Source organism: Hyaena hyaena, unplaced genomic scaffold, assembly GCF_003009895.1.
Source record: "Hyaena hyaena isolate Hyena2069 unplaced genomic scaffold, ASM300989v1 scaffold_21, whole genome shotgun sequence".
Lineage (NCBI taxonomy): Eukaryota > Metazoa > Chordata > Mammalia > Carnivora > Hyaenidae > Hyaena > Hyaena hyaena.
Genome location: NW_024080653.1, coordinates 1,090,704 through 1,151,677, shown reverse-complemented (window position 1 = coordinate 1,151,677; position 60,974 = coordinate 1,090,704). Strand labels below are relative to the sequence as shown.

The following is a 60,974-nucleotide window of genomic DNA, read 5'->3' as shown; positions in this document are numbered from 1 at the left end:
CGGGGGGGGGGGGGGGGACCCCCCCCCCCCCCCCCCCCCGGCTTCCCCCTTAAAGATCAACCCAGAGGTGGTGGTAGTTTACATAAAAACTACAGCTGCCCAGTGGGCGCCGCCCAGTGCTGGGTCCTAAGCTGAAATGAGTCAGCTCTATTTTGCAAGCCATATAATGAGGCTGCCTTACGCCCAGTTCCATTCAATTACTGCCTGGTTTAAATCTTTCAGCTGGGACGCTGCTGGGCTGGAGCAACTGAAAGCTAGAACATTCTAGAGGGAGCAGCGCCACCGCGAGGCCAGCCTCGGTGGAAGCGGCCCGGAGGTGGGCATTGCTACCGCCCGGACAGCGGGGTTGGTGAAGGCATCGGGTCCGGGCACCGAGCCCTTCTCCCCCTACGCACATTGTCACCCCCAAACTCAGAGAGTCTGGGTCTGACTTCAAGACATAGATGAAGTTTTTCCTGGCTCCTCTCTGCCTGCCGGCCCACCATGTTCTGGAACTGGGTCCTGCATTCATTTACAAGGCTAGAGACTACCTTAACCGGGGGGCAAAGTCAGACTCGGGGCTCCATACATGAGGAGTGAATAGAGGTGCGCCAGCAAGTGACCGTTCGGCGTTCCCCACACCAGGTTGCGCTTCTTATGCCCCCATTAGGTGAGTATGCACTTTTGAGCTGAGGGCTTTTATGATAAAGTCCCCCGTGAAGTACCCAACTGCTTATTCCGGGTCTCTCTGGGGACGGGATGGAGAGTGCGGAATGCGCAGACCAATTAGTTATTATGCAATAAGGGAAGTCAATCCAAGCCTACGGTCTGGGAGACTACAAGTTCCACAATACATCCTTCCAGTAGCGTAGAGATCGCTGATTGAAGGAGCGTTGCCTTCTGGGAATTGTAGTCTTCAGCTTGTTTATGATGCAGGCGAATCTTGGAGGGGAGGGGAGAGTGAGTAAACTATGACCACGTGACGCTCGAGATCAGGTGGTTGGGACAGCCTCCGCGCAAGAGCTGTGATTGGCTGACTCTAATACGAACGACGCCACTAGGGGCGGGGGCTGGAGAGGCGCAAGCGCACTGCGTTGGGAGTCTCGGGACCCTTCTCCGAGAGACTATGGCGCTCAACAAGAATCACTCGGAGGGCGGCGGAGTGATCGTCAACAACACAGAGAGGTGAAAACACTGCGGAAGGATCCTGGAGGAACGAAGGCCGGGGTTTGAAGGCGTGGGCGGTGGTCCGTGGGCAGTCGGGGATAAGCCCGTGAAGAGGGGAAACTGATGGGGTGCGGTGGGGAGGGGGGGTAACGGCTGGAGGCGGGGCCGGCGGGAGGAGGGCCGATCCAGGAGGTGCGGCCGGGAAGTCCAGATTAGCCCTGGGATGGGGGTGGGGCGGCTGGACGTGGACAGGACTTGGGGTGACAGGCAGGGCCCCGGGGTCGTTCTTGAGCCCCCTTCCCAGAGTCGATGACTTCAAGAGATGAGAGGAGCCCTAGACAAAAATAATTGCCGTTTATTGGGCGTTTACTAAGTGTCAGCCCCTGCTCCTCTCCTCTCTTACTTAACACGCAAGTACTGCGCGGCATATCATACTGTTATACACGTTTTACACGTAGGGAAACTGAGGCACGGAGAAGTTGAGTAACTTGCCTGAGGTCGCAGAGCTGTAAATAACCAATATGGGATTCCAGGAAAAGCGTCTTTACTCAAGCGTCAGTAGGCTTAACTACCAGTGTGTAGCCTTTCAGTATATTCCCAAACTGCTGAGTTTCCGAAAAGATGCGAAACTGAGGTCCAGAGGTGCGGTTAAATAGGTAGCGTTTGTCAAATGTCTAACACAATTCCCGGCACCGTGTCCGTCCTTGTCTCTTACTTTTGAATGCCTGTTGACTTGCCTTACTCCCCAGAAGCGGGGTCTCCCAACTTAAGAGTTCTTTCTTCCCACCCCTCCAATCAGTTCTGTCTCCCCTCCCCATCTCTGGACTTCCCAGTGGCTTTTCTCTGGCTCCTTGGGCGCTGAGAATTAGATCGCCTAGCTTTGGTAGAGCTATGCTGTGTCTGAAATGCCTTTGGAAGGCAGATGGCGTTTAGGGAGAAGCCTGAGTCACCAGAAGAGACTTGGTGGGATCAGAGCCTTGTAGCCTGCTAAGGCCAGCACCCAGGAATGCTTGATGAGTCAGGAGAAAGCCTGGGGTGCCCCGAGCCTCAGAATACCGACTTCCCTTCCTTCTTACCTGCTCAGGTCTGCTGGACCAGCCTGTTCTTAGTAATGACCTCTTTTCTCTGAGTTCTCCTCTTTTCTGCTACCAGTCCTCTTTCCCACTCACCCCTCCCCAGTGAAGAAAGTTGTGAAGTTTGGGAGAAGGAGGAAGAAGACCAATGGAACCCTGTGAATTTGGATCTTATTATCTTATAATCCGAGAAACCTCACATTGTTCCCAGTTTGTAGGCTGTCTGTGCGAGAGCCAGTCTGGGGCCTGGAAGAACACTTTTGATGCCATTTGGTAACATCTCCTGGGACTGTTTTTCTTTCTTCTTTTCTCAGTGGGACCTTGTGGGACAAGAATGTATCTATCCTGCCTGGGCCTCCTACCTGGCTTAGAGCTCTGTGCTGCTAAATAATAGTGTGCCTTGTTTGAGAAGATGCTTCAGCCTCATTTCCCAAAGAATTGCATATACAGTAATTGAAGTTTAGTGTTAAAGTTTTCGTGTGTAAAATAGCCTTGCTCTTGAAGTCATGAATCCCTTTGAGAGTGATCAAAGCCACGGATTCTCCCAGAAAAATGCACGTGCACCATCATCTCACGGGCTTCGTGGTCTGACACCCCAGGAAACCCAGGTTTAAAAGAATCCTGAAGTAAGCCCTTTGGGGGTGCGTAGAGCCGTGTCTTAGAGGGCTTGTGTGTTAGGACTCAAAAACAAACCAACAAAAACAAAACACTCATAATAAGGACTCAGAAGAAAAGGGGAGAGTTAACCCAGGTAATCTAACCTGATTGGAGGGGGATTATGGCGTTAAGGCTTTAAAGCCCTCAGGTCCCCTGGTGTGGTTACCTGGGGGGGAGGGGGCTGCTCACGACTTGGGGAAATTCTGCAGCCCTCTGCCTTGCCCTCCCTTCCAAGGCTGTATTAATGGTTTTCTTGCAGCAGTGTCAAACAGAGACTCAATACGCTGGGCACCTGCTTCCCAGGGGGGTGCAGTCCCTGGGGAGAACAGATCATGACTTCGAACTGGTTCATCAGGGCTTTTCCTCATTTCTTATCCCAGCATCCTGATGTCTTACGATCATGTGGAACTTACATTCAGTGACATGAAGAACGTGCCCGAGGCCTTCAAAGGGACCAAGAAAGGCACCGTCTACCTTACCCCTTACCGGGTGAGTTGCACGGTGTGACGGCTGGTTTGAAAGCTCGTGTTTTCTGGAAGCTGATGTGCGTTTTAGGTCAGCCTCGTGAGTCCAGTGGCCTCTGAACCTGGTGAATGTTGGTTCTTCACTCCACACGTTTGTGTCACATGTTCTTGGATTCTAGAACCCTCGGGCTGGGCAGCTGAACTGACCCAGGGCGTTGAATCCATGCAAAGTCCAGATCCGTTGCTGTCGACGGGTCTGTCCCCGCTGCTGGGATGACTTCGGTCTGGAGTAGGAGGCTCTTATTAGTTTGATTTCCGTCAGAGTAGCCCACGAGGCCTTTGTGTACATCCAGAGTGGTAAACAGGATACAGTAGCATGGCCACCGCCTCCAGGCTGGGCAGAGAGCCCGGCAGCACCCTGCAGAGTGAAAAGTGCCAGACTGCAGAATGGGCCCTGCCTGAGAATTACCCAGGCCGGCTCTGAGAGCTTTCCAGAAAAAGACAAGTGGCCATTCTTTTTTTTCTTTTTTTTTTTTAGTTTTTTTAATGTTTTATTTATTTTTGAGAGAGAGCTAGAGACAGCATGAGCAAGGGAGGGTCAGCGAGAGAGGGAGACACAGAATCTGAAGACAGGCTCCAGGCTCTGAGCTAGCTGTCAGCACGGAGTCTGATGCGGGGGCTCGAACCTACGAACCATGAGATCATGACCTGAGCCGAAGTCAGATGCTTAGCTGACTGAGCCACCCAGGCGCCCCTGACAAATGGTCATTCTTGAAAAAAGGTTCACTGCCTGGAGCTACCAAGAGTTAGATTTAAAGATGGTTAGAAGAGGGACGTAGCTTTAAGTTTTTATCAGCGGGCCTTGGCAGAGAGACAAGGGAGCCTGAAAACTCCTTTTCTGCGATCTTCAGTCACAGATCAAAGTCACGGGTTTAAAAAAAAAGGTTTTTGTCTTCGTGTCTACTCATTTTTTGAGAAAGGGAGACAGCACGAGTGGGGGAAGGGCAGAGAGAGAGGGAGACACAGAATCTAAAGCAGGATCCAGGCTCTAAGCTGTGAGCACAGAGCCCAACCCGGGCCTCGAACTCACGAACCTGGAGGTCGTGACCTGCACCGAAGTCAGGCACTTAACCAACTCAGCCACCCAGGTGCGCCCCGAAGTCACGGGTTTAAAACAGAGGGTTGTCCAAGTGCAGGGCAGGAAACTTGCTGCTGTTTGGGTAGCCCCCTTCTCCCAGGATCTAACCCCTCCTGCCGCTCCCTCAGCCCTGGATCTGTGGGCGTCAGGCTACAGCTCCCTGCTCTGCCCACCCCTGCCTCTGCCCCAGCTCTGCAGCGCCCTTCACGTCTGCGCCGCATCCGCCACCTCCTCACCACCCTTCAAATGCCAGAACGGTCTGTCCCTCTCACCTCTGCCGTGAGTGGCGAGTCTTTTCTCTCATGAACACCCACGTTCGGCCTCCAGCCAGGCCGCACGTGAGACCTTTCACATTCAAGGCGCTCTCTAGAAACTTCCTTGGTGTAGAGCGCCCTGGGGCTGCCCGCGCTGGGAGCAGACTCCTCATGCACAGGAAGTGCTAGCTGGGGGATGGGGGAGAGGGTCCAGGCCGAGGGGTGGGCGCTGATGGCTCCCGTCCTGTCTCCCTGCAGGTCATCTTTCTGTCCAAAGGAAAGGATGCCATGCAGTCCTTCATGATGCCGTTTTATCTGATGAAGGACTGCGAGATCAAGCAGCCTGTGTTTGGTGCGAACTACATCAAGGGAACGGTGAAGGCAGAAGCTGGAGGTGGGTGATGGGGGCTCTGGGCCACGGGTGGGGCTTCCAGACACGCTGCTGCTAGGCCTGCCCTCGGACCCTTACCACCCCCTCGCCCTGTCCTCTCCTGGCTCCGGATCAGCTTCCGAGGCCAGCACCCAGGCTGCCAGTTGTTCGGCAGAGGTGGGTTTTGTCAGGAGCCAGGAGATGCTGGTGTTAAAGACAGCAGCTCAGATCACGTTCCCAGAGCGAAATCGGCGAACTCACTGAAAGATAAGAATGGCTTCATGTAACCTGCGGAGTGTGTGCACGTTTTAGGTATCAGGTTCTTGGGAATGGCCTTTTCCCGAGAGCCAGGAAGAGCCAGCTGTCCCTCTGCCACCAGAGATGCCCTGCTTGGTGGCCGGCTTTTGGGCAGACACCAGAGAGACTTCTTTGTTGAACTTGGCCTCCCCCTCACGCCCGGCTGGGTCGAATCTTGGCCTCTAGGGGCTCGCGGTTCCCCTCTGGCAGAAGCCAGGCTCGAGGGGCCAGGGGTCCATCCTGAGGCCCCTCAGGAGGGGAGATCTGCTCTGAACTTGAATGTCCCTTGTTGCTGAGTGAGCCTGCCCCCAGGGACGCTGCTTCGTGGGGGTGGGAGGCTCTAGGGCTGAGGGGCTTCCGCAGCTGGGGGCGCCATGACAAGCTTGTTCCGAGAAAAGCCGCCTCTTCCAAAGAGCGAAGGGGGCACAGGCGGGAGGCGGGCACTGCAGAGCCAGCCCTTGCCCCACAGGCCACCAGGTCACTGGCCGGAGACCCCAAGAGAACAGAGAGCCGTCTCTTGAGGGGTCACCCGTGTTCTTTTCCTGAGCTGCTGACACACTGTCCCCCTCCCAGGTGGCTGGGAAGGCTCTGCGCCGTACAAGTTGACCTTCATGGCAGGGGGCGCCATCGAGTTTGGACAGCGGATGCTGCAGGTGGCGTCTCAAGGTATCAAAGCTCTGAAAGCTCCGGGGCGAGGGACACACTGACATGCGTGGGTTTAGTTTGTGCATTTGAGTTTGTCTCCTTTTTATTCTGATTTTGTAAGCACTCGAGAGAGAGAAGTCTCTGGGCCCCCGGACCACCCGGGGCTGGACATTGGGAAGGAAGCTTCTAATTAGCATCCCTCTGGCCTGTGCTTCGACGGCTGGCTTTGCCCCGTGTGGAGCAGGTGTAGGACATCTTGACAAAGCTCTTTGGACTCCAGGGCGTTTTACTGTGGCCTCGTGAAAACAAACAGGAAACCCAACCATTAAGCTCCGTTAGCCCTTGAAACCCCCAAGCTGTGTTCAGCAGACATGCTCACGTCGCCCCCAGCCTCACCCCAGCTCCAGCTGCCTCCCCATCCCCAAGCCTCCCTCTCTTTTCTGTCCGCCTGTCTTTTTGTCCACCCCTCCCCCTGCTCTTGACCTACCCCGCCCTGGCTCTGACCTCTCTCCCCATCCAGACCCCTCACTTCTTCCCTGACCAACGCCGGCTCCAGCGTGGGTGGGGAGCGGAACAGGGCGGGGTCAGGCACGGCTGCTGTGCACATTCCGGGGACCCCGCAGCCCCCCTCGGTAGGCGACGCTCATTTCTCTCTCCCCTTGTACTTATAGCCTCCCGAGGTGAAGCCCCCAATGGAGCCTATGGGTATTCTTACATGCCCAGCGGGGCCTATGTCTTTCCCCCGCCAGTCGCCAATGGAATGTACCCCTGCCCTCCTGGCTACCCCTATCCACCGCCCCCACCTGGTGAGTGTGTCCTTTGCTGCCCACCCCACACCCCGCCCACCCACTAACCACTCCCACCCAGGCCAGGGGGTCGTAGAGGGCAGACTTGTTCTTCAAGCTGCTTCAGGACTAACAGAGGAGCCGGAGAGGCCCGGGAGCTGCCAGCGGAGGGGCTGGGCTGCTCACTGGGCCCCTGTCCCTCTCTTGCCGAGCAGAGTTCTATCCGGGACCCCCCATGATGGACGGGGCCATGGGATATATGCAGCCCCCACCACCGCCCTACCCTGGGCCCATGGAACCTCCGGTCAGCGGCCCCGATGTCCCCTCTACTCCTGCAGGTGAGGCCCTGGGCTGCCGGCAGTCTTGGGGTGGGGGGCCAGCCCTCCCCTCCCCTCCCCTCTCCTCTCCGTGGCTGTGTGAGGAGCCTCAGAGAACGGCTGCGGGTTGGCCGAGAGCCCCACGTGGATGACCCTGAGCCTTGGACTGGTCCCGGGGACTATCAGTGTGGTGGCTGCCGGGGAGGGTCTAGATTCCAGCCACCAACCCCCCCTCCGCCCCCAGCTCTCTTCCCCAGCTAGCCATGTGCCCGGGGGCAGGGGAGGTCCCCCTCTGTTGTCTTGTCATCTACCCACCTGGTGGGATCATGGCCAGGAGAGAGAGGGGGGGCAAAGGAATTGGAAAGGACCGGACCGGGCGGCTGCGGGGGGAGCAACGCCTGGCGGGGGGCTCCTGTGTCGGGGCAGCTGGAGGAGGCGAGGGCTTGTCGCTGGGCCTCACCCCAGGTGTGTTTGCTCCCGCAGCTGAAGCCAAGGCTGCGGAAGCGGCTGCCAGCGCCTATTACAACCCGGGCAACCCACACAACGTGTACATGCCCACGGTGAGCAGGGTGGTGCGCGGGCGGCCGGGTGCAGGGCGTTAGGGGCGGGCAGACCTGGTCTTGTTGCGAGCCTTCTAATGCGCTCTTTCTTCCTTCCTTCCGTAGAACCAGCCTCCACCACCTCCCTACTACCCCCCGGAAGATAAGAAGACCCAGTAGACCCCTTCCACCCCTGCCTCCCACCCCTCGTCACTCTTCCCTTCCCTTCCCCTCCCCTTGGGGCTGAGACTGGGGTTTGGGGGGTGATGGAAGGGCCTTGTTCTTCCTCAGCTCTGATTATAAACCACTTCCCAGGGACTGGTGTTGAGGGAAGGGGGCCCCCCCCCCCGACTCGGAGCCGCGCCTCCCAGCTTCCCAAGCTCGCTCAGAGCCCACGGCGCCGCTCGGTCGTGCTTCCCTGTCGCCGCCTCCGGGGCTCCGTGCGGGAGCGTCCACCTCGTTCCTGTCTTGCTCTAGTAGCTTCTCCCCACGGAGACTCTCTGGCCGCCTCCTGTGCCGCAGTCCAGCTCCCTCGTTTTGGAATCCACTTTATACTCAGCCTTGTGAACTCCCTCAGACCAGCTTCGCGTCTTCCTGGGGGCCCCCGCCAGGCCCCCCTCACATTCCCTACACTCTGGTCTGTGCCTAACCGTGGAAACGGGACTGTCAGCCCACGTTCCAGCCCCGGTCACGCTCCTCTCCCCTCCCTGTCCGTCCTGGGTCATCTGTCGCCACTGCTTTGTGACTTTTTGGAGCTTCAGTGTGAGCTTCCTGGGGAGGGGGGAGGGGGGAGGGGGTGGGCCGCATCAGGACCCGGCCGCTGCGACGAGGAGGGAGCCCACTGCTTGTGGGAGTGTTCTTGGCATTGGTTTCCCTTTGCCTTCTCTCTCTCCTCTCTAGAAGGGGCTTCTTGGACTGGATGCATGTGCTTCCCATCATGCTGTTCAGGGACCGCTGGTTGGGCTGGAACAAAGGCCCTGACCCCTGGGGCCTGGCCTGAGCCTGTGTGCTGACCGTGACCGCCCACCAGCCCCTCACCCTGCCCTCTTCCCTTTAAGCTTCATGCCTAATTGGTGATAAGCCCCTGGATGCACTAAAATTTGCTCTCATTTGCTTCTGGACTGGCCGTGAAGTGAGGAGATGGTTATTTAAAGAGAATTCCCTATTTATTTGACAAAACGACAACCACCACCACCACCAGTTAATATATTAATGTGAAATAAACCCTGTTTGCACCTTGATTTGTTTGCTGAAAATGTAAAATAGTAAAAATGAAGTGACTGGACCTTTCTGGCTCTGTGTGATGACCTGCGAGAGCTCTTGGGGAGAGAACAGTCTGGCTGCTGAGGGCCCCGGGGAGACTCTTCCTTCCCCGTGTGAGAGCCCCTGTTCCCACAGTGCACTGGGGCCCGGGACCACTGAGGCCTCCCACGGCTCCATTCCATGGTGGTTACTCAGCAACTCTGCCCACCCACGGGGGCCCCTGGGGCCGCCCAGCCCCTGCGCTGTGCTCACCGCCGCATGGAAGGGTGCCTGTGGGAGGAACACGTCAGGTGATCCCTCCTGTGTGCTCCTTCTTGTGAACCTCCGTGCTTGGGAGCAGGGAAGAGCCAACCTCCATGCCCAGGCCTGCAGCACCCTGGCCCCTGGCCTGGAGGAAGGCCATGGGCAAGGCATTGGTGCGTCTGGGAGCTCTGAGGAAACCCAGCACTGGAGGGTCCTACTTTCTAGTCCCTTCTTGGACTGCACCGCCTCTCCAGCCTCTTCCTCTGGCCAGCCCCGCCCAGGAGTCCCTGGGGTTGGCTAACCCCCTACAAGGGCATGTGAAGGGAGCACTCTCTTGACCTTGTGGGGGCAGGGGCACCAGGGCCAGCTCCGCCCAGTACAGTTTGGCCCAGTCACCTTGGTGGAATGTCACCTGTGGGGTGGAGCAGGCTGAGGAGTTGGCTGCCTGCCTTCTGGGGAGATGCCTCTCTGGAGCCCCCACCCTGGGCTCTGCCCACCCCCATCCTAGGTCTGTGAGTGAGAGAACCCCACCGACGCCAGGCGGCTCCCCTCAGCCCTTGGCCCAGCTGAGTGCTCACTCGGGAGGGGGCGGGGTGGCGCTGATGCCCCCTGCTGGGGGGTGCTGGACCCCCCCCCCCTCCAGGGGCCTCTGTGGGAGGGTGGGGTGGGGCCGGGCCCGCCCACTGGGTCCACCTGCCTCCAGCCCGGGGAGAGTTCTTCCCAGGATCCCAGCCCGGCGGGAGGGAGAAAGGTGCAGCCCTCAGAGATGGTGAAACCCTGGCCGGAACCTCCCCCCACCCGCCGGCCCCCACCCCTCCCTGGTGCAGGGTGGCACCCTGTGCTCTTTGCATAATCCTGTGGCTTTGCTATCTTCACCCTGCGGCAGCAGCTCGGCAGAGGGGAAGGGCAGAGCAGGCCACCATGGCGACACTCCTCTCCCACTCCCAGCGGCGCCCTCCCCTCTTACGCCAGGCCATCAAGATAAGGCGCCGCAGGGTCAGAGATCTGCAGGATCCCCTGCCCCGAACGGCTCAGGAGGTAGGAGTGACCTCAGTGAAGAGAGTGGCCAGGGTGCGGCTCTGTGATCTCAGGGCGGGGGCTCCGCCTCTCGCGGGCTGGGGCTGAGGATGCGGTCCCCTTCCCTGTAGTGGCACCTGGGCAGGGCCTTCTGGGCTGGCAGACCGCGGTCTGCCGTGTGTTCCCTGGGCCATCCTGGGCCTTGGGGCTGGGGCTCTGCTCTGAGCTCCAAAGGCACCGGCTCTGTTCGGGAGTGGCCCTGCTGTGGGCTGGGCTGCTCAGGGGGAGGGGGGCCGGCTGAGCAGCCCCCAGGTCTGCTTGGCATGAGCCTCAGTCTCCCACCTCCACTGCTGGGCCTCACTTCCGCCGCTGGGGTGCGAGCGTGGCAGCCCCGATAAGCGGTGCTGCTTCCTCTGGGGAAGGAAGGGAGGTTGGGGCCACGGGTGCCGCGAGCTCACCCTGCTGGGGCAGCCGAGCACCGATGGACCTCAGCCGCGGCCGGCCGGGGGACCAGGAAGACGGCCCGGGGCCCGAACTCCCCGGAGGCCTGCTGTGGGAACAGGTGTGCGGCCCTGGTGGGTTGGAGGCCAGGAACTGGGGACCCCGCAGCCCAAGGCCTGGGCCTGCTCGGTAAGGAGTTGTTCCTGCTGTCTGAGCCCTGGTCCGGGCCTCGGGGACACCCTGTCTTTTCACCTTGCTCCCCCAGATCGAGCCCCCATCCCACCACTTCTCCCCTGAAGAGGTAAGAATGGGAGGACTGGGGAGGCAGTGAGGGGCTGAGAGGCAGCCCCGCACCCTTCGGAAGGCACTGCTCCTGGGCCACTGGCCAAGGCTGATGGCAACAGGGGGGGGTGGGGGTGGGGACTTCTGGGTCTTAACCCCCCCACCCCCCGCCCGTATGGGTCTCTCATCTCAGCTTTGGGCGTGCAGTGCTGGTGCCAGGGGCAGCTGCCGAGGGGGGGGGAGGGACTCGGTTCGCAGTGGGCGGACGGGGGTCCCTGAGGTGACCTGCTGTGCCTCAGCGGGCCCTGCTCTACGAGGAAGCTGTCTACACCATCCTGCACCGCCTGGGGCAGCCCGAGCCCAACCATGTGACTGAGGCCTCTGAGCTGCTTCGATACCTGCAGGAGGTGAGTCCGGCCCCCGCTCCGCCCCCATCCTGCAGCCTGGACTCTGGAGTCCTCTCCTCCCGGCCCGGCCGCCCCCGCCCTGTGCCCCAAGCCGCCTCCGCTCCCACCCCCCCAGGCCTTCCACATGGGGCCCGAGGAGCACCAGCAGCTGCTGCAGCAGGTCCAGAAGCTTGAGGTAACCCTGGTCCAGGACCGCCGTAGGCGAGGACAGGGGACGGGAACCCCAGCTCCCTCCGGGACTCAGGCTCACCCTCCCGTCCTTCCAGAAGCCAATATTTTGTCTGAAGGCGACAGTGAAACAAGCCAAGGGCATTCTGGGCAAAGATGTCAGTGGTGAGTAGAGGGTGAGGGGCCCTGAGGGCCTTCTTCCCAACTCCTCCTTCTCCCCATCGGGCTGTTCCAGAACTCGGCGGGAGCTCCCATCTCCCAGACATCCCCCAGGGCTCACCCGGGTGCTGCTGGCCCCGGGGCCCTTCGAGTCTGTGGATGGGCAGGGGCTCTGCCTGTGGGGTGATGAGGGAGTTTCCCAGGGAGCCCGGCCAACACCCTGGCAGCCTCGTCCTTCCCCCCTTCCCCAGGACTCAGTGACCCCTACTGCCTGCTGGGCATTGAGCAGGGGGTGGGCGTGCCGGGGGACAGCCCTGGGTCCCGGCACCGGCAGAAGGCTGTGGTGAGGCACACTATCCCGGAGGAGCAGACCCACCGCACCCAGGTCATCACCCAGACCCTCAACCCTGTCTGGGAGGAGACCTTCATCCTGTACGTGGCCCTGCGCCCCCCCCCCCCCATCCCCTCAGTGAGATCAGCAGGACTTCCTGGCTCAGGGGAGGGGACTGGGCTTGACCGGAGGAGGAGCCTGCTCCCTGGGCCAGAGACAGGCCAGAGCAGTGACCCACGTGTGCTGGGGGGGTGTGGAGGGTTGGGCACAGCTGGGTTGATCTGGGCTGGTAGGCTGAAGCCTTACCTTAGGGAAGGAGTTTACGGAGGGGGGGAGTGGGGGGTGGGGGGGAAGCTCCCAGGGACGGGCTCTGGTTGGGCTCCGGCCCTGCAAGGCCTTCAGCCATGCCCTCTCTCTCCTCCCTATAGGGAGTTTGAGGACATAAGCAACTCAAGCTTCCATCTGGACATGTGGTGAGGGGCGTCCCCTGCTGGCGGGGTCAGGGAGACAAAGGGGGCAAGTGGGGGCGCAGATCCTCCCCCCAAAGGGGCCGGGGGCTCCCAGGACACCCTCTCTGCCTCTTGCTCAGACCTTTGTCCCCTCAGGGACATGGACACTGTGGAGTCTGTCAGACAGAAGCTCGGGGAGCTCACCGACCTGCACGGGCTGCGGAGGTGAGCGCCATGGGGAGCAGGTTCCTGGGGAGGGGGTGGGGTTGTCTGCTGGGCTGCAGGATGGGGATGGATCCCTGCCTGACCCCTCAGTGTCTTGGCCCGTCCCCCTCACGGACACTGCCTGGAATAGGATCTTTAAGGAGGCCCGGAAGGACAAAGGCCAGGATGACTTTCTGGGGAACGTGGTTCTGAGGCTACAGGTGAGTGGGGTCAGGAAAGAGACTGAACGGGGGTTCGCGAGGGGTTCAGGGGAGCGGTTCTGGGTCCACACCGAGCGGAGCCTGGGGTCTGCCTCCTCCACCCCCGACTGTGTGAGGCTCAGGCCGCTGATGGGCATGGGCACCCCTGCCCCGCCCCTGCCCGCCCAGGACCTGCGCTGCCGGGAGGATCAATGGTACCCTCTGGAGCCCTGCACCGAGACCTACCCCGACCGCGGCCGGTGCCATCTGCAGTTCCAGCTCATCCACAAGCGGGTAGGTGGGGGGCCGGGCGCAGGGGCCGTCCGGGGGGCCTGCCTGGGGGAGGCGGATGGGCCGCACCAGGCATGGGGCCCTCCACTCCCGGTCATGCCGGCCCTGTTGCAGAGAGCCACGGCGGCCAGCCGCTCCCAGCCCAGCTACACGGTGCACCTCCACCTGCTGCAGCAGCTCGTGTCCCACGAGGTCACCCAGCACCAGGTACTGCCCTCCCAGCGCAGGGTGGTGCGGGGCCTGCCCGCTGGGTCCCGACACCCCTCCACCTGTCCCCTCAGGCGGGCAGTACCTCCTGGGATGGGTCGCTGAGTCCCCAGGCTGCTACCATCCTCTTTCTACACGCCACGCAGAAGGACCTGTCCGACTTCCACCAGTCCATGGCGTGAGTGCACGGTCCCCGAGGGTCACCTGCCTTCCTACAGGCCGGCAGCCTGACGTCTAACCCTCGGGAGATTTCTGTTTGGCCCCAACTGTGTGTTTTAAGTTGTTTTCGGTTTTGTTTTTGTTGTTAAGTTTACTTATTTATTTTGGGTGCGAGAGAGACACGGGTTGGGGATACAGAGAGAGGGAATCCCAAGCAGGCTCCTTGCCATCAGCACAGAGCCTGATGTGGGGCTTAAACTTAACAAACAGTGAGATCATGACCTGACCCGAAATCAAGAGTCCCAGATGCTTATCCTACTGAGCTGCCCAGGCGGCCTCCTGGTGTTTGAAGTCTGAGTCAGTTGCCAACTTTTATAAATCTGGAGCTTTTCCATACGGAGTCCCACGTCCAGCTTCCCATGGACCTGAAGTGCTGTGGTTCTGCTGGGCTGCAGCTGGTCACGGCGGAGCGCACAGCCTCCCCAGCCGCTCACAGCTGCCATCGGCCCACGTCACTCCCTGGCATTTGAAGTTGCCGCCCCTGCCCCAGACCCCAGCCCCGTTTCCCTGCACCACCACCCTGAGCCCATAGACTCGGGCACCGGCATTACCAGATCTGTGTTGAGGGCCCGTCCCGTCCCCAGTTACACAACAGGTTGTGGGAACAAGGGACGTTCCCCTGCAGGTGAGGAATACAGACCCGGGGGCACACCGGGGGTGGCCGGGCCAGGAGGAAGGACAGTGGATGCTGTCCCGGGCCATGGCTGACACTTGGGATTCGAGTAGGGGCCGGAAGGGGGCTGGGGGAGAAGGGCAGCTTGTAGGACCCTGGGTGGGTGGGTGTGCCCAGGTAGGTGGAGGAGGGGATGCAGGTGAGGCTGGCCCCGGGAGCAGGCACCCACGGTGAGGGCCCAGTGGCCTGCAGGGCCCAAGCACGCGGTGCCGTGTCCCAGCCGGGGCCAGCCCTTCTCTTCAGTCCTCCTTCAATGTCCCACTTGGGCCATGTCTCAGCTTGGTCGTCACCTCTGTGAAGCGTCCCCTGAACTGTAAAGGGCAGCCCAGCTGATGTTTGGCACCTATGCATGAAGGCTCAAGTCTCCAAGTTTTTTTTTCAAAAGAAGCAAGAAATCCTGACTTTTTAAAATGTTTTTATATTAAATGACATTTTTTTAAACGTTTATTTATTTTTGAGAGAGAAAGAGAGAGAGAACAGCGTGAGCAGGGGAAGGGGCGGAGAGAGGCAGACGGAGGATCCGAAGCAGGCTCTGTGGTGTGAGCACAGAGCCAGGCACAGGGCTCGAACTCACAACCATGAGATGATGACCTGAGCTGAAATCAAGAGTTGGTCGCTTAACCGACTGAGCCACCCAGGTGCCCCAAGATCCTGAATTTTTAAATCACACATATTCCAATTTGAGAATAGAAACGTTTACATGTTTGAAAAAGACCTTGATGAGGCTGATGGGGGTTCCCAGGAGGTGTCTGGGGCAGGGCACCTCGCTGTCCCTTCCCAAGGCCGGTGAGACGATGGCTGGGCTGAGGGCTTCCTGTCTGCCGCAGGCAGTGGCTGGCCTACAGCCGTCTCTACCAGAGCCTGGAGTTCCCCAGCAGCTGCCTCCTGCACCCCATCACCAGCATCGAGTACCAGTGGATCCAGGGCCGCCTCAAGGCCGAACAGGTGGGCTGGGCTGGAATGAGGGGTGTCGGGCAGGGAGAGCTCAGGGAGGGGGAAGGGCGGTCCGGGCCCCATAAAGCAGCTGGTGACTCTGCCTGGCCCTGCAGCGGGAGGAGCTGGCCGCCTCGTTCAGCAACCTGCTGGCCTATGGCCTGTCCCTCATCCGGAGGTTCCGGTCTGTTTTCCCCCTCTCTGTCTCCGACTCCCCAGCCAGGCTGCAGTCTCTTCTCAGGTCAGCGGCTCCCCCTTCCCCTTCCTCCGTGGGGTCAGGGATGAGGGCGCCTGCAGGGGTGGGGGAAGCCTGCTGGAGATGCGAGCGGAGGGTACAGGGCAGCGGGCACCCTGGACACAGATGTCTGCCCCCCCCCCCCCGCCACACACACAGGGTCCTGGTACAGATGTGCAAGATGAAGGCCTTTGGGGAACTGTGCCCTGACAGTGACCCGCTGCCCCGCCTGGTGGCCGAGGCGCTGCGGGTATGGTACTCGCCCTGGGGACGGGGAGGGCGTGTGCCTGAGCCCAGCAACCCGATCCGCTCACCGCTTCTTGGCCCGCAGACCGGCACCGTTGAGTGGTTCCACCTGAAGCAGCAGCACCATCAACCCATGGTGCAGGTGAGGGGGCTTGGGCAGGGGGGTGGGGGGGGTGCCGGCCCCTGGAAGCCCTGCTCAGCGAGCCTCTGTCCCCGCCAGGGCATGCTGGAGGCAGGCAAGGCCTTGCTGAGCCTGGTGCAGGACATCATTGGCGACCTGCACCAGTGCCAGCGCACATGGAACAAGATCTTCCAGAAGTGAGCCGGTGGCCGGGCTGGGAGGCAGTGCGGCAGGGGCCCAGAAGGGGGACCAGAAGGACCCCTGTGTGTGCCACCAGGTCACACCTGTCACCTTCCTTCCAGCACCTTCAAGATCAACCTCTTCTCCATGGCTTTCCTAGAGCTGCAGTGGCTGGTGAGCTGTCCTTGCATCTGGTGGGGGGCGGGGCGCCCTCTCCCCTGGCTCCGGAGCCCCGCCCCCACGCCTCCCCTTCACAGGTGGCCAAGCGGGTACAGGACCACACGGCCACGGTGACGGGCGGCCCCGTGTCCCCAGAGATGGGCGAGAGTCTATTCCAGCTCTACGTCAGCCTCAAGGAGCTCTGCCAGCTGGGTCCGGTCCCCGCAGAGAGGTGGGCAGTGGTCTGTCGGCACAAAAGAGAGGAGGGTCGAGAAGAGTGCCCCAGGCTGAGCCCCAGCTCTCCCCAGGGATGGAGTCCTGGCTCTGGATGGCTTTCACCGCTGGTTCCGGCCCGCCATCCCCTCCTGGCTGCAGAAGACGTACAGTGTGGCCCTGGCGCGGGTGCAGCGGGCTGTGCAGATGGATGAGGTGGGGGCAGGGCCCGAGGTCAGCCATGGGGGTCTCAGCTTTGAGGGCAGGCCCTGGGGCTCTGCTTGCACCTCCAGGACGGGCAGAAGTTGGCTCTTGAAGCCAGTTGGGTACAAAACACCGCCTCCTGATATCCTTGGCGTAAACCATGGCTTTTCTTGACGGACTGATTTGTGCAGCCTGGGGGTCCCAGGTGGGGGAGCCTTGCTCGTACCCCTTGTAGCTCCCCCTCCCCCCGCTCTACTTGCTTGGTGGTGGGAACTGCATGCCTGCAGAGAAGAAGGCAGCGGGGAGCACAAATGTGGCAAGTCCTGAGCCCTCCTTCCTGCACACCCTCCCACCCCCCAGCTGGTGCCCCTGGGGGAACTGACCAAGCACAGCACGTCAGCCGTGGATCTATCCACCTGCTTCGCCCAGATCAGCCATACCGCCCGGCAGCTGGACTGGCCGGACCCAGAGGAGGCCTTCATGATCACTGTCAAGTTTGTGGAGGTGCAGTGTGCACATAGGTCCTTCCCTACCTTTCTAAGACAGCCCCATTTCCTTCCCCCTGTTTCTCCCAAGCTCCTGCCCTAGCAGCCTCCGAAGGCCTATCTATGTCTTAAGTCCCCAAGTCACTGAGATTTCCATGCCTCCCCCACATTGGCTCCCTCGTGGGCTCCCCCCTCTCCCCCGCCGGCATTGATCGGCCTCTCTCCACCCCAGGATACCTGTCGGCTGGCCCTGGTGTACTGCAGCCTCATAAAGGCCCGGGCCCGGGAGCTCTCTGTGGGCCAGAAGGACCAGGGCCAGGCAGCCAACATGGTAGGGGGCAGACCTGGGTGTCGGGGGCTGGGTGTCGGGGACTGGGGGCCAGTCCTGGCACTCTTCCGGAAGCTCTGCATCCCCGTGCCCGTGCCTGCCCTCAGCTATGCGTGGTGGTGAATGACATGGAGCAGCTGCGGCTGGTGATCGGCAAGCTGCCCGCGCAGCTGGCCTGGGAGGCGCTGGAACGGCGGGTGGGGGCTGTGCTGGAGCAGACGCAGCTGCAGAACACGCTGCATGCCCAGCTGCAGGGCGCGCTGGCCGGGCTGGGCCACGAGATCCGCACTGGCGTCCGCACCCTGGCCGAGCAGGTACCCTGTCCCATCCATGGTGACCCCCCCCCCACTCCCGCCCAAAGCGCCCCCAGCTGGACTTGGGCTGACGTCCGGCGCCTACCTCTTCCTGAACTGAAACTCACAAGTGGCCTCGCCCTGTCTTCCCCGCACTCACGCCCTGGTCTCCCTTCTGCCTTGTGTCCCCAGCTGGAGGTGGGCATTGCGAAGCACATCCAGAATCTCGTGAGTGTCAAGGAGTCTGTGCTGCCTGAGGATGTGAGTGGCCCTCCCTGCTCAGCTTTGCCAAAGGGGCTTAGGGTGGCCGGGGGGCTGAAGGCCGTGGGGTGTCAGAGATAAGTCCCCCACACCTGGGCAAGGTATGTTCCCTCCTGGACCTCGTTTTCCTCCTGGGATGCTAAGGGGGCAGGGTTGGGTCATTCCATGGGCTCTCCCAGCGTCAGCGTGGGGACCGCAGTCGGGGAGAGCTTGGACTTTGCAGCCACACAGCTCTGGGCGTGTGTCCTTCTCAGCTCCCTGTTTGCACAAGCCAGCGGACCCGGGCGTCCTCACCTGTCAGAGGGCACAGTGATGCATACCTTTGGTTGTTTGGGAGACGCTTACTCATTAAGTCATCAACTATTTAAGCATTCGCTCTGTCCCAGGCACTGGGATATATATCAACAAAAATTACGAAAAGCCCTCCCTTCCTTGAGTTTACCTTCTGGGAGGGGAGATGGAAGGAAAGCCGAGTACATGTATGTAACTAGAGCTACGTGTACATACATGTGTGTGCGTGTGCACATGCATGGCATGTTAGACAATAAGCACTAGAGAAAATGGAGATATTTTTAGACCGTGGCTAGAGAAAGCTTTCCTTAAGGATGACAGCTGAGTCAAGACCTAAATGAAGCAAGAAAAGGAGCCAGGAGGATTTCCAGGGGAGGGAACAGCAAGGGCCAGGGCCCCGAGGCGGGACCGCGCGGGTTGGAGGCCAGTGTGGCTGGAGCTGGCTGTGGGCAGGGGTCAGCTCCCGCAGATGTCCCAGAGGAAGCGCACGAAAGAAAGCTCCTGGTCCTGTTTACTCTTCCGAGTCAGGGCAGGGGAGTGAGCTAGAACCAGACGCACTGCCCACCCCTCTCCCCAGGCCATTCTGCCCCTGATGAAGTTTCTGGAAGTGGAGCTCTGCTACATGAACACCAACTTGGTGCAGGAGAACTTCAACAGGTCTGTAGCAGCCTCCTGCCCTGTGGTGCCCCACCGCCTCCCACCCGCCCCTCTTTCCCGGCCTCAGCATCCATTCTCAGTGGAGGATGCAACCGGCCTCTGCTTCAGGGCTCACCTCCAGGGACAGGGAGCTCACCACCTCACACACTTGCCCATTTCCCTGTAGGCTGAGCAGAAAGCTGCCTTCTCCTTTAGCCGTGGGCATCTGTGGGCCTTGCTGGCTGCAGATCTACCCTCCTAACATTACAGGCAGTGGGTATTCTCCCATGATTCAGGGAAACTTCCAGTTAGGATCTTTTTTTCTTTTTAAAAATTTTTGATGTTTATTTTTGAGAGAGAGAGAGAGAGAGAAGGAGAGACAGAGTGTGAGCAGAGGAGGGGCAGAGGGAGAGGGAGACATAGATTCCGAAGCAGGCTCCAGGCTGTCCAAACAGAGCCAGATGTGGGGTTTGAACCAATGAAGGGTGAGATCAGATCATGACCTGAGCCGAAGTGGGACGCTTAACTGCCTGAGCTTCTCAGGTGCCCCTAGTTAGGGTCTCTCTAAAGCAGGGGCCCAGCAGAGCCAGGCAGCGGGGCTAGCGGTTAAGGGTGTGGGCCCCAGCCCACCTGAATTCAGACTCTAGCTGAATTGCTGCTGCTTGGTGGGTGGATTGAACAGATTACTCAAGTTTTCCGTGCAGATGATCATAGTTCTGGCCTTTAATGAGGACCAAGTGAGTCACACGGGGTGTCAAGTGCACCGCCTGTGTAAAGGAAGTGGTTGGCAGGCGTGCGGACCGATGACCATGGGCCCTCCCCAGGGGATCCGGGCTCTGAGGCTGCCGCCCCTCCCCCCTGCATTCCGCTCCTGGTGGTGCAGTGGAGCAGAAGCCCACCTTTTCTATTTAACAGGGTTAAATCCCCACCCTAGGGATTTCTTTTTTTTTTTTAATTTTTTAATGTTTTATTTATTTCTAGGAGAGAGAGAGAGACAGCGTGAGCAAGGGAGGGTCAGAGAGAGAGGGAGACACAGACTCTGAAACNGCAGAGAGAGAGGGAGACACAGACTCTGAAACAGGCTCCAGGCTCTGAGCTGGCAGTCAGCACAGAGCCCGACGCGGGGCTCGAACCCACGAACCGCGAGATCATGACCTAAGCGACAGTCGGATGCTTAACCGACTAAGCCACCCAGGCGCCCCCCCACCCTAGGGATTTCACGCACTGCTGTCTCAACAGCCATTAGAACATTGTCTGAGGCATAATAAGCACCCAAATATATTGAATACATTGACTACCTTTAATTAATATGACCTTACCCATTTTTTTTTTTTACTGTTAATTTATTTTTGAGACAGAGCGTGAGTGAGGGAGGGACAGAGAGAAAGGGAGCAGGCTCCAGGGGAGCAGCTCAGAAGCTGTCAGCACAGAGCCCAGTGCAGGGCTCGAACTCACAAACCATGAGATGACCTGAGCTGAAGTCAGACGCTTAACCGACTGAGCCGCCCAGGAGCTTCTGACGTTCCCCAGAAATTCTTAATTACACAACCTAATTTTTTTTTTTTTTTTTTTTGAGTGCTTAACTGCCTGACTCTGCTTTGGCGTGTGAAATTTCAGTTATTTCAGGTAGTTATTAGGACTGTGGCTTGGTTGCTTTTTTTTTTTTTTTTCCCTCCCAGCAGGTTATCCATGCTTATCCCTGCTGGGGTCTTCATTCTGGCCACTCCCATGCTGAATCCTGATTCTCTCACTGGGGAACCAGCCTCCCCTCCCTACCTTGTTTGTTGGGGTTTGATAACCCTACTGAGCAGGATTCTTTGCTAGGTTATGAGACACATTGATTGGGACTGGCCCTGTCTGCCCCCCGCCCCCTCACCCCCCCCATCTTGGCTGCCCCTACTTCTGCCTGCAGCCTGGCCTGGCCTGGAAGGTGGGGGTGGGGAGGAGCTGGGGGGGGGGGGTCCGGGTCCCTTTCTCAAGAGCGTCTCTGCTTCCTCCTCTTCCATCCCCCTGTCCTGTGACTGCCGTCCCTCTGCACCTCACCTCAGCCTTCTGACCCTGCTCTGGACCCACACGCTCACCGTGCTGGTGGAAGTGGCCACCTCCCAGAGGAGCTGCCCCCTGGCCTCTAGCAGGCTGAAGACTGCGCTTCAGGTAGTAATAATAGCTGTGACCACAAAGAATTCTGGTGGGAGGCTGCCTGGGGTCACCTCTGTCTGATGTCTCACCCCCTAGAATCTGGAGATCTGCTTCTACGCAGAGGGCTGTGGCCTGCCACCTGAGGCCCTGCACACAGCCACCTTCCAGGTAGGGGTCTTTGGTAAGCTGGGGGTGGGGGGGAGACACCTGCCTTTCTGTGCTCAGCTGTGTACCAGCTACATGACTGACGGGGCCCAGCACGAAAAGAAACTGCGAGCCCCCTTTTCAGAAATTATTGAACTTTAAAGACAGGCACTGCAGAACATTAAACCAAGCACAAGGTTCTTGAGGCCCGGTGGGGGGGGGGTGGCTGTGCCACTGCATGGGGGGCGCGCCTGTGAACCCCCCCTCCCGCCCCGTCTGTCCTGAGGGTGCGTTCCCCTGCCTGAGGTTCAGAACACCCAGTGCTTTCCATATCAAACTGACATCCCGTCTTGGCTGCATGGCTGAAGGGCAGCACTGGGCTGTGGTTGAGGGTGACAGTTCAGGTGACTTCTCAGCTGTACCCCGTTCCCAGGCTCTGCAGAGGGACCTGGAGCTGCAGGCAGCTTCCAGCAGGGAGCTCATCCAGAAGTACTTCTGCAGCCGCATCCAGCAGCAGGTGAGGCTCTCTTCCGCCCTTGTACTCCCTGTGTCCCTGGAGCCCCGCCTCCACTCTGCCCCAGCTGACACTGCCCATGCGCCCCACCCCTACTAGGCAGAAACGGCTTCTGAGGAGCTAGGCGCGGTCACAGTCAAGGTCTCCTACCGCGCCTCTGAGCAGAAGCTGCGGGTGGAACTGCTCAGCGCCTCCAGCCTGCTGCCCCTGGACTCCAACGGTGAGTGCAGGCTGCCCACTGGCCGCTCCCCCAGTCTTTGCTCTTTGGCCCCCCCTTCCCCCACGTCCCTGGCAGGTCTCTCCGGAGCGGGAGCACTGGGTGCAGTTCCTTCATATCGCCAGGAGGGGGCAATGCTGCCAAACAGGGCACAGCTGCAGGGCCCTGGCCGAGGCGGGGAGCTGGGATATCCTTGGCAACGTGGCCTCCCCAGGTGACCTCCCCACTTGCCAGGCTCCAGTGACCCCTTTGTCCAGCTGACCTTGGAGCCCAGGCACGAGTTCCCTGAGCTGGCACCCCGGGAGACGCAAAAACACAAGAAGGAGCTTCACCCCCTGTTTGATGAGACCTTTGAGTTGTGAGTGGGTCCCTGTACTTGCCACCCTTCCCCAGCCCTGGACTTCCCTTGGGCCTGCTCCTCCCATGCGGGGCCGGTGGGCTCCCCTGAGATGACTGCATTTGGGTCCCAGGGAGGGGCACCTCGCACAGGGGTTTGCTGGGACCCCAGGAGGAGGAGCGGGACTGCGAGGGGAAGGCCCCCACCTGTTGGCCTGAGAGGCTTGCTCCCAGGGAAGGTCTGGGGGCCTTGGTCTGAAGGCCTACAGAGGAGTCAGGACATACTAGGCTGAGAGCTGGCTTTGCGATCCTAATCCCCGCCTGTCTGCCCTCAGCCCTGGCCTCAAGATCTAGCGGTGAACTGTGTGCGTGGGTGGGTGCCAGTGACAGTGGGGTGGGCAGGCAGCTGAGCCCCACTGTCCCCCCACTCAGCCTGGTGCCTGCTGAGCCATGCCGGAAGGACGGAGCTTGCCTCCTGCTCACGGTGCTGGACCACGACACGCTGGGGGCTGATGACTTGGAAGGGGAGGCCTTCCTGCCGCTACGCTCAGTGCCCGGCCTGACTGGGACAGAGGAGCCTGGCGAGGTCCCTCAGACCCGTCTGCCCCTCACCTACCCCGCACTCAACGGTAGGCCTGAGGCCCAGGGTGCAGCAGGGCCAGGCCCGGCCCTGGGGGCGCGGGGGTGGGGCAGCCTGTAAAACCTCAGGCGGTGGGGTGGCCCTTAGGGAAGCGAATGAAGTCGGGGTCAGAGAACTCCCTCCTTGAATGTGGAGGCCGGTGGGGTCTGCGTGATTTTCGTGCTGCCGAGTAGATCTCTCGGTCTCATCAGGAGACCAGGAAGTTTGTTAGGCCAGGTGTGGTGTGGCTCCCTGGCGGGGGAAGGCCACCAGCAGGCTTACGTGGGGAGATGGGCTGAGTCTCTGAGCTGGGGCACAGCCCAAGCATCCTCCAGGCTGGAGAGTAAGAGCAGGTCACATGTCCAAGCACTTATTATGAGCCGGCACGACCACCCAATGTGGCAGGTATTACTATTGCCGCTTTACAGATGAGTAAACTGAGGCACAAAGAGGTTAAGTCCCTAGCCTAAGGTTCTCCTATAAAAAGGCAATAGTTGCAGCCTGAAGCGCACCTCAGCCTCTTCCAGTGCAGCTGGGTCGGTGTCTGCGCCAGCGCCGCCGTGCTGGGGGGCAACCTCGGGCTGTCCAGTGAGCTTGGCTGATGTGTCCATCACTCGTTTTCAGGATGGCCGGGGAGCGGGTCAGTGCTGTGTTCTGGCCAGGCACTGCTTACCCCCACCCCCGGCGCCGCAGGCTGACCCCCAAACGCCTCTCTTCGCAGGGGATCCGATCCTGCAGCTGCTGGAGAGCCGGAAGGGTGATCGGGAGGCCCAGGTGTTTGCGAGGCTGCGGAGGCAGCGAGCCAAGCAGGCCTCCCAGCACGCCCCGAAGCTAGGGCGGTAGCGGTGGAGGCTGGGGATGGGGTTGGGGGCCTGAAACGTCTGGGTTCTCCCCACCATAGCGCACCCCACCAGCCTGGCCTCACGCTCTGGAAGGGCCCTGCAAGTCTGGGGACCCATGTGCGGAAGGCCCAGCATGCAGATCCCCTCTGGTCCTCCTGCCAGAGGGGCCCGTGGTGCTGGTGCCCCGGTCGTATTTACACCCCCTCCTCCCTGCCTCCAGCCCTGGCCTCAGCATCCTCCACCGCATCTCAGCCCCAGCAGATGGGGGCAGCTGTCTGCACCTCCTGCCCCGGGTCTCCTGTTTGGGAAAAGCTGCTCTGGCAGAAAGCGCTCTGCTCTTTCTGGCGTGTGGATTCCATTCATGGGGGGGGAGGGGAGGGAAGGGACCGACCCCGCCAACAACCAAAGATGAGGCTACTGGTGCCCTGAGAGGGGGGAGCCTGGCTCCTCCCGAGGTGGCTACCGACAGCCTTCTGGCTCTGAAGAGGTGAGGACTGGCGGGCAGAGGGGCTGGCTGGCGTGGAGGAGCAGGAGCAGGCAGGACCGCTTGGCCAACCGTGTCTCCTGTGGACCCCTCCCTGGGACCGTACCTGCCACTTAGAAACTTTCTTAGCAAAAATAAAAAACCAAAACCAAATAACATCCTCTAAGGAACCACGCTGTTGCCCTACATCGGGGTCCAGAAAATTCCAGTCAGGCCCTGCAAACCCCTCCCCAGCCTTCAGGAGACCTTGAGCTGACTGTCCCCCCCCCCACCTGTGGCCGCCTAGCCCCTCACTCCATGTTATAGAGCAGGGAGGTGTGGGAGTGACCGACGGTCAGACAGGACCCTACCAGGCACCCCCGCGCGCGCGGCAGCAGCCTGGCACAAGGGCCGGGCACTCCCCAGGGGAGCACTGTGAGTGCGGGTCTTCCCGGAGTGCAGTCGTGTGGCCATCCTAGGGCTTAGGAGTCACAGCCTGGCCTGAGGGGAAGTGGCCCCCATGCTGAGTCAGAGCCCAAGGCTGGGTTGTCATTCTAGCTGAGCCCACACAAGTATGATGGGGGGGGGAGGGGGGCAGTCAAGATCATCCCCAGGGCTCCTTTCCGCTCGGAGCCGGAGATCCATCCAGAGCGCCTGCGGTGTGGTTTCCTCACAGCCACCTACTAGGCCAGCTAAGAGCAGGGGAGGAAGGCGGCGGCTCAAAGGCTGGGACCCTCATCCTTCCTTTTAGTGCTTTTATGAGAAAATCTTGGTTCCTCTAGTTGTCTTCTGCAAAACAGCAAGTGAAGGGGTCCCCGCTGATGACAGGGTCCCAGGAGAGTCAGAAACTTAGGTCTCTGGGTACCTGCAGGCCTGGCTCAGAGGGCACTTGAGCCACCTGGGGGCCTGGAGGCGGCCTGAGCCACACCTGGGGGGGTGGGGGGGCATGGGCTCTGGGGCCCAGGCGGGACTGCAGCCCGGGCTGGGAGGGCCAGGCTGACTCCTCTGGTAACTCAGAGGCCCTTACTGGGGGCCTGCTCTCCCTCACCGTCATGTAAACAAGCTACCACTGTAAGTTCATATTTTATTTCCAATAGGTTTGGAGCTTTGTTGATTTTTGCATTTTTGTAAAAAAAAAAAAAAAAGTTTTCACTTAATTCATTGAAAGCCCTTTCGTGCTGAGCCCAAGGAGAGCCTGGGCCAGGCCAGACCCTTCACAGCCCTCTTGCTCCCGCCCCAGACCCCCAGCGCTGGGAGCAGGGTGGCCCCCCTCCACCCGCTCTGCCCTCCCGCACCCACTGCATCTTTCTGTACAGAACAATTTTTAAAATGGAAGCTAAGACACAATATACATCGGACAGGCACGCACACACACGTACACAGGCGTCCGCTCCAAACGGGCGGGACGTCAGCTGCACTCAGAGAGCACCAAGGAATGCATACAGAGCCCCTCCCGGGGAGGAGAGCAGGGCCTGAGCCCCACCTTGGTCCTCAGTCCATAGCTCCTCCCCACCTACTGCCCTGCTAGCTGCCAGAGGGGGGTGGGGAAGCTGACAGCAGCTGGGGGGTTATGAAGAGGGCAGTGCCAGTCTGGTAGGTGGCCCTGGGGCCAGGGGGGCTGCTTTGGGGGCCCAGGGGGAGAGGACTGAGGTGGATCCCTGGCCTCAGGAACCTGAGGGGTAGAACTCCCAGGCCTTGCCCCTCGAGAAGCTTCAAGGGCCCGGGGCTGGGAGGGGGACGGGCCCCTGCAGCTTCGGCCTGCCAGCCCCACACCACACACACATTTGGTACACCTAGGAGCTAGGCTGCTTCGACCCCAGCACGTCCCCTCGGGCCTCACAGCTGGGAGCCAGGTGTGCCCCGGGGATGTCCACAGCCCTGGCTCTCTCCCTGGCCTGGGGAGGTGCAGTGAACAGGGCCTGCCCTGAAGGCTTGGTCCCTCCCCTCAGCCCCTTCCAACTTCCCGCTTGGGCCCCAGGAAGAAGTTAAAACTAGTTAGTTTTCCTACATTTAAAAAGAGACAAACGTATCCCCTGCCGAAGGCCAGTGGGCGAAGAGGGGACTTTGTCTCTGCAGTGGAAAAGAGAGAGTGGGCAAGGGGAGGGCTGCAAAATAGTTTTTTCTTTTAAAAAGTGCTTGGTAAGTCTGTTTTAAAGTGTGTGTCTATATCTATGTACAGATATACACACAGACACTGTTCACACACTGCCGCCCACACATACCTGCACACGTACAGAAATGTATACATATACAGAATCATATACATATACATACATACATACATACATACATATATATACTTTAAAAAGTCCTAGGTAAGAAGATCTGAGCCGGGCCGGGGCCAGGCAAGTGGGGTCACGACTGGAGGGCATGGGTCCGGCCAGGCTGGCAGACTGGGCACTCGCTGCCCTCGGCACAGAGCTCACACAGCACGGCATGTTGGCACGGCAGCACTGCTCGGTTCTGTTCCTGACACTTAAGGCATTTCACCGACTGCATGTGGAACACGGCCTGTGGGAGAAAGTGACATCATGGTCACCGGTCTGGCCCTGAGTTGGACAATGAGCTTTCTCAACATTCTTCGCTCCCCGTGGCGAGGAACCTAAGACACAGAGCTCGGTGTGCTCACAGGCCCCGGCTGTGAAGTGAGAGGGCAGAGCTAGAGTCCAAGCCGATGCCCTCAAGGCTCGCAATGTCTGCTTCCAGGGGCGCGGGGGACAGGGCCTCTGCAGTCCCCACCCCGACGGGCTCTCCCATCCACAAAGCCTCTGCCTCTTGTCTCGATCTTGCAGTGACCCTCGGTCCTCAAACGAGAACAAGGGGGCCTGGCTGCAGACGCCTGGTGAAAGAAAGAACGCGCTTTCTGCTGTGTCTTTCATGCTCCCCGGGGATGCAGCAGGGCACCCAGGAATGCAGACAAAGTAGCCCTGGGGACCTAACTGTCCGGAATGTCTGCTGGTGTGTCCAGAGCGCACAGGAGAAGCATCTCAATGGAAGCGAAGGCCCGGGTGTAGTAATGCAGCTTGGGTCAGCACCCACCCCCCCCACCGCCGAACTGTGGGGGCTGGAGGGGGTGCGTGTGGGCTCAGATGCCTCTCTGCCTCCAGCGTCCTCACCTCCCAACGAGTGACATTTTCTCCTACCTCCCCTCCCAGAGGGCAGCATTTTGTGTCAGCCCAGCAGCTGGGCAGGGCCCTCAGAAGGGGTGGCTGTCCCTGGAGCAGTGAGGACCCATCTGTCCATCCAAGCACTGCTGAGGCTACTGTACACCCCCACCCAGTGCTCCCCTAACTCCTGGGCTGACCTTGTCCACTTGCTCCAGGTGGGCCCGCAGCTGCTTCTGGAGGGAGTAGAGGGTGGAGAGTGAGAGGGCCTCCAGGTCGGAGAAGGTGGGCAGGGCCTGTGCGTCGGGGCCCGAGTGCAGCCGCTCCAGCTCTTCCTGTAGCTTCTTAACCTGCCCCTCCAGCGCGTCCCGCTGCTCCCGGGCCAGCTCGCACTCCGCGCCTGCTGCGCTGGCCCGCTCACCGGCCTCCTCTGCCTCCTTCTTCCAGGCATCACAAGCCTGTGGGCCCAAAACACAGCACCTGGTCATGATGGCCCCCAGCCCCTGCAACCCTCCCCGCTGCGAGTACAGCTCTGGGAGCCTGCATGGGCCATTTGTGGCCGCAGGGCCTGCTGGAGAGCTGGGTCAGCTGTCTGGGGAGGGCCCGGGGAGGGGGCTGACACTGCCTGCAGAGAAGGGAGGCTTCGAGATCTGCAAGAGACCCGCTGTTGGTGGGGAAGGGGGCTCAGCCCAGCACGGCAGAGGAGCGCCAGGCCGAGCTGGGCATGCTGGCCAGCACCTGCGGGAGCAGCCAGGCTGCAGCTGGACACAGGGCCCATCTCTGAACCTAGAACACCCTGGAAAGTCAGGGCTTCTGGGGAGAGCAAAGCAGTGCTGTGGCATCAAACCAAATAAGCAACCCACACTGGGAATTCCGGGCCTGGAATTCTGAAATTCTGCTCTGTCCTCCAGGACCCTGGGCCTCCCACCCCTGGGCCTGTTCTGTGTAAGATGGGCTCAGGCTGGATCCCACCAGGCCCTGGGAAGTCAAGTGGGTGTGGGGGCCCAGCACCTGCTTAGCCTGCTTCCAGGACTCCTCCCACTGCTTGATGGTGCTGTTGGCTTCTTCGAGCTCTTGCCGCAGCCGGGCCAGCTCAGCAGCCCCTGGCCCTGACAGGAAGGCAGGAGAAGTGCCTGGGGAGAAGCTACCAGAGGCAAAATGCTCCCAGATGCTGCTATTCATCCCGTTCAGACCTGCCTCAGGAAAGGGAGGAACATCAGAGCTCTGGAAGGCTTTGGACCCAGACCCTGGGCCCCATCCACCCATCTGGAGGCTTCCAGGGGCTGGCTGTGCAAGGCTTCGGCAATATCAGGCCGGGGGATTTCACAGCTGTGTACGGGGCCCACAGCTGCATCAGACCTACTGTGGCACCACCTGCTACTCAACACTTGGCACTTAACTTCTAAGGCTTGGCAAGCTCACCTGTAAAGTGAGGTTCCCATCACTCGCCCTACAGGGTGATTCAGGGGACTCAGGAAGGACTTGGAGGGACAGCAGTCTGTAAAGGTGGCAATTTGTGATTGTGACTTGATTGTTGGGCCAGAGAGAGGAGAACCCCCTTACATCTGCTTAGAGGCTAGGGAAGAGATTTGGGGGCAAAAATGTGGGCCAGAGCCTCAGGTGATGGCAGAGCTATAGCAGGAAAAGTTCAGAGAACCTTGGCTTATGATGAGGAAACAGATAAAATGTGTTAAGAATCACACAAGCGGTAAACGGTGGAGATGATACACAGTCAGGGCATCTGACTCCAAAGGCTTATTCTCCCCAGTTAGCTGGGCTGCGCGCTCACTCAGCCACACACTCGCTTACTCCTTTGACAGAAGTTTGCTAACAACATGTGCCTGCTCTGTGGCCACCAGGGCAGCCCCTGTCTTCTAGAGGGGACCATCCCCACCTCTGGCCTCATTCTGCCCACACTTCTCATTCTAATAACTTCTTTCTCACTCCCTTTCTACTAATCCAGCCAGGATGTTCCAGAAACCAAAGGATTCTTTCTGGCCTCCAAGCAACACATACACCCAAACTGTGACAGACATCATCGTATCTGGAGACTCTGGGGTGTGCACTACCAATGAGCCCATCTGCCCTGTCCCCAGAGGTGGGAACTGAGACCAACGAAGCGTGGTCCCGGCCGCAAGCTCTTCCCACGCACCTCCCTCCGCACTCAGGTGGCACTTCCTCTCTTGACCATGCCCAGGTCAGGTTCCCTCTACTATTCTGAATCACAAAGCCGGGCCTCTGACTCCACACAAGAGTGACAGTCCCTGGGTAGGCCCTAGTGTCCATGCACGTCTGCCTCCCTGACTAGACCACAGCTCCGTGGCAGGAGGGACTGTTGAGCTCACACTCTATAAAACTCTGCCCGATAAGTACATGGAGAGGAATGAAAGGAATGAATGTGTGGCCAGTAAGAAGGGGTACAGTCAAGATGCTTCCAGAATATGAACAAGTCAGACAAATGTGACACAAAGCATCTGAAGCTGACAGAATCACCGTAAAATGGAATAGCCACCTTCAAAACTGGAAAGAAGCTTAGAAATCAACGTGTTGCCCTGATCTCTGGTCAGGATATCAACAGTTGGCTTGCAGGCTCAGGCTTACTGTGACCAGAAAGCCCAGCGCCCTCAGGAGAGGTTGTTTCTGATCTTCTCTAACAGCTGCTGGGGGAGGGGAACTAAGACTAGGAGCTGCTGTCTGAGAGGCAGTGAGCTGGGCGCTCTGGGTACTCATTACCTCAGTGAGTACTCATGCCAGCCCGCCCACAAGAGGGTACCCTGCCCGGGGTGGTGGAGCCTGCAGCTTGCCAGGCCCCACTTCTAGCCACTGTGATGTGATGTGCATTCTAGAACCCCCAGTCCATACCATTCTAATTCTCAGGTTCAGCAAACAGCCTTTAGGGTCACAGCTGGGTCTGTCTGGTGCCTCTGCTTCCAGGAAGGCCACCTTAAGCCTGGGGTAAGCCTGTGCACAATTCTCCCTTTGTGTCTTGGGAAGCTGGCTGTCATGAGCCAGCCTCCCAGAGCTCTGGGTGACTGTGTAGAACGCCCTGGCGTGATCAGCAGACCCAGGCCCGGGAGACTGAGGTCACCGCGTCTCGTGGCACACCGGCCCCTGGGCCCGGCACTTCACTCACATAATTTCGTTTAAGCCTTGCACCCTCTGTATAAGGAGGTTGCTGCCATTATTTATACAAACGTTAAAGCATAGGAAACTTGTCCAGGTGTACCCAGAGAAGGGAATCATGGGACACGGACTTGACCCACCTCTGAGCTCAGAGTCCCCGCTCCAACCACCACTTCTGCACTGCCTCTGGCTGTGGACAAAGTGGCCAAAAGCACTTTCCAAAAGCCCAGACCCTGCTGCCCCGGAGAGACATACCCCCTCTTACCCAAAGATCCATGTGATGCTGAGGTCCCCAAAAATGTGTTTTCTGACTGGCTCAAGTGACCCTGGGGCTGCTGCAGGAAATGCGAGGAGAGGCTGACAGGAGGGGACGGGGATGCTGAGTGGAAGGAAGCAGAACTGCCCAAGGAGCCAGGGATGTTCACGGGCGCAGAGCTCTGCAGCAGACTGCCGCCTGGAAGAGAGGCCCCAGAGGGCCCAGTGAGGGCAGGGCAAGCCACACAGAGCCACGTAAGCCGGGGACAGCTTGTGTGCCCACCCTGGGCCAGGCTGGACCCCTAAGAGCCCTCCCTCACGCGCTGCCCACCCACTGCCCAGTACCAATTGTGATGCTGCCTGCGTGGGGCACCGTGCTGTTATCGAAAGTCTTCTCTAGGGCAGCCACCCCAAACTCATTCAGGTCCAGGTCATCCAGGGCAGACTCTGGGGAAAGAGATCAGTAAGTGAGCCTCCCTGCCTCCCGGGGGGCCACGTGAACCCAAGGTTCTGGGACTCGTCTCCAAGACCCACCTCCCTCTACTGCCTCCTCTTCACACTCAGTCCCACTAGACCCAGGCTCTCAAGCCTCTGCCTGTCGGGCTGCTCCTCTGCCAACATGGACGCCCTGTGTTGTCTGCCACGCCACGTCTGGTTCGAATGGCTCTCTCTCCCAAAGCCTTCTCTGATACCTCGTGGGGCCCAGCGCAGGGTCCCTGCCTCTGACAGAGGTCTCGTCTCCTGATGTTACAGCTTGTATGTCTCATTCCTGAGTTCTCAGGGTGGGGGAAACATCACTGGGCCCTCAGTGGCTAATGCATGGTAGATGCTTGACATATACCCACTGCCCTCTGCTGAACTAGACTGGGAGGCTGGGAGCAATGTCCCTCCTCCTCGAGAGCAGGAACATCCTGTCTGCAACTCTTGACATCCCGGTGTCTGAAATACGACCTGCCACAAAGTGACACGAATAAAGGGCTGCTGACAGAGAAGGGCGGTTGTCTGCCACACAGATACCTAGTGAGGGAATGAGGGCCAAGTGATCTATGTCATGGAATTAGGCTGCCTCTGTCCAAGAGAAGAGGCAGCACTTTGTAATTTGCACGACAGAGCAATAGCTAATTTGCTATAAGGGCTAGTCCTGGCCCTACCTCCTGGGCTCATTTTCCCTTTAGGTCAAAGGGCTCAGGGTGCCCACCTTCCGACTCTCCCAAGGCTAATGGCTACAGTGACAAGCACACTGGTTTGAATCTCACTCCAGAGAGCTAGTTTCTCTGACCGCAGACCCAGTCCTGATCTTGGTAACAGAAATGGCCTAATTACCTATGACTGATTCTACCGTGTCACTGGTGGGATAGAAAGGCAGGGCATTTGCGTTCATGCCAGGGACGCTGCTGGTGCCAGCGGGGCTAGGGGGCGTAGCTGCCAGGCTGGAGGTGATACTAGAAGAGATGCTTGAGGTCAGGGGGCTGCCCACAGGAAGGATGCCCAGCATGTCCTGCAAAGAGAGAGTGAGGAGAGACAATGGGACGCCCGCTCATGGGAGTCATGACCAAGCCCGGGAAGGAAATGGTGCGACCCAGGGCTCGTCCAGTTGCCCCCAAGCTCAGATGGGACCCTAGCCACTCAACAACCTTGCCACAAGGCTGGAGTTGGACAGCTGTGGCTTACAGGCTAGAGTCCTACAGTCAGGGAAAGGAGAAGCGAGTCCAGCGCCTGACAGAGTACAGATGCTCAAGAACTGTTTTTTGACCAGCTGATGAGTGAGTCCAGGAGGTTAAGGGGTTGCGGGGCCTGACCCTCACCTCTCTAGATTTGGGGCTGGGACCCCACCTTAGTCCTGCTCTCAAGTTATGGGGAAAGCAGTGGCCCCCCCCTCCCAGAGGCCTGGGGTTCTGGGCCTGTCCCGTCAACAGCAGGAGTACCAGAAGGGGAGGAAGGGGGCTGAGAGCCATATACCTGTTTGGGCTGAAGTAGAGGCTGCTCTTGGCTTCTGGGCTCTAGTGAGTGGGGTTTTAACTTGGCCTGAGAAAGAAAAGTCGGGGAGCATGGGATGCATGTGGTGCTAGGAAGGGCCCGAGTACAGGAGTCTTCCCAAGCATCAACCTGCCACGGCCCACTGAGGCTGCAGGTACCTGTCACCCAGTCCCCCTTTCTCTCTCTCTCTCACACGTACCCTGCTCTCCCTCCCCACCCCTACTCTGTTCCCTACTCTAGGAACCAGGGGAGCTGTTCCCCTCCTCCCTGGTGACTCCACGCCACAGAGAAGTCCAGTTAGGGACACTCTTTCCTGTTCCCCAAGGCCCTGCCACTCTATCAACGCACCATAAGGCAGGGAAAAGACCAGATGTGGGGTCAGAAGACCAAGGGTGGAGTCCCTGCTCCTCTGTTAACTGGCTCTGTGAGAGGCTAAGTGCCTGGCCATGCTAACTTTCCTGTTTTCATCTGTAAAATGGGATGGGCTCCCTCACTCTGCTCAGTGTCGAAGAGGCTGAGGACAAGGGTGTCCCAGCTCCTAGTCATGTTCCCCACAGCCAGGCCAGGACAGCCCTCCAGGGCTTCTCCTGCCCCTGCAGGAGAAGGCTAACCTCACTGGACTTCCCCTTGCATCCCTTACCTGGCATTTGAAATTTTTCAGGTACTCGGCTCCCACCTGGTCTTCCCTCTCAAAGCCAGGAGCCTTCTTATAGCTGCCAGGGGCAAGGCCAGACTCCCCAGGGAAGACAATGCCTTCCAGGCTCGGGGGCTTCCTGATGGAGCCCGGGGGGGAGCCACAGAGGTTAGATGGGCTGCCTAGGCTGCTGTTTCTACAGAGGAGCTGCAGAGAAGAGAGGGAGTAGCTTGGTGGGCAAAATGTGGGCTAGGCCATGGCCCATCCTCCGTCCCCTCCACAGAGGGAGCGTCTTCAGCAAGGGGCTTGGCTCTACTTGCATCTGCCAGTGGGCAGCACTACCACGCAGGGCAGTTTTCATGAGGAAGTTATGGGGGGACTGTGACCAAAGGCTTCTGTCCCTTCTACCCACTCTCTCCAGGCTGACCAGCACAGGCTCTGGGGGCCCCCACCAGGAGATTTTGACAGAAAGACTGTGGGGCAGAAAGGGCAGAGCTCCTTGGCCTGAGGCAAAATACCAGGGCCCCCTCCTCCAAGCACAGGCTGAGAGGGCACTGGGAGCATTAGAGGCAGGTGTTGACTCCTGGCTAGGCATGGTGCCCACCCGCTCCCTGGATAGGCACGTACAGCGCTGAGGTCAGGGGCATGCGGGCTGGAGGGGCTCACGGGCACCGAGTCTCCGGCAGCAGATGGCATGTACAAGACAGGACCTGGCTGAGTGGGGCTGGACACAGTTGAGGAAGGTTGCAGGTCGTCACTGAGGGGTGGCTCTGCAAGAGACAGGGTCAGGCTGTAGGCAGGCTCCTTGCCTACTCTGTACCTCCAAACCACACACATCGGGGTCTTTTCCAAAGGAGACCAGGCACCCCCTGTATGTAAATAAGGCTCCTCCCTTATTTCTATCAGTTATGTACTGTGTGCTTACTTTGTGCCACAGCATTAACTGTGAATCTTCACAATGACTAGAAGATACAAATAAGATCAGGGTCTCCATTTCACAGATACAGAAACTGAGGCTCAGAGAAGTTAATCTCCCTAGGTGACAGAGCTAGGAAACAGAAGAGTTGGGATTTGTACCTTGACCTGTACTACTCCAAAGCCTGAGCCACTAATTACTTCTCTGTGTGGCCTCAGTTGGTGGTCCCAGTTGCCCATGGCTAGTGACGACCTGTGTGCCACGAACACTCCCCTTCCTAGGGCCCTCCGCTTATTTTTGACTCTAATTCCAGAGATAAGCCCTGAGCCTGAGAAGACTCTGGTAAGGACAACCGGAGCAGTGGATTCTAGTTGACAAGGGTTTCGACTTGAGCCCCATCTCTAAGACGGGTGGTGGTGGTCGAGAGCACGATGTGAGGGCCGAGAGCCTGGCTGTCCAGTAGCTGTGAGCCACAGGCGGCTAGCCAGCACTCATGACAGGGCTGGTCTGAACTGAAATGTGCTGCAGTTCTCAATTACACAATAGATTTCAAAGACTTAGTTTGGACACACACACAAAAAGTAAAATACCTTGATGTTTTACACTAATTTTTTTTGAAATGATATTTTATATTGGGTTAAGTAAAAGGATGTTAAAATTAATTTAACCTATTTCTTTTGCCTTTTTTAAAAAAAATATAGTTACTAGAAGATCTAAGATGACACAAGAAGGGCTGCATTATATTTTGATTGGACAGCCCTGCTCTCAGCAGGACAGAGTGCCATGTTCAGTTAGGGACATCTGCCATGGAAGGGGCATGGGGTGGCTGCTGAGATCTTCCTAGTTGGCTCTGGAAGGGTGCCTCATCCTGCCTGTGACTGTGAGTGCCTGACCAGGGGCCTGGTCCTGCTCTGTCTCACGACCTTGGAAACTCCAGGGCTTTAAGGCCAGTTCCTTAAAGGGTATGTGCGTGGGGGGGTACTGAACCTCCAGTGAGGACAGAGCCCGTTGCTGGCTGGCAAATGAGAGGCCACTCCTCTGACTGAGCCTGAGGAGAGGGTGAGGGGAGGAGAGGGTAGAGAGAGGAAAGGGAACAGCATACGTTCTACGTGGGCAAAGGCGCAGAAAGGTCCTCGGGGACAGCTGCCCGACTGCTGCATGTCGTTGCACTTGGTGGATTTATAGATCTGGAGGGCAGAGCAGAGGCACATCAGGCTGAGGCAGAGAGGGACAGGCAGGCATGGGTGCCTTCAAGATGGGAGGGTTAGCTTCGTAATCTCCTTTCTCGGCCCCAATCCATGCCACTTCCCTAACTCTCTCCCTACTGAGTTCTTATTTAAACTCCTGAAGCAGGTATGACCATCCCCATGCTAAGGACACCCCCCGCTTCTTGGGTCACAGGTTCAACCAGCCCTGCTTTGGCCCTCACAAAGGGATCTTCATGCTGCTTCTCCACTCAGGGTCTTGGCCAGGGCTGTGACCTGTGAATGTCTCTCTGGGCATTAAGGGAGCCAAGATCAGAGGCAGCATCCCTCAACCACCCTGGGTTAGGATCTACGTTTAACTTTCCACCTGGCTGTCTGCAACCCATACAAGGTGGCCTCTGTCCATAGGTCTATCTCCGGATGTTCCAGCCTCCATGAACCCATAGGCAGGGACAGCATGTGCCTCTATGTACCCTATACCAGATCCTGGCACACCGATGTGGCCCAAGGCTACACCATGGGGCCAGTGAGCTGGGTTGCTGGTACTGTAAGCTCTGATCTCAAACAAAACAGCTGGAAGGGGCTTTCTTATTAAAATTGATGTCATTGGATTCTAAACACCATGAGTGATACCAAGTCCAGAATGGCCAGGTAACTAAGCCCAGTCCATGCCCTCCTTGTCAGGAGGCCACGGGGTGAGAGGAAGAAACAAAATTGGGAGCAAGGGGGCTGCTCGGTGACTGTGGGCTCAAGACAAGGCAAGTTACCCAGTTAAGGTACAGGGCTCCTCAAGCACTGCCTAGGGAGGCCTGGATGGTATCAGTGTGAGTTCCACCCACATCTGCCCAGACCCTCTTTTCCTTTTTCCTGGTTTCCCAAAGAGGGTATGTTAAGCCACCCACAGCCATCAAAGGGCCTGGCCCCTACTCCAAGGCATACCTCCGGGTGGAACTGCTGCTCCGTGCGGGTGTGGCAGTACTGGCAGGCATCTCCATTGTCACACTTGCCGGGGTCTCCCCACTCATCCCCGTGTTTCACGTTTGGACATGGAGATGACCTGGTCCAATGAGATGGTGGGGTCAGAGGGATGTGAGAGAGGGAGACACTGGGATCTGGGGAATGCCAACTAGAGGCCTGTTAAAGGCTCCTCTCTGGTCTCCCTGCTTCACAGGGCTAGGCTCACAAAGACAAAAGAGGAGCTACAGAGTGAGAACTTTCCTGGGGCCAGAAGCCAGGCTCTGCTTCTCTGGAGGAGTATGGCTGTATCAGCAAAAATAACACTGTTTGGTCCCCTTCTGCCGGGTCCTCGTACCAAGTACTCTGCAGCCCCAGGAGAGCCAGGCTATAGCCAGAACCATACTTTCCAGACCATAGCTTAGCCCCAGCAGTCACCCCTCAGAATCAGAACTGGAGGAGCCTTAGAGATCGTCTGATCCAAGAACCTCATTTCATGGCAGAAGAGGATCCCAGCAGACTCCCCATCATTCAGTTGTCCTGACTATTCCCTCCCCTTGTACCTGGGCCCTTCAATCCTGTAATCCCTAGGGCTGGCCTCCCTGCCTCACCGGGAACATACTGGAAGCAGCCCCCGCCATGATCCCTTCCCTGCCACCCCTCCCTCCCATGGCTGGCCTGCTTGGGCCAAAGGACCTGTATTTGTGTTTCCGGGGGCTCCGCCGCCGGTCCTTGCTGTTGTGGTAGTAGGGACAGGCATAACCCTGGCGGCACAACCGCGGGGGCTTCTTGCACGGCTCCGTCTTATAGTTCCCCAGCACATAGGCAGTTTCTACACAGGGAGCCAGAGGCAGGGGTCAGGCAGATGTGGCAGAAGGGGAAGAAGCAGCCACGTGGGAAGGGGTCCAGGAGCTCAGGCCACCTCCTCATGTGCCAACGCCAAGACTGAGACCCAGGAGAGAGGTAAGAACCATCCCCTACTGGAGATACAGCTCACAGGGTAAAAAAGGGCAATCTCAGGAGGGTCAAGAACACATGTATATGTGTATGTAAATATTCCTAAGTACGTACATAGGAAAGTCCCCTGAAGAATTCGGGGAGCGCCTGGAGTGATGGGAATAGACAAGGTATATCTGGGGAAACTCCCCAGAAGTGCCCCCAAATGACCGGACTGTGGCTGGATAGAAGATGGGATGAAAGGGCGGTGGTGGGCCAAATCCTTAGGGCAACTATGGGCAAGAGAAGAGAGAGGACAGACATCTGGCAGGAGGAGGCATGGCCACTTGTGGGACCACCTTTACCTTGCCACCGAGGCTCCTCACTGAGGATTTTTTCTATCATGGCATGGCTCGCAGCCCCAGCAGTCTGGCCCTCTATGCTGCCCTCTACTGTGGTCTGGCCGTTCTGCAAGGCCTCCATGGCCTGGAGCTCTCTGGGAGGAAAGGAGAGCAGGGACGAGGCATGAGGGGAGAAGCAGAGTGCCAGCCCTGCACTCCATTCGTGGGACTCACCGGGTCAGCAGCCAGGCCCCCAGCTATCAGCCCAGCATGGCATCCAGCCCACCTGATGTCGTAGACAGGGGAGCGGAGGTCATGGGGCCCGTGGGCGAAAGCGCAGTGCAGGCCGTTTTTGGTGCAGTTGCCTTTTGAGTCTGTCTCGTGGATACAGATTCCAGTTTTGTAGTAGCGCAGGTGGTACCTGCGCTCAGTGTCCCCTGTGGTCCTGTGCAGGAATGGGCACCTGAAACATCGGGGGGTTCGGGGGGGGGGGAGGCTCACTCACCTTTGCCCCTATGGCCTGGGAAGTCAGGCCTCACCCTTCCCTACCCTCCCTGTCGCAGGCTCTCCCCAGGACCCAGGTGGCGCATGGAGAGTGGGTCGAGGAGGCCAGCAGCAAGGAGCTCTGCTAACATAACAGAGCCACCGTCCCACCATCTGGCAGGCGCTGTAGCCCTCAGGGCCCAGAATTCCCACTTCAGCCTGCTCAGCCCATCCTCTCAAAGGCTCCTCGGTCAGGGCCCTGAGCTGACTTGCATGAAGCTCCAGAGAGGGGCACACTCCTGGGGGACAGCAAGTGCTGGCTGGATCCGCAGAGGTCCACAGAGAAACGGCCTGCTCACAGCACGCGCACACCCTCTCCTGCCCCAGTGCTATATTAGACTGGGGCCTGAGAGGGGGAACAAGACTTGAACCTCTGGGAGAAGACGTGCAGGGGCGGTTCAGTGATTTGTACCCAGACCCCCAACAGTGCTTCCCGTTACTGCCTCTGCAAGGTTCAAACAAGCAGGATGAACAAGCGTTCCCTCTCAGTGATGTCCTCAGGTCTGCCTTTTCTACACTTCTGCTTGGCAGAAGAAAAGTCTGTATAGGGTTTCCAAAAAGCAGGTAAAGAAGAAGGGGCCTCCCCCAGAGGACGGCAGGGTCTGAGCCCAGGTCCAGGCCACAGGAAGGTGCGCCAGGATGCAGCCGTCTCCCCAGAAGCTGCCCAATGGCTGGCTTCTCAGACTTGCCTGGCCTATTCTGAGGGTATCTGACCCAGGAAATGTGAGACTCCTCTGAGGGCAGGCTGGGGAGGCGGAGGGCACTTACTCGTCGCCCTCCGGGCAGAGGCCCGTAGCCTCGTCGTACTTGGTGCAGTAGACGTCGGGGCTGTAGTTGAAGGTGCCGTCCCGACGGCGGATGGACCGGCGACGTCGCTGGTTCACGAAGTGCCAATGGAAGCAGGTGTAGGGCCGGTGCTGAGTGCATTTGTGTTGCACAAAGAGTGGACACTGCTCCGTGCGGAACTCCTTCAGGTACCTGCAGGGAGAGCCCCCACGCAGGGCGGGCCAGGAGCAGAGACTTAAGCCCCCTGCTTCCCAGCAATCAGTTAGCCACCAAGTCCTCTGAGGGCCCTACTCGGGGGTGCTAATTCCGTTAGGACACCAGCAGAGGCCCAGAGCTAAGGATGGACCTTAGTGTCCAGATCCCATCCAGAACCCAGGTCCCAAGGCAGCCTGAAGAGCAGGAATCACAGACCACAAGGGCCCTCAGCGGTCAGCCATCTGCCGTGGTCGCCAGCAGAGGGCTGAATCGACAGCTTAGTTCTCTGAGGTTTCCCAGACCGAACCACTGATCACAGGCAAAGGGCTGAAACAAGAACATGAGGAGCCTCTCCCAAACTTCCTGCAGGGTCTGCTGTGCCCAGGCCTGCCTGCCAACCCCTGGAGGTCTCACCTGTCCCAGGAGCGGTGCTGGGGCTCCAGGCTGGGGTCTGGAGAGGGTGATGCTTTGCAGCTGAAAGCCCAAGTCACAGAGGCTTCCCTCTAACCTACTGAATCAGGAAATTCCTGTCCTGCCTGCCTACTTTCCCTCAGAGACCCTTCCTAGCACCATACGGGTGTCTGGGAAGAAGCTCCTTTTTACAGAAGCATCTGAAGAGACCCCCCCGCCCCTGTCAGCCTTGCCTGCCCCCCATACGCTCATAATTGAGTACCTGCAGCAGCTAGTGCTGTTTACATCCTAACCTGGGGATTTCGGGACACTGTCCTTTGGACCTCCTCCTGACCTTTGTCCCTCTCCTCTGCTTTTCATGTAGTGGCCAAGACACCCCAACACATCACTGTCCCATGCACCACCCAGTGGAGGGCCCCAGACCCACTTACCCCCTTACAGAACATGCCATCCATCTGTGCTTTGCTCACTCTACGTATCCAGGTGAAGGGTTTCTTAGGCTTGGGGGAGCGGGGGAACGCGCCGGAGGCAGACAATGTGGTTCTCTTTACTCATTCCCTCAAGCCCTAACAATGCAGGCAATAAATGACTTGATAAGGGGCATTTGATGCCAGTGAGGAGATGGTTCCAGAAGGTATAGAAGATTGTGTGCAAAAGAGGGCATGGAGGGAACCACCACCTGACCTGAAGCAACTGTCCAGGCCTGGAGCAGCACCAGAAGCTAGAAGGGCTAGAAGGCAGGGACAAAGGGGAGAGGCTGCGGCTGTGTCTTTGGCTCATGCCAGGACACCTGAGGCCTTGCTGGTCTGGGCATATGGAAGGTGTAGGGACAGGCAGGTTGAGGGCTGAGATTTTCCTGCTGGGTTTACTTTAATGCTAATAAAATGTGCTAAAAAACCCAGTCAGCCTTGAGGTGTGAAATGTCCAGGTGTATATACTGGGTCAGGGGAGGCTGGAATTGGGTACTCTCTGAGGGACATAAACAAGGGCTTAAGGGACAGTAAACATTCTGAAAAGAGTCTGCTGTTCGTTTGGCACGTATCTAATGAGCATCCACTGGGTACAGGCATACTGGTAGGCAGTGGAGACACTAGTGAAGACCCAGGTCCTGGTCAGCCCATACTCTCATGGAGAGACATACAAGTAACAGGCAGAATCAATCAAGTGTGGAGAAGGTTATGAGGGAGGTTTGCTGAGGGTTCTTTGCTGGCCCAGAGCACGGGGTCCAGGCTGGGACAGAGGAAGGGAAATGGGGAGGTGCTGATGGATAAAGAATGTGGGCAGGGTGTTGTAGGCAAAGGGCTTAGTATGAGCTCAGAAAGAGTATGTCTGGGTCCAGGAGCTCCATGCATGTTTGTGGCATGTGAGTAGCTGGGACAACTGGAAAGGGAGAGGAGGAGAAGGTGTGGGAGGAGCCAAACTGCAGGCACATCATCTCTGGGCCCCGGGTACATTCTGAGACACCAAGCAGAAACCTGGAAGTCTCCGGAGGGCCTGATATTCTCCTGTCCCTTCTGACATTGGAACACAAGGTCTTTCTTCCTGCCTGGTTAGACAGAAAGCTGTACCTCATGCTGCACACATGTCCCAAACCCTGGCACTGAGTTGGGACACCCATCCTCCAAACGACTAGACTGATCTCCTCCTGGACAGCACATACTCTATCTGACTCTGGACCCACTAGGAGACTAACTCAGGAGGTAACAGATGGAAAATGGGAGAAGAGGAAGCAGAATGCAGGGCCAGGAGCAGAGAAGAATGAAGGTGGTTAGGAGTGTCAGATTAAACAAGACACCCACTTAAATTGCAATTTCAGAGAAACCAAATATTTCACAGGGCACAGTTATACTAAAAATGTATCCATTATCTGAAATTCCAATCTAACTAACATCCCGTATTTTTATTTGCTTAATCTGGCAACACTGAGTGGCCCCTGTCTGCTTCGTATCAGTGCCTAGTGAAAAACTAGGGAGGCAGCCAGCGGAAGAACTCTAAAGATGTGGTAACCCTGACCCTGGGCATAGTCTGTCCTCTTTGAGAAGAGAGTCCTGGTGAGACTGCTTGCTTGGGGCAGCCATGTCCACAGTGTCACACACAGATGCCAGGGATACCACAGAGGACAGATATGGAAGCAACAAATAACCTCACCTTAAGTCACAGGCCAGGGACTTGGTACCTCTCCCCTGTCCACAGCACTCATTATTCTTCAGAGAGCCCAAATTTAATTCTCACTTTTTTAAAAGCCTTCAGTTTCCCCCAGCAGCCCTGGATCAACACCAACTATTCAGCCTCACATTCCAAGCCCTATACCTCTGGCCCAATATTTTTTTTCCCAGCCGTTATTTCCCTTGATTACTCTCCATTTCAGCTGCTAAAACTGGAGTCCTTGGTGTCTTGCAAATAGATCTTTAACTTTCCTGCCTTTGTTCCTGTCCCCTTCCTTACCTGTAGAAATCTCTCAAGGCTGAATTCAATGGTAAGAAACCTGATGCCACCACCTCCATGACCCCCTCCTTGACTTCCACCTATCCTCCCCTTTCTGCCCGTTATCCCAGCTAAGTTTTGGCAACATTTTCTCTAGACATTTTTGTAGCCTTTATCCTGTACTGCATATTAATGATCTGTACATTTTTCTCTACTACTAGATTATAAAATCCTTGACAGCAAGTGAAAACGGAGTAGTTTGCTGAATGAATACAAGAAATGAAGTCACAGAAAGGGAAAGCCCACAAAACAATGGCAGCAGCTTTGTGATGCCACCAGCAAGCAGAGCATTGAGAGCTGAAAGCCTAATCCTATCCCCTTGTAAAAAGTACCACATGCAGGAAACCTGTAACTCAGCACACAGCGCAAAGTTTCCTGCAGAAAAGCCCCTCAGGAGAAGGGGCTGAGTGACCAATTTATGAAGGCAGAGAGCCCACTTTCAACCAACTACAATCAGAGAAGAGAAAATTTTAACCTTTTGCTAAAGTAATGGAACTGTATTATCTGCTACCTAGGAACTAGAACGTTTGGGCAGAACTTCCCACTCTCCCTCTCCCACTCTAATCCTGTGCCAACCGGCAATGCAGTACCCAGGAAGCAAGGAGAAAACCACTTAGAAATCACTTTTCTATTTTCATGGATTAAAATGAAACACATTTTCAGTGGAAATGCACAACTGTTGCTGTTAAGCTCCAGTCCATCTCTTCATCTTAAAGGTTTGAAAGTATAAATCTAAGAAACTAAGTTGACACTTTCTTTAATTCAACCAGTTCTCAAGAAGCCCAAGAAGTCCTAGGGTCTAACCAAGGAAGGAAAACACACCAACTACTCACTCCCCTCCATCCAAACTCTGGGGAGGGCACAAGGCCCACAAGACTCAATCCTTCACACTCCCACCTCTCAGGAAGACCTGCACTCAAGGGTAAAAGCAGTAACAGACTAGTTTCGGACTGCAAGACCTCAGTGAGCTACTACTGACAGAATGAGTCCAGAAACCACGCAGGCCTTGGGGAAGTAAGAGGTCTGAGAGAAAGTCATGCCTTCAGCCAGCAGAAGGGATGAACAAAGCTTGGAGGGACACATGACTGGTCAGAGCTTCACCTTCACTAAGCAGTGCCTTCCCGTTTCCCCCACTGGGAACTGAGTTTAAATAAAAGCTATCTTTCACTCCTTTTCAGGACATCAATTTTCCTAGTTATGGTTTATTTATAAATATAAAAAATTATGAAAGTCACATGCCCACTTACAAAAAATTGGGGAAATGGAGAAACGGGCAAAATTGCCCTTAATCCCATGAATAAAACTGTTAGCCTTTTGGTAATAAATTTTCTCAGTAGTTTTACAGATTTAATCATAATGTATTTACCATATTGTTAAACTGCTTTACCCAACAATCAATTCTTCTCTCTAAAAGCTTTTATTAAAAAAATTTTTTGCTTTTAATTATTTTTTAATGTCTATTCATCTTTGAGAGAGCATGAGTGGGAGAGGGGCAGAGAGCGAGGAAGGCAGAGGATCTGAAGTGGGCTCCATGCTGATAGCAGCAACCCTGATATGGGTTGAACTCACAAACCATGAGACCATGAACTGAGCTGAAGTCAGACGCTCAACTGACTGAGCCATCCAAGGCATCCCAATTTTTATTTTCTAAGAAGGCTCCACGCTCAGCACAGAGCCCAATGCAGGGCTTGAATTCATGACCCCGAGATCATGACCTGAGCTGAGATCAAGAGTTAGATGTTCAACCAACTGAGACATCCAGGCTCTAAAAACTTTTAAAATCAAATATGTGCGTCCACTTTTTTTAAAAAAATCAAATACTGGGACACATGGGTGGCTCATTCGGTTAAGCGTCTGACTTTGCCTCAGGTCATGATCTCGATTCATGAATTTGAGCCCCACATCAAGCTCTGTGCTGACAGCTCAGAGCCTGGAGCCTGCTTCAGATTCTGTGTCTCCCCCTCTCTATGCTGCTCCCCAGCCTGTGCTCGGTCTCTCCCAAATATAAACAAACATTAAAAACAAAAACAAAATCAAATACTTTCAAGAATTACTGGATTATTTTTATTTTCCAAAATTCTAAGTAACAGGCTATTGGAAATCTAAATTTAATCACTTGCTCCACTGATAAGTGTTAGCACATGAAGAATTAACAAGAAGTTCAGTTAAGTTATATCACTCCAAAGGAGGTGATAAATCAAGTGCTAAACTGCTACCAGTTCAATTTCCAACGAAACTTTAAATCCTACACCAAGTTTTCTTACTTAATAGATTTATCAATTTGGGTGTTTCACTCTCCAGGGGAAAAGTGTGAGAATAAACAACCTAAATACACAGAAAAGTATCAGAGGTGAAAGACAATATAAGTTTAGAGGCAATGGGGAGAAAGGAGCTGGTGTTCTAATCTAAATCTAGTTCCCCACTGCTTCTAGAACAGTGTGTTGCATGGTCTCTCTGACTCTACCTGCCTACCGCCACAACCTGCTCCCTTTCCCAACACCAGACTCTAGAGCAGGGTCAATAAATTTCTTCTGTAAAGGACCAGACAGTAAGGGTTTTAGATTCTGAAGGCCAAGAGGCCAAATTGGGAGTATTATACACTAACATAACAAGAAAGAAAACAAACTTCCACATTTTTTTATTGATGAAATTCAAAATATAATAACTGGCTACAATAGAGGTCTACTAATGAGATCAGATTTTGGAGGTGGGTGGAATATTTGTTAAGCATCCCTCTCATCAAATTGGTTGTAAATGTTCCTCTGCTAACGCAGATTCTGTAATAAGACTTTATATATTTCATCTTTGAAAATGTCTCTTCACATAGATAGGTTCTGCCAAATGCTGTTATCATTCCATGAGCGTTTTTTTCCCCCATAAGCATGATTTTAATTGAGCATATTCTTCTCTTAGAAGATATTTATAGTATTTTGGAGTCTTGATATTTGCCTTTTAATCGCTTCTGGATGAAGGTTTGGTGTAAACTCCTTAGTTACACAGGTAAATGGATTTTGAAATATGAAACTTCTGTTGCATTCACATCAAGCTGCCAAATCACCATGAGAACTGTAGTTTTTCGTTAGAAATCATCTCCACAGAAACTTTGTGTAGAAACGGAGATCTTGCCTTTGTTTCAACTTTTGACACCACACAGGAAGTATATAAAGTAGCCGGACTGGACTCAAACATGAGTTGTTGAAATGACTGTATTGCAATTTAAGGTTTGCAAATAACCTTTTGCCCTGTAATTTTAGGCTGAATTCATTAAGAAACCTTATCAAGTCCGCAGGAAAAGCCAATCTCCAAAGCTAGTCAGTGTTCAATGGTGGTTAAAAAGGATTCTTCTCATTCAGAAACATTTTGAGGTCAGCCCTGAACTCAAAATTATAAGAAAACTTCACCACTGCTAGGCCGTCAAACTATTGCGTGGTAGGGCGTCAGAATATTCAGCTTCTTTTTCTTAACAGAAATTCATGGAATTGATCATGGTGAAGTCTACAAGAGGGAGTGAAGTTCACTGCTGATTCTAATGGTTCAATAACACATGATAGATTCAAATATTTTTCTGCAAAGTACCTGCTGATGAATAATACAACGAATAACCACAGGCTTTAAACATAATTTCATAAGCTTTGCAAATCTGTCCAGTGAAATCTTTCTCTGCTCCACACATATTCTTACCATCATGAGTTGTAACAGATATTAGCAGATCATACTTCAGGTTGTCCTGAGTTTAACTTTTCTGAAAATATTCTCAGCGGTCACGGTTTTAAACAGACCATTCACTAATGGTAATTCTTCAGTCACTTCAAACGAGGGATTGACTCCACGCAGAAACCAGCTAAACAGGAACAGGAGGGTCTGTGGACTCATCAAGAGCCAAGGAGACCAAGTGGAATCACCTGCCTTGTTTCCTGACTGCTTACACTGCTCCCAAGGACTTCAGCACTTTGAGAAATTATTCTTGCCGAAAGGCTAACACTTTTAAATATGTTTGTTTTCTCTAGATACATTTCTTCAGCTGCTGCAATCAAACACAATTTAATTAGCTCAATATTGGTAAGTGGCTTTCCTTGGTTAGCTAATAAATAAGCCACTTGGGAAACTTACTTTAGTTGCAGCCTCATTTTAATTTTTGTGAAGAAATGCTGCTGTGATGAAACAGTCCCTTTAAAATTTCCTTTTTTAAAATGTTTGTTTATTTTTGAGCGAGAGAGGCAGAGAGTGAGCAGGGGAGGGGCAGAGAGAGAGAGAGAGAGACACAGAAGTCAAAGCAGGCTCCAGGATCCGAGCTGTCAGCACAGAGCCCGACATGGGGCTCAAACCCACGAACTATGAGATCATGACCTGAGCTGAAGGTGGACGCTTAACTGACTGAGCCACCCAGGTGCCTCAGTCCCTTAAAAATGTCTATTGTTTCTCGGCCTTTTGGTTAAGATCAAAATTTCTAACTTTTCTGACCATTGCCTTTCTATGAGTTGGGGCCATTTTAACAACTAGTCTGGTAATGTTGATCCTTTCTGCTGATCCTTTCAGCAGAGTTCTCTTTTTTTTTTCCTTTTTTTTTTTTTTTTAAAGTAATCTCTACACCCAACATGGGGCTTGAACTCACAACCTGGAGATCAAAGAGGTGCATGCTCCACTGATTCAGCCAGCCAGGCACCCCAGCACAGCTTTTATTAAAGACAGCTTTGCCACCTAGTTTGATAACAAAATAATTCACACTCCACTGGCACATGCCCTAAGGACACAACATTCAAAATCCATTTTTCCCTTCCTCTCTTGTTCTGACATGATCGGTAGGCACTGGTAATAAAGAATAAATAAAACAACTTGATATGCTGATACACCCAGTACTGGAAACACTGTCAAGTTATAACTGTGTCATCACAATTTGTAGTACATGGAACAGGAATGCCAAGCAAGAAGGGCACCACATACGGTCTCCGACACACTGCTGACCCCTGCAGTTACAGTGTAAGAGCCACCATAAACAAAATGTAAACCAATGAGGAGAGGGTTCCATTAAAGCTTTATGGACACTGAAATTTCGATTTCATACACTTTTCATGTGTCATGAAATATTCTTTTTCAACCATTAAAAATGTAAAACACATTCTTAGCTCCCAGACCATACAAAGGCAGGTGGCAGGCTGAATTTGGCAAACGAGCCGTAGTTTGCCAACCTGTGCTCTGAGGAGCCGCCATTCCCCAATACACCATAACCCTCCCCTCCCATCTCTATACTGCTGTCATCTTGCTCCTGGTGTCTGGATCACCTTGGCTTCTACTCCACATGAGGGTTCCTGCCCCTGCCCACAGGTGTTAATCACCTTCCTTCCATATTTCCACTGCAAAGCATGAATACAGCCCATATATAGCCCCCACCATAGTTATGTGTAGCCACGTCTGTTCATCTCTGCACCTCTGCAGACTGGCTCATAGCAGGCGTTCCAGATAGGTCTGTCCAAGAAAAAGCCAAGCTGTAAAGCATCACAAATGGTACAAGCCTGGACCATAGCAGCTATACACTAACCCAACAAAACCGAGAAGCATTTCCAATCTCTGATTTACGTGCGTCTCCTGGCAATTAAAGAACCAGTAACTTCTCTAGCTACCTTCCCCACCATGTCTGTACAGTCTTGTTCCTCACCCTAAATACTGAGTTTTAATTTTTTTTTTTTTTTCCATCTTTGGAAAGGGTTCCAGGCAGAGAGGGAGACACAGAATCCAAAGCAGGCTTCAGGCTCTGGGCCATCAGCACAGAGCCCAACGCGGGGCTCAAACCCACAAACTGTGAGATCATGACCTGAGCCAAAGTCCAACCGACTGAGCCCCCCAGGCGCCCCTAAACACTGATTTTGAGATCAGCCTCATCTGCAGACTAGAAAAGCAACCAGCGGGATGGCCTGCCCTGTAATTCCTAGGAATGTGTGGAGATCACTAGAGATGCATTAAACCCTTTGTTTCCTCCCCAGACTAAGGGATAGTATGATGACCATTTGGCAATAACTGGATACTTAACTAAAGATTTATTAAGAAAAATAATAGAAGTAGGTCACCAGACTTTAACAGGGGGAAAAAAAACTAAAAGGAAAAATACATCCTGTATTATTGATTTTTAAGGGTTACCTGGACTCTTCTTTATTGAATTGTGATTACTTTTAGAATCAAAATAAAAAAAAAATGCTGTTGGAAATGAAACCCACAATAGTGATGACAACTTGACAGAGAATCTATCCTGACCTAAAATTAAATGAAAGATGCTGCTAATAAGCCAAAAGAGCTCCAGGGGCGGCTGGGTGGCTCAGTCGGTTAAGCCTCTGACTTTGGCCCAGGTCATGATCTCACGGTTAGTAGGTTTGAGCCCCACGTCAGGCTCTGTGCTGGCAGCTAGCTCAGAGCCTGGAGCCTGCTTCTGATTCTGTGTCTCCCTCTCTCTGACCCTCCCCTGCTCATGCTGTCTCTCTTTCTCTCTCTCAGAAATAAATAAAACATTAAAAAAAAAAAAAAAAGAGTTCCTTTAAGTTAAAAGTGAACTGTGGTAAATATTTTTGCAAAGTAAATCACTATTTGAATGTCATCCAGTTTATGATGTGCAGAACCTGATTTGGAAACACATGCAAAGTGGTTAGATTTGAGTAAAATGGCAAATAAGATAGTGACGGCCTCTGGAGAAGCAATAGAGGAGATGGTGTGGCAAAACCAGATTTGCTAAAGACTGGATGAATCTCAATATGCACAGTGAATAACAATATGTGAGCCAAAAAATAGGGGCAACAAACAGAAGACTGAGCCAACAGAAGAAACTCCAGATACCCTCACTTACATCCCCAACCTGGAGGGCCATGAGGAAGCACCTGGTCATGGAGAGCCCACTACTCTCCTGACCAGTCAGATCACTGTTCATAAGCCTCAAATGGGAAATGTGATATGCCCACATTTCTAATAAGCCACAGATATTCATCTTTATTACAGCTAGTCTCCTAAACATGGAATTTCATCTTTTTCAAGCACTGTATAAGCTTTACCATAGAAATAGAAGCTTAAAAAGAAAAAAAGAGAGAGAGAGACAGAGAGAGACTATCGGAGGACAGGACCATTTTGCAAGTAAGCTCTACGCCCAATGTAGGTCTCAAACTCAGAACCCTGAGATCAAGAGTCACATGCTCTACTGACTGTGCCAGCCAGGCACCCCATTCTTCAATATTCTTTACTGAAATCTAACCACAAAGTGACAGGATTCTGCAACTAACAAAGCAAAGAGAAAACAAAAAATCCCGTCACTGTCAAACAGTACACTGCAAAGCCTCAAATGATACTTATCTGTAATCTCGTTTCCATATTAACCCTACCCATACATGACTCCTAAAAAATATTTATAGAGATCACAGACCATGGCTTATCAGAATTCTTCATTTTTTAAGTTTGAGAATAAATACTTAACTCCAAGTAGAATACTTTAAGAGTTGATAGGCAGATTAAGAATCCTAAACTACTATCCAAAAATGTATATACACACAATCATATATGTGCGTGTATGTGTATATATATACACACATATATATATATACACATATACACACACAAAAAATCTTTGCTAATTTTTGAAGAGCTTAAGATAAATTACTAGAGGGGCACACCTGGGAGACCAACTTCAGCTCAGGTCATGAACTCATATCATAGTTTGTGGGTTCAAGCCCCGCGTCGGGCTCTATGCTGACAGCTCAGAGCCTGGATCCTGCTTCGGATTCTGTGTCTCCCTCTCTCTCTGATCCTCCCCTGCTCTCACTGTGTCTCTCAAAAATAAATAAACATTAAAAAAAATTTTTTTAAAAGATAAATTACTAGTAGTTCTAGATTGAGTGTTTATAAGGATAAACAGATTCTGTTCTGACACCAAACATAACCCAGAAACCATACAAACCATGTAACAAGAACCACAGCAGTGGGAGCTGCCCAGAAAATGGCTTTTTAAAAAACAAGACCAAATAAAGTTAAAACTTGGTTGGCAAATATTTGGACAATTCTGAAAAAGCACTATCCAGCTATAGAGATTTGGTGTCCAAGTCTGAAATGATCCTGGTTTAAAACATTATTCAGGCAAATAAAGTAAATGTTTATTGAATTTGAGTGTATCTGAACTTTTAAGGTAGGCTTTTTATTCTATACCTGGTTTTTAGCCAGAGTAGATATAGTAGGACCTTAGAGCCAGTATGAACCTCCTAGATACAACAGAACTGTCCTAACATACAGATACACAGGAACCCACCCACAGTACATGGGCTACAGGCACGGAAGCAAGCAAAGGCTTTGAAGTGGGGGAACCATTCACAGGTAAATAGCTGCAGCCCATTCTTCACTGGGAAAGGCATGACATCGGTGAGCCATCCTGGTCCCAAGAACTAAACAAGAACCAAGAATGATATGTTAGCGTGCAACTAGTCCTACATGCTCCTGCTTCCTTTTACAAAAGGCCCCTTGGCCGAAACATTTCGGAACTGGTAAAAAACTGAGAAGAGTTCATGGAAGGTTCACTCAGATCACTGATTTCGTAGAATGTATGTGAGGAGAACTGAGAACCCTGGATCATTCTTCCCTAAGTTAGAGAACACTGTGACTTGATTCAAAGTTTTCCTGTACACAGCCGGCCTAAAAAAACCTCCAATTTGATGAATGTTCTAGTATAAATGTTTGAATTGATGTGTTATTCTGTACACTTCTGTGAAACAAAGTCTTTGGCCCTGTAAGAGCACATCTGTTTACTTTAAAACACAAATCCATCAGGTAAAATACAGGTAGCCTGACGAAGGCTACACAAAGAATGGCAATTAAAGTAAAATTTGAGGGGCATCTTAGTGGCTCAGTCGGTTGAGCATCTGACTTCGGCTCAGGTCATGATCTCACAGTTCGTGGGTTCGAGCCCCGCGTCAGGCTCTGTGCTGAACGCTTGCTCAGAGCCTGGAGGTTGGAGCCTGTTTAGGGTTCTGTCTCTCCTTCTCTCTCTGCCCCTCCCCCACTCACGCTCTGTCTTACTGTCTCTCAAAAATAAATAAATGTAAAAAAAAAATTGTTTTAAATAAAGTAAAATCTGAATGGATATGGAGGACAGGAATATACTCTGAAGACAACAATGACCCACATGTGACCTAGGAACTGAAAAATCTACTTTAAAAAAAATTTTTTTTAATGTTTATTTTCGAGAGAGAGACAGAGCTTGAGCAAGGGAGAAGCAGACAGAAAGGGTGACACAGAATGCGAAGCAGGCTCCAGGCTCTGAGCTGTCAGCACAGAACCTGCTGTAGGGCTCAAACTTACAAACTGTGAGATCATGACGAGAGTCAAAGTTGGACACTTAACTGACTGAGCCACCCAGCTGCTCTCTGAAGAATCTACTTCACTGCAGATGTAGCTAAAGAAGGCATTTGGTTAAGGCTATTGAAGGAGGTAGCAAGGAAACTGAAAGCAGTAACTTGGCCTTGTTCAAATATTGATAAGAATGGTACATATACTGTGCTAAATGCCATGCACTATTTTAAGCACTTTACATGTATTAACTCAGACCTCATTAACTCCAGCTGGCAGGTACCACTGGTATCCTCAGGAAACTGACATACAAAGAGGAACTCCCTTGCCCAAGGTCCCATGGCTAGTAACTGGCAGAGCTGACCTTCAACCTCAGTCTTGCCCTGGAGTCAGTACTCTTTTTTTTTTTTAACTGTTTATTATTTTTTTAAAATAGTTTATTGTTAAGTTGGTTTCCATATAACTCCCAGTGCTCATCCCCACAAGTGCCCTCCTCCATGCCCATCACCCCCCTTCCCCTCACCCCCCTGGAGTCAGTACTCTTAAACACCATACTGGTAACTATGTTTTTCTTACTTGAGCTAAAAGAAAAAGCAAGACTAACAGCAAACACGCGTAAATGGACTCTCCAGAATCCGTTCAAAATATATTAGGGAGATTTTGACAGGTCGTGATTACAATAACCACAAAATAAGTCACTAAAAATCAAAATCGGGGCACCTGGGTGATTCAATCAGTTACATGTCCATCTTCAGCTCAGGTCATGATCCCACAGTAGTGGGTTTGAGTCCTGTGTCTATCCTGACAGCTCAGAGCTTGGAGCCTGCTCTGGGTTCTGTGTCTCCCTCTCTCTCTGCCTCTCCCCCCCCCGCCTGCACTCTGTCTCTCTGTTTCTCAAAAATAAGCACTGAAAAAAATTTATATAAAAATAAAAAAACAAAAATGTTAACTTTAACATGCTCTAGTAGATATTTAATATTTATTTTATGTCTTCATTATGAAGTGCCTTTTTAATTTTTTTAAAGTTTATTTATTGGGGTGCCTGGGTGACTCAATCAGTTAAGCATCCAACTTGAGTTCAAGTCATGATCTCGCAGTTTGTCGGTTCAAGCCTCACATCTGGTTCTCTGACAACTCAGCCTGGAACCTGCTTGGGATTCTGTTTCTCCTTCTCTGCCCTTCCCCTACTCACACTCTGCCTCTCAAAAAAATAAACATTAAAAAAATATTTTTAAATAATAAAATCTTATTTATATTTCGAGAGAGAGAGGGTGCACACAAGTGGGGGAGGGGCAGAGAGTGGGGGATATAGAAGGAATCCCAAGTAGGCTCCACACCAACAGCACAGAGCCCAATGGGGGGCTCAAATCCATGAACTGTGAGATCATGACCTGAGCTAAAGTTGGATGCTAAACCAACTGAGACATCCAGGTGCCCCCATTATAAAGTACTCTTAGTTCAATAATAAAATTTAAGCTTTGGATTCTTTTTAGATAAGAAAATACAGGTATGGTTTTCTAATTTATGTCATATTTGAAAAGACTGATTTGCACAAATCCTAATATGGCAAGCTACCAAATACCTGGTACCTCTAAGCAGTGAAAGTTACATCAAAAAGAAATAGTAATGTTCTTACCAGAATAAAAAAAAACTTACCTACAGAAACTACTATTTAAAACTTTTAAGTCATAAAACACAAGGCCAAAAGTTTTTATCACCTCTTCTTTCTTAAGTGTAACTACCTCTCCTCAATGGGGGTAGTTTTGGGAGCAGGCCAAAATTTCAGAGGAAGGTGGGAACATGGGCCTTTTTCCTCCTCATCAGAAGTCATTTTGTTAGGACTTAGGGTGGCCATACAATGTTTCAAATACTAGGAGGAAACAAATGGGTTGACTTAACACAAAAAGCGAACAGTGATATAAAGATTAAGGAAAGGGAAGAAACATTTCAATAAGCTCAGATAGGACATGATGATACTGTCACAGGCCTGAGTATCTTCTTTATCTCCTAAATAAATTGAGCCCCCAACAGGAAAAAGGTCACCTCACAGAGAACGCTATGAGATTTTTAAGTCGCTAGACTCCTTTCCATCTTCTCCTCCTCATCAGCTCTTGATACTGCTGTCAAATTCTACACACTGGCAAAGAAAAAAGGGATGAAAGTTGAGGGATTGTATAGAGAAATAATAAAAATTTGAGATTATTTGAACTAAAATATTACAGCTATTGATATAATTTAAAATGCCAAAAATACATGGCCTGTCCTTAAAGAAAGGTCTATGAGAACATTCAACCAACCATAAACTACCTGGGAATGGAATTCATTCCTTTTCAGAAGAGCAACCTCTTCTACCCGCCACCCACACCAGGAAGCACAGTTCATTTTTACAAAGACACTGGGGAAAACATGCTTGCTCCTTATAATGGCTGTCAATTCAGAGTCAATTTGAAGTACAACTGCCAACAACTAGGAGTCTCAAACTTGCTGAGTATTCGCTTCTCCACAAACTTAGACCATGGGGGTATTCACCTAGAATGGATACACAGGGACTAAGCCATTGAGAAGGCTGGAAAAAGGGCACCAAGGAGCTTTTCACGAACTGCAGGCTTTCCCATACCAAATGATGCTGGCAAGCCCTGATAGGCCATATGAGCCTAATAGATTCTTAAGCCTTGATTTGTCTTTAACCTTTTTTAAAAAATTGAGATATAATTTACACAACAAAAAAATTCACCATTTTAAAGTGTATGTCTCAGCAAATTTTAGTATATTCACCATAATGCAGAACTACCCCCACTATCTAATTCCAGAACATTTCTATCACCCCCAAAATAACCCCCATACCTATCATCGTATGCACTGAATTTACCCAACTTTCTCCGCAGATATTTCTGTGGCCCATGCAGGTAATTTAAGATGGCTGGCTGGGGTGAATCTACACAGTATCTATGTGATAAGAAAACAAAAAGACTACTGAACCCAAATTCTTGGCATTTTTAGCAATTAGACTAACGTAATTTTTATATATTGTCTAAGAACGGCAGAGAAACTTACATTCAACATCCATCTTCACATAACACATTAGTGTGCCCCAAATTCATCCAAGATGTTAAAAGAAGGGAAGACAATCTACTAGGATTAGCCATAACTGTCCATAGCTGCAATTTCAAAATATAGAAGATGCAAATGTGGGAAAACCTCCTTTAGTATCAAGCATAGCTAGATCAAAACAAAACAAAACAACAACAACAAAACGGAAAAACTTAATCATTAAGTAAATACTGCCCCATTTGGGAAAATAATCCCTACACCAGTCCAGTATTTAAAATAATGTAGCTTTAAATGCAACCTTACTTTTTATCATTCCTGTGACCTAGAGCCTCTCCTAATGAGAAAAATAACCTTTAGGCAAAAGTCTGGCAAGAAAGCCTGCAGATGTGTGGTGCTCAGGTGCTGCAGGTTCTTATTACCTAAGTGAGCTCATGGCTTCTAAGACACACAGGAAGGAGACCTCACCTTCAGGCATCAGGGTGTTGAAAGCGGGAGGAAGTAGGTCCACGAGGGTGTCTTGCTTTTGTGCACTTATCTGGGGTGCTATTTCCAGAGAAGGAGCTCCTTTATAGAGTGTGCCCAAGATGGATTTCTCTAAGTTGCTCTCAGAGTTGTCCAGCTGCCCTCACCAATAAGTCAGTCTTTGTAGGTTGATAGAAACCACCAGTCAAAGCAGATGCAAATGGATTGTGGGGAAGCCTTCTTTAGTATCTAACATAGCTGGATTAAAACAAAAAAACTTAACCATTAAGCAAATCTTCACTTTAATCATTACTTTAGATCATAGCAAATATCAGCTAGGTGCTATGCTTGACTCTACCCTTAGCATGGGCACTTAATTCTTAATGGGGATATCGTGGGCTCGATTGATGGCCATAACGAGCTCTTAAGTTTTGTCCTGTAAGAAATTACTTCTACTTGAATAGCAAGTAAACAAGATACAGAAATATTTATTGGTAATGTAACTCATGCTTGCTGAGGTTGCTTAGCAACCCTTCCAGTGATTTCTGTTGCACAACAAGTTGTACTCTAGTAATGTATTCACAATTTTATTGCAATTTGCAATTATGATTTAAATACATTTTCATTTCCTGGGTTTTCCAAAACACAGTCAGATGCAATCAAGTGAAGTCACGACATTTACACATGTATAAAGTAACAAATTTGCCTCAAAATAGTTATCTATGGAAATACTGCTACCTTATCTGTTTAAAGATGCCCAGGGAACAGTCCTAAGTTAAAATGACACTTGGCTTGATGAGGTCATAAAGCATTTCTCTTCTGTCTACCTAGAAGAAATTACCCAGTGGCCAGAATCTCCAAGAAACCTTCACACTGAACTAGAATTTCATTTTCCTTTATCCCAAAGGTATTAAGAAGCCTGAGAATCCACTGCAGGAGAAGGAATCCAAAAATGATATAATGTCTTTAAGGCTTACATCCCCTTATAGGGACAGAATACTGAGTCAGAAACCTGGTTATTTTGGAAGGCAGGTTTTTTGGTGACCTTTCAACTACACACTCTTCTTTTCTATTCCCAACTATAATAACTTAATAATTTAATAATTGTTATACAGTAAAAAGTCCAAAGTTAGCTGAACTGTAGATGCATTTTGGAATTGAATTGCTCTAAAATTTCCCATTCTTAAATAGGCTTTTATAAAATTCTTCTAATACAATATACAAGATAGACTTGTTCTGAAAACAGCTGGATTAAATTCAGTCTTTGTCAAATAAAAGACAAATTACCTAGCAAGATGTCAGGTGGTTCTTCTTTGGAAGAGGACTAATACGTGCACATTATCCTTTTACTGCATGCTTAGCAAATGCTTGAAGCTGTACAAGAGAGTTAACTAATATAGGCATTTTCTAAAGGGTGGGATTCCTCAAGTCTAGCACAAGTGCCTACTATACCAATTTGCTGAAAGGATTATTTCAAAGTTTTCCTTAAAGCAAGATTATTCACAAGTTTAGAAGGAAAAACAACAAAATAATTATTCTTCAAACTATGTCACAAAGACAGTTGAAACTCTAGGACTTTGTAGGGCAAGAACAAGCCTACAGAAAGGCAATATTTGTTTCTGGTGAATTCAACGGTGTTTGCCAAGACTGTCTACCATTATAATGAGTGGCACTCAATCCCTAAAAATTTTTAAAGTTTATGTATTTTTAAGCAATCTCCACACCCAATGTGGGGCTTGAACTCAAGACCTTGAGATCAAGAGTCACATGCTCTTCTGACTGAGCTGGCCAGGTATTCCAAGTGGCACCCAATTTTAACACAAATTTCTTCCAGATTATTGCATATCACATAATCTCAAATAATAGGTTTAATTTACATCCCAGTAAGTTTTAAAAAGTAAAAAAAAAAAATTAACAGGTAAAAAGAAATACATTTAAAGAACAAAGGGTTTATATCTGTATCCCACAAATGGGTCATGCAATATATAAGGCCATATTCAGATTGGTATAAATTCAGGAAACTCATGCTTACGAGGAAGAATTTTTAAAAACGCTGGCCAGCTCAAATTTTCAAAGCAAATATTAAAATAAAAATTTTCTTATATTCTAACCCCCGGGGATAATAAATGGGTTCACCTTAAAAAATAAAAAAAAATCAGTGCTATTAAGTGTACAGGCGTCAAGCTCCCTGCTCCTCAGAACCAGCATGACAACGGAATGAAGTTTTCCAAATCATCACAGCTTCTGAACGCCCATAAATCTCCCAAGGAAGACAACGGAGGTCTACCTCGGATTCTTGGTGATGAAAACATAAACATACACGCAAACGAACAGTCAACGTGAAATAAAAGATGGGAACACCTACAACCTCCGAGCCACCCAATCGGACTTGGGCGTTTGTTTCATCTACTTCGGTTGATTACTTAGCCACCTCAAAAGCCAAGACCGGGGATTCCTCTGCGCTTGCCCGACAAGGAATGCAAAGACAGATTTTAAACAAATGAGCGTCTATCGGACAAGAACTCAGGTGTTAACGTTTCCACAGATGTTACCTTGTTTCATCTGTCGACTCAAAATAAGAAAGCCCTTCTCATATGGATTCCCTAGTATAGACAGTGACAACATACAGAGGTTGCTGCGGCGTTACACAAGATATTATACGTATTTTACTGAAAAATATGATCCGGGCAACCACAGATTATAAAGACGCTCCAGTTTATGTGAAACCCGCAGATTCTCAAGTCAAAACCATACTGCTGCCTGACCACACCACTCAACCTGATAAGTATTCTCCGAGGTAGGATCGGGTCACCAGAACCAATGGAAAGATGGCCGGAAGAACTCCAGTGAGAAAGGAGCAGCAAAAGCAATGGCCACAAGAGAAAAGTAACAGTTAACGTGGGTCGGACTGCAGCCAAGAAAAAGCTTCCACTTCTTTCAACCAATAGCAGAGAGTATCACGAAGAAACCAATACGCTTCCTAAATCCGAGGTCCCCCAATCCCAGAACACTTTCCCAATGGGGCTTACTTCTGTGAGTGACAAACGGGAGCTCCTCCTGTCTAGTTTTAATTCTTTCTACTCCAATGGGGGCTTCTGCGCTCGGCTCACCAGGCGGCGTTACTGTGTGGCTCTTAAGGGGTTTTCGGGCCCCCAGGTTCCAAATCGCCAGCCAGCCTCAGGCCCACCTGGGGATCCTGCTAAACGGCCTCAGCACCTGGGAGCACAGGCGGACGGGAGGCAAAGCGCACCGGGGAAATCGGAAACCAACATTTTGCGGATCGGGAAGACCCGCCTCTGTACCCCTTTCTCCCGAGGCAGCTAGCGCTAGGGGGTCGTTGAACGTGCCTTGAAAAGGACATAAAAAGGAGACGGGGACCTCCGCTCAGACACCAGCGGGTTCCCGGGGGGGGGGGGTTCCATCTCGCTGGACTCCTGCGGTGGGAGCGCGGGGGCTGAGGACACGCTCCGACCCCCGTGGGCCCCCGTGGCCCCGGACTCGGGCCGGATCGGCTGTCCCCGCGAGTTCCAGCAAAGAAGGGCTTTCGTACACGACACACGGGCTTCGGGGACACAAAAGGCCTCCCGGGCAGAGCGCGCGGGGCGCCTGACAGGACCTCGGGCAGACCGTCATGCACCGCGGCCCTCGGGCTGGCCCCCAGGGCACGCGTCCTGGCCCCGTCCCGGGCTTCTTATAGCCCCACGAGTGCCTGAGACTGTGGTTTTACGGTCTAAGGAACAGTTAGGCCTCAAAGGCCTGGCCTAAGACGTGTGCTCTCCGCAGCCCGCGCTCCCGCCTTCCCCACTCGGCGGCGCGGACCGAGCTTCCCGCCCCACGGCCCGACCAGGGGTTGGTGGCAGTTAGAGGCGGTTGGGACCGGCCCCAGCAGGTTGGAACCGGTCTGGGCCGGGCCGGAGGAGGAAGGGGGGAGGGAGAGGCCGCCTCGCGCTCTCCCTGCGCGCGTGACTCACGCTGGCCGCTGACGTCAGGCGTGCGCGCGCGGCGGGGGGGGCTCTACGTACGTGTAGTGCTGCGGTTTCTCGGGCTGTGCCTGCAGCACCTGAGCGGTAGCGGCCGGGGGCGCCGAGGAAGCTGCGGAGCCGCCGGGCCCGGGGCCCTTCGACATGGTCCTGTCTTCCTGCCTCTTCGCCGCTCCCCTTTTATTATTCAGTCTGCGCGGTCCGCGCCGAGGCCCTAGTGCGCCTGCGCCGCGCCACGAGAACGTGAAGACCCCCCGCACGGCAGCAAGGGTTGCTGGGAGTTGTGGTCTTCGGTTTGGCTGGAATTTTACCGTCGGCAGAGGGTTGCTGCCAAAGGAATGGACCACAATACCCAGGGATCTTTGCAGACGGTGTCCCGGATGCTGAGGGCCCGCCACGACTTGTGGGGATTGCAGTCCCGTCCCGTTTCTCCTTTTTACCAGTGCGTTTCCAGGTTCGCAGGCGAGATTTCCTTGAAATTGGAGCCCCTGAAGGAGAAGGAGCTCAGAGCTAGAGAGGCCCTACCGACTTCTGTAAAACAGTCCAAGTATAATTTCATCGCCCACAGTGTAAGAACTACTCGCCACCGGATTTAGTAGGGCTTGGTCTCAGTTCTGATGCCAGTCCCAGCAGTGCTTTAAAGAACTTGTCCGTTTTTAGCTCTGGGCCTTTGTGCTGCAGGCACCTATAGTACTCCCCCAACATCCTCATTCCTGAGGCCAGGCCAGCTGGGGAGGCATGAAGGAAAGTCTGCCTATTAGAAGTCAGCCTGAGAAATCTTTGTTAAAGTAGAGCTACACGACACCATATTCCCGCGTCTTTGCAGACGCGCTCCGTAAACTTTTCCCCCCGCCCTGAAACCTGCAGTTCCGCGACATGGGTCCCTTGTCAACTCGACACCTGGCCTGACCAACTTGTTTCCAGTACATGAGGAGCCAAAGACGAATTTAATCTCCATCTAGAATAGTCTGTTACACTGGCAAGTTGTAGGGGTGTTGAGAAGCGTCACGGTGTCCAGAGGCAGAACTTGGGTTTGCGTAGAGGGTGCTGCAATTAATAATCCACTACGGTTTTGTGCTCGGGTCGGCAGGCTGTGTTCTTCGTCCCTGTTTCCCGCTAGTCCGGCTAAGTTCACAATGTTAGATTTCGTAAGATAAGCCAATTCCTCTGACCTAGGCGTTCTGGGAGCTTTACAAAGTTCTTCATGGATATGTGGACACTTGTCATTTAACTTTGTTTTCCAGGGGCACCTGAGTGGCTCAGTCGGTTAAGCATCCGACTTCAGCTCGGGTCATAATCTCTCAGCTCCTGAGTTCCAGCCCTGCATTGTCGAGCTCTGTGCTGACAGCTCAGAGCCTGGAGCCTGCTTCGGATTCTGTTCTCCCTCCTGTCTTTGCCCCTCTCCAGCTCGTGTGCGATCTCTCCCTCTCTCTCTCTCTCTATCAATATTAACTTTGTTTTCCATATTGAGTCTATTTAAATCCATTGTTTTTAATGGCCGATTTATATACGATTAGATAGATAGGATTTTGTTAACTAATGATTGTCACTTTATTTTTTTTTAATGTTTTATTTATTTCTAGGAGAGAGAGAGAGAGCGTGAGTAGGGGAGGGTCAGAGAGAGAGGGAGTCACAGACTGAAACAGCCTCCAGGCTCTGAGCTGGCTCCAGAGCCCGACGCGGGGCTCGAACCCACGAACCGCGAGATCATGACCTATGCGAAAGTCGGACGCTCAACCGACTAAGCCACCCGGGCGCCCCTGATTGTCACTTTAAAGGAAAGCATTCCCAGTAACGTTGGGAGTGAGGGAGGGCGGGGTGAACGGAAAATTGTTAATGCCTAAGAATGACAAATACTTACTTTATTTAGTTCCAAATAACCTCACATCAGAAGCCTACAAAGTTGAGAAACTGGTATTTCCCAAACAGGCCAAATCAATTGTTTAACCACTAGGGGCGTGTGAAGAAAAATTTCAAAAGGACAAATAAAAGTTGTAGTGTATTGATTTAACCCTGTTATTAAATCCAAGAACTTGGTTTGTATGTTATTCCCAAAATTCCCGAGTGTGGTTTGAATGAAGAAATACAGCTCCACAGTACGAGGCTTTCAGTAAGCGTATACCATAAGCTTCAGAATGAGTGTGTACTGGTAAAATTGGGGGATGATCTCATCCAAACTGCTTAATTTACAAAAGAGGAAACCGAAACTTAGA

General features: G+C 53.5%; 3 protein-coding genes and 2 long non-coding RNA genes across 11 annotated transcripts; 3 read left to right on the top strand and 2 right to left on the bottom strand.

Annotated features, from left to right (window-relative positions):
- The first annotated feature begins 1,037 nt into the window (after positions 1 to 1,037).
- WBP2 (WW domain binding protein 2) lies at positions 1,038 to 8,970 on the top strand. Of its 2 annotated transcripts, XM_039226482.1 has the most exons (8): positions 1,041 to 1,164; positions 3,257 to 3,365; positions 4,991 to 5,126; positions 5,973 to 6,065; positions 6,716 to 6,850; positions 7,045 to 7,167; positions 7,630 to 7,706; positions 7,812 to 8,970. In XM_039226482.1, exons 1-8 carry the CDS (start codon positions 1,106 to 1,108, stop codon positions 7,863 to 7,865), a joined length of 786 nt encoding a protein of 261 aa, XP_039082413.1. In that variant the 5' UTR covers positions 1,041 to 1,105; the 3' UTR covers positions 7,866 to 8,970. The 2 variants fall into 2 exon arrangements, with proteins under 2 accessions (XP_039082414.1, XP_039082413.1); XM_039226483.1 differs by lacking the exon at positions 6,716 to 6,850 and having other exon boundaries at positions 1,038 to 1,164.
- Positions 8,971 to 10,112: 1,142 nt separating this feature from the next.
- Positions 10,113 to 24,277, top strand: UNC13D (unc-13 homolog D). Of its 2 annotated transcripts, none has more exons than XM_039226463.1 (32): positions 10,113 to 10,229; positions 10,915 to 10,950; positions 11,231 to 11,338; positions 11,454 to 11,513; positions 11,605 to 11,671; positions 11,917 to 12,097; positions 12,425 to 12,469; positions 12,602 to 12,670; positions 12,801 to 12,870; positions 13,039 to 13,143; positions 13,255 to 13,347; positions 13,422 to 13,525; positions 15,067 to 15,184; positions 15,289 to 15,413; positions 15,567 to 15,657; positions 15,739 to 15,795; positions 15,874 to 15,971; positions 16,077 to 16,128; positions 16,212 to 16,345; positions 16,422 to 16,542; positions 16,891 to 17,034; positions 17,248 to 17,346; positions 17,451 to 17,657; positions 17,829 to 17,897; positions 18,766 to 18,845; positions 20,873 to 20,978; positions 21,060 to 21,131; positions 21,541 to 21,624; positions 21,721 to 21,841; positions 22,073 to 22,196; positions 22,607 to 22,803; positions 23,515 to 24,277. In XM_039226463.1, the coding sequence occupies exons 1-32, from the start codon at positions 10,113 to 10,115 to the stop codon at positions 23,634 to 23,636; spliced, it is 3,276 nt and encodes a 1,091-aa protein (XP_039082394.1). In that variant the 3' UTR covers positions 23,637 to 24,277. The 2 variants fall into 2 exon arrangements, with proteins under 2 accessions (XP_039082394.1, XP_039082395.1); XM_039226464.1 differs by lacking the exon at positions 10,113 to 10,229 and adding an exon at positions 10,248 to 10,770.
- Positions 24,278 to 25,228: 951 nt separating this feature from the next.
- Positions 25,229 to 58,952, bottom strand: UNK (unk zinc finger). 4 transcript variants are annotated; one of them, XM_039226610.1, is made up of 16 exons: positions 58,804 to 58,952; positions 38,855 to 39,064; positions 37,830 to 38,006; positions 37,568 to 37,698; positions 36,963 to 37,098; positions 36,252 to 36,369; positions 35,210 to 35,294; positions 33,819 to 33,961; positions 33,198 to 33,398; positions 32,540 to 32,605; positions 31,904 to 32,078; positions 30,926 to 31,027; positions 30,591 to 30,779; positions 28,214 to 28,395; positions 27,403 to 27,660; positions 25,229 to 26,609 (listed from the first exon to the last, which is right to left on the bottom strand). In XM_039226610.1, exons 1-16 carry the CDS (start codon positions 58,905 to 58,907, stop codon positions 26,454 to 26,456), a joined length of 2,433 nt encoding a protein of 810 aa, XP_039082541.1. In that variant the 5' UTR covers positions 58,908 to 58,952; the 3' UTR covers positions 25,229 to 26,453. The 4 variants fall into 4 exon arrangements, with proteins under 4 accessions (XP_039082541.1, XP_039082542.1, XP_039082543.1 ...); XM_039226611.1 differs by having other exon boundaries at positions 37,830 to 37,988; XM_039226612.1 differs by lacking the exon at positions 58,804 to 58,952 and adding an exon at positions 39,910 to 43,279.
- On the top strand, positions 30,096 to 32,934 carry LOC120228296. Its single transcript, XR_005527453.1, has 2 exons — positions 30,096 to 30,157; positions 32,798 to 32,934. It is a non-coding gene; the product is annotated as an uncharacterized LOC120228296 (long non-coding RNA).
- Positions 52,721 to 58,630, bottom strand: LOC120228295. Of its 2 annotated transcripts, none has more exons than XR_005527452.1 (5): positions 57,811 to 58,630; positions 54,785 to 55,039; positions 54,323 to 54,426; positions 54,113 to 54,214; positions 52,721 to 53,405 (listed from the first exon to the last, which is right to left on the bottom strand). It is a non-coding gene; the product is annotated as an uncharacterized LOC120228295 (long non-coding RNA). The 2 variants fall into 2 exon arrangements; XR_005527451.1 differs by lacking the exon at positions 57,811 to 58,630 and adding an exon at positions 56,069 to 56,336.
- Positions 58,953 to 60,974: the final 2,022 nt, after the last annotated feature.

Excerpts from the sequence above, each read along its gene's own strand:
- UNC13D (XM_039226463.1), top strand. The coding sequence starts at position 10,113 with ATGGCGACACTCCTCTCCCACTCCCAGCGGCGCCCTCCCCTCTTACGC. Across the intron at positions 15,185-15,288 it reads GCCGCCTCAAGGCCGAACAG|CGGGAGGAGCTGGCCGCCTC; the intron begins GTGGGCTGGGCT and ends CTGGCCCTGCAG. Across the intron at positions 17,035-17,247 it reads TCACTGTCAAGTTTGTGGAG|GATACCTGTCGGCTGGCCCT; the intron begins GTGCAGTGTGCA and ends TCTCCACCCCAG.
- UNK (XM_039226610.1), bottom strand. The coding sequence starts at position 58,907 with ATGTCGAAGGGCCCCGGGCCCGGCGGCTCCGCAGCTTCCTCGGCGCCC. Across the intron at positions 39,065-58,803 it reads GAGAAACCGCAGCACTACAC|GTACCTGAAGGAGTTCCGCA; the intron begins GTACGTAGAGCC and ends CTCTCCCTGCAG. Across the intron at positions 28,396-30,590 it reads AGCATCACATGGATCTTTGG|GTCTGAACGGGATGAATAGC; the intron begins GTAAGAGGGGGT and ends TTCCTGAGGCAG.
- WBP2 (XM_039226482.1), top strand. The coding sequence starts at position 1,106 with ATGGCGCTCAACAAGAATCACTCGGAGGGCGGCGGAGTGATCGTCAAC. Across the intron at positions 1,165-3,256 it reads ATCGTCAACAACACAGAGAG|CATCCTGATGTCTTACGATC; the intron begins GTGAAAACACTG and ends TTCTTATCCCAG. Across the intron at positions 7,168-7,629 it reads TGTCCCCTCTACTCCTGCAG|CTGAAGCCAAGGCTGCGGAA; the intron begins GTGAGGCCCTGG and ends TTGCTCCCGCAG.